Source organism: Dipteris shenzhenensis, chromosome 4 (assembly GCF_047967505.1).
Source record: "Dipteris shenzhenensis isolate YYH24624 ecotype China chromosome 4, Dip_SZ_1.0, whole genome shotgun sequence".
In the NCBI taxonomy this organism is placed as follows: Eukaryota; Viridiplantae; Streptophyta; class Polypodiopsida; order Gleicheniales; family Dipteridaceae; genus Dipteris; species Dipteris shenzhenensis.
The window spans coordinates 5,861,481-5,933,569 of NC_141599.1; the positions used below are offsets into that span (position 1 = coordinate 5,861,481).

General features: G+C 44.8%; 1 protein-coding gene across 1 annotated transcript; it reads left to right on the top strand.

The window, feature by feature from the left end:
• Positions 1 to 28,151: 28,151 nt before the first annotated feature.
• Positions 28,152 to 57,081, top strand: CCP2 (ubiquitin-fold modifier). Its single transcript, XM_087373415.1, has 5 exons — positions 28,152 to 28,300; positions 28,382 to 28,444; positions 34,808 to 34,905; positions 55,792 to 55,824; positions 56,494 to 57,081. The coding sequence occupies exons 1-5, from the start codon at positions 28,266 to 28,268 to the stop codon at positions 56,610 to 56,612; spliced, it is 348 nt and encodes a 115-aa protein (XP_087229541.1). The 5' UTR covers positions 28,152 to 28,265; the 3' UTR covers positions 56,613 to 57,081.
• Positions 57,082 to 72,089: the final 15,008 nt, after the last annotated feature.

Here is a 72,089-nt window from a genome sequence, read left to right on the forward strand (position 1 = left end):
CTACTGCTACATAATGCTTAAACTTTTCAATGCAAAAAACCAAAGATAGAGCATGCTTGTCGGCCTCAGAGTAGCGTTGCTCTGTTTCAAGCATCTTTGCCCTGAAGTGAACCGGATGGGATACAAGAACCGGCCCTCCCCTTGTTGGAGAAGAATCCCTGCCAAATTGTGCTCCCCGAAACCTTGGGTTGATATAGAAGGTCTTGGACCCCCAATCAGGATTGCGTAGGATGGGTTCAGAAGAGAGAGCACCCTCGATTTGCACAAACCCTTGATCACAATCCTCACTCCAAGAGAAATCAATACCATCTTTCAAAAGCATAGTCATGGTGGGTCTAGTCAAAGCGACATATTGATCAATAAAGCATCAAAAATATCCTACCAAATTTACAAAGGAATGCACCTGACGCTTTGTAGTTAGTTGGTGAAGAGAGCTTAAGAATTGCATCAACCTTGTCTAGATTAGGCCTAACACCATCTATTGAGACAATGTGCCCAAGCAATCTACCTTGAGTGGCTCCAATAGTGCATTTCTCTAAGCTGAGGCTACCATTTGCTTCATTAATTCTTTGGAAAGCCATGCGAACCTTCATGACATGCTCATTACGTGTGGAGAAAATGTAGAAATCATCCAAAAAAACCTCTAAGAAAATTCCCAATTAAGGGGCAAACACTATCTGCATGAATCGTTGGAATGTGGCTGGAGCATTGGTGAGATCGAACGACATCACCTTGAAAGAAAAAGTCCCCCATGGGGTGGCAAATGTGGTCTTGCACACATCTTCCTCGGCAATTGTGATCTAATTAAATCTTGAGTAGCCATCATAGAACCACTCACCTTCTATAGAGTGATGTCTTGAAAAGGCAGAGGATGATGATCTCTCTTTGTGGCCCTGTTGAGCTTCTTGTAGTCGATGCAAACCTACCACTTATTGTTCTTCTTATATGTGACAACCACTGGTGAAACCCATTCAATATTGTTAACAAAAAAAATGAACCTAGCTTCTACCAACTTCTACACCTCTGTGCATAGCACATCATTCTGAATTGGACCTAACCTCCAAAACTTCTAAGCCATAGGCCTAGCATCTGGCTTTAGCTCTATTCTATGCTCTATGACAGTCACATGGTGAAGATGATGGTAACTTGTGGCGAAGAGGTCAGGAAAATCTTTAAACATTTCTAGGAACTCATCCTTTTCAACGAGAGTAAGATCGAAAGAAAGCATATACTCAAGTTGTTGGGGAGTGGCTGTTACCTTCACTACTGGCTGTGGTGCAGGCGACACTTCCATCATATAGATTTCTTCTTCGGAGACCTCCTCCCCCCCGTCTGAGTCCCCTATTGATCTAGATACCATGGATGAGGCAGCCACTTCCTAGGTCTTCATCTTCTTCTGGTTCTGCAGTAGTTGGTTGGATGCGAATATTTTCCTTTGAAGCACCAAAAGACATATGTCCTATTTTCCAGTATAACTGAGACTGCATCACTCTTTATCAACCAAGGTCACCCCAATATGGTAGGGTAGCTTCTCCCATGTCTTCTATGTCAACCACATAGAAGTTGACTGTGGTGGTCAATCCATTGACAATGATGGGAAAATCCTTCAATAACTCCCATGGTGGCCAGTCACCTTCCATCTGCAACCTTGATTCAAGTAGAGGAACTCCTTGTACACTTCAGATCCAGCTTCTTCATGATTCGGGGCACCATGATGTTGCATGCAGCACCACCATCAACACACACACTTTTGATATTGCAATTAACAACATCTACCATGTGAGGGTGGCAATCGATGTCTTTAGATATTGATGAAATTCCTCGTACCTTTGCCTTCCTTTTGGACCTGCATGTAAAAAGCCCTTGCTATAATTCATGCCTCACTTTGGGACTCAATGCTATCAGCTGATGAAGCGTGATATTCAAGGACCAATGGGCAACATCCTAAACTACTGAATAATCTTCTTGATCGGACCCAATAGGGAAATTTGAAGGTGACCATTATCCCCATTATGGAGCTCCCTTGGAACAAGGTGTGCGGGTTATTATGTGGTTGTACCCCAAGCAGGGGCAAGTTCTTATGGTATCACGGCCTTTGATTTGATAGGGAGAAGTACATCCGGGGGACACTAGAAGTGCTACCCTAGATATAGTGACTTTTGATGGTGTTCGCATGGGCTTGGAGGAAGGTTCTTGTGTAATTACTCTGCTTTTAGGGATCAGTTCTTGTATTTCTCCCTCGATGACCTTGGCAACTTTCTCCTTGAGTTGCACTATACGTGGGATCATGATACTCCTTGGGCACTCCGAATGGTCCATCGTGTTGGGCTCGAGGGTAAGTTCTTGCTGCCTCAGAAGTTGATGCAGATTCTTGTGTTACTACCTTATGAACCCCAATGGTGTGAGTTTGTGTATTCTATGTTGTTGGAAGCTTTGAGACCCAAACATATCACTCACCTTGATAGTAGCCTTCGGCTTTTAGGAGCTTTGTTGCAACCCAATGCTGGTGAATCTTTTGCTTGTGGAGTATTGGAATTTGTCCTTGCTTGCAAGGAAATCGATGTCATCAGACCTTGTTTTTCGATGGAACCGCCCGTGTTGGCGTGGAGCGAGGAGGGGTCGGAAACTCTTCCACAACTTCCGGCATCCAAGGTTGTCCTCCTCTTTTGCAGTAGCATTGTGCATGAAGGATGGCCTTGTGCACCCATTCTTCATAGAAATTTTGGGTGTTGCTCATGGCAATATGCATGGGAAATAGAGGCGGGAGAGTAGTTTGCAGCAAAGGTTTGCCTTTATGGTGATTAGGGCTAGGACATTGAGTGGCATTGGGACCAGACTAGGGGGCACGAGAGGTCTCTTGAGCACTGTAGGGGGAGCGGAATGGTCTTTACAGAGCGGAATTACTAAAGTTTTTCCACCGTACGTGAGAGTGGTAGTTCGTAGTCGATTTGGCAATTCACGGCATAGCACCATATCCTTCCCAGGATGATTTGTTTGTCAGTCATCTCTGTGGGGAGAACATAAAAACAATTCTCTAACACCTGGCGAAAAACTATTAGTTTCAAGTCCACATACCTCAATGTACTGAAGATTAGACCGTTAAGAAGCAACGTTAAGGTTTAGGAATACCTTTAGCACTTCCCATACCTCATGGGAGATGAAGTTATGGCTTGCTCCCGGATCCATGGGCGCCTTGACACTTGTACTCGGGCCTTGCAATTGGACACTCAACCTAGCTGGATCTACCATTAGTTCATCAGTCAGGCCTAGGTGTTCTGCTATAGCCTTAAACAAAGCCATTTGTTTTCTTTGTATGATTTTGGGATTATGTATCTTGGCTTCTGCGATGGCCTGGCATTTCATCCGGACTACCTCGACCTTGAGCTCCTTTTCTCGGTGTATGGCCAAGAGGGTCTGTAAAGTGAGTTGACCATAATATCTTTTCAGTTTGCTACCATTGAGTTAGCCATCCATCTCAACTCCATATAGGGTGGCTATTCAGCATGCGCCTTGCAAAGTAATCTCCACTATGCGGTAGGGACCCATGCCCCTATATTTAAGTTTGCGCTTAGTGTTGTGGATGCTATAGAGGAGTGCTAGGTCACCCTCTTCAAGGTCCTTGTTCTTGAGGTTGCGGTCAAAAGCCTTTTTTTACGCCTTGCCTTCTCCACTCGAAGGCAATACGTTGTGCACAATCTTGTCTCATCAAGTCGTTCAAGATCTGTTAGGCGCTCGACTAAGGCATTTTCGGGGAGTCTTTCCTTAACTGTGATGCGATGGCTAGGCACTACATACTCCATCAACATAACTACCTCCACCCTGAAGGCTAAGCTAAAGGGGGTGCAGTTTGTCATCACTTTATAAGACATTCTGTAGGCCCACAGTGTTGTGATGAGCTTGTGCTCCTAGTCAATACGACTAGCTTCAACTGTACAAGTTATAATCATGTAGCACATTTGTTTGAGCTTTCAGTTAAGCCATTTCCTCTAGGATAATACGGCATAGATTTCCTATGTATGATCATGAATTCGCTAGTCAAGATCGCTATTGTTTCATTAGTCAAGATCGCTATTGTTTCATTGAGGAAATGAGTTTCCCAACCGTTGACTAGTTCTAAGGGACACCCACCGTGTGATTACTTGTTCATATAAAAACTTAGCTGTGGACTGCGCATCAGCTTTCTTTGTGGCTCGGCCCTCTACCCATTTGGTGAAATAATATGTAGCCAGGATGATGTACCTGGCCCCCGTTCCTTTAGCTATTGGGCTTATATGACCAATGAAATCTACGCCCCATTTCTCAAAAGGCTAATTGATTAATATTCCCGTTAGGGGCATCATATCCATTTTATGGGGAAATTTTACTCTTTGGGAGGGATCGCATCGTTTGACAAACTTGGCTACATCTTTGAAAAGGGCTAGCCACCAAAGGCCTAACTGTAGAGCACCCTACCTACTGTAATGTCAGCGGCAAAGTGATCGCCCACTATTCTGGAATGTGCTTCCTCGAGCACATCCACATACTCCTCTTTGCACATGCATCTACGCATAATGCCATCTTTTCGGATGCAATAGAGTTGGCCTACGATCAGTTGGTATGGCACCACATATTTAATGAGTTTGCGGGCTCTATCTTTAGGATTTTATCGATAGGGAACCTGTTTGCCAGGTAGTGGCCTATTTTAGCTGCCCATTCCAGAATTATATCAATGAGAAATAAGGGAGCACCTGGGAGGTCATCCTTGACTCCTGTTGGAGATTCTTTATTGCGAATCCTTGAGAGGTGGTCAGCTAGGACGGGGTCTTTCCTTTATGCACCGCGACTGTGAAGTCAAACTCCAAGAGGATTAACATCCACCTTGTTATGCGTCTTGTCATGCTGAACGTATTAACCAGATATGGTAGTGCCTGATGATCAACAAAAAAGACAAACTTGTTGGCTAACAAGTAATGCCTAAACTTCTTAACTGTATAAACCATGGCTAGACCTTCCCTCTTTGTTGTAGTGTAATTAACCTCAGCATTGTTTAATTGCCAGTTGGCAAAGTACACAGGGTAGTCCAAATTGTACTCCCCTAGTTGGACTAACACACATATGATGGCAAGGTTTGAGGCATCTATGTGGACGTGGAATATTAGATTCCATTTTGGGGCCTACAATACTGGTGTTGTAGCCAGAGCTAGCTTGAGGGCTTTAAAGGATCTCTGACACTCCTTGGTCCACACAAAGACTACCAACAACTTATATAATGGCGAAGCTATGTCTACGTAGAACAGGATGAATCATCGATAGTAACCCGCATGGCCTGTAAGCCTCTACACTACCTTCGCATTGGTGTGTGGGGGTAGCTCCAGAATGAGCTTGATCTTATTGTAATCCATGGAGATCCCCTTCTTGGAGAATATGTGTCCAAGTATCACTCCTGTTTGACCCAAAATTGACACTTGAAAGGATTAGGGATATCTGGTACACCCTACACCTCTCAAGGACTAGCTTCAGGTATTTCAAATGATCATCCCATTTTGAATTCATGCACAGGTCGTCCAAGAAGACTTCTACGAAGTCTCTTAGGTACTCCTTGAAGGTGGTGATCATCAACTGCCGCTAAATGTGGCGGGCGCATTGGTGAGTCCAAATATCATCACCTTGACTGCATACACACCCCATTCGATTACAAAGGCAATTTTATGTTGATCTGTCGAGGTGATGGATACCTGATTGTACCCAGAAAACTCATCTAGGAAGCTGTAAGCTTCCTTCCTTCCTTCCTGGCTACCCTTTCTAGAACATGTTCTGTGAAAGGCGATGGGTAGTGGTCGCGCCTTGTGGTAGCATTGACCTTTTTCAAGTCCACGCATACCCAAAATTTTCCATTCTTCTTTAGGACTATCATAATGGGCAACACCCAGTCTGCATGTTCTATCTCATAGATGAATCCCACATCTATGAGCTTTTGGATCTCCTCCCACAATATGAGCGCATATTTGGGATTCATAGGATAGGGATGTTGTCGCACTGGCTAGAATTCATTTGCCATGGGTATAGTGTGTAATGCATGACTTTAGTGCGGACAGGCCCTTCATGTCTGTATACTTCCAAGCCATGCAATCCTTGTACTCTCATAGGAGGGCAATTAAGTCCTACTCCTTATTAGGGGTGAGGTCATCTGCTATGTATACCGATTGCATCTCCACCCTTTCTAGTGCCAGGTTCAATTAACTTTGGCCTGCCGATCGTCGTATCCTTGGAAGCAACCTTCTTCTTGGGTTCTCTTGGCCTACTGGTATAAGACTTTGTGGTCTTATATTGTGTAGGTCTTATAATGAGAAGGAACCTGTCGCTGGTCCTCCTTTTCTTCATCCTCCTCCTCCTCCACTTTTTGGGTGGCTTTTTCCTTGACCTTGGTGGAAGCCTTCGAGCTTTTGGAACTTTGGAGCTCCGAATCTGAAGGGCGTTGCTCCAGGGCAATTATGGATCCTATTGGAGATGTAACCCTACTCAACCGAGATCCCCAATTGGAAGAAACCTCATGGTGAGCAGTAGTGGCCCCCACATATGTTAGCCAATGGAGGCCCGATCTAACTCTAACTTCCCCCTTGCTCACCTTGTGGGGTTTGAGCATGTTAAACATTTGGAGGGGCACCACCATATTCAACTCTTCACACTCGGGGATGTTATTTGGAACCATATTCACACTCGGGGGTTGTTATTTGGAACCCTATTCTTTCTAGGATGTTAATATTTGCCAGAATGTGCATCCAATTTTGAGAGAACTCTAGATCAGGGAGAGGGGCATACCAAAACTCATATGCCTCCTTCCCATCACACTCTATCTCACAAGTTTGGAATAGTTTCAGGGATGTTGTCATGTTCATTGTGTCGAATTCTATGGCAAATAGGTGTCTTAATAATGGGTGGGCCTTGTAGGTGCACAGGTCCACTCACACGATTTGCTCCTCATGGTGTAAATAGATGTCCGTGCACCAATCATGTACGAGTTCGGACATTTGCAGGAAGGGCCTACCTAGGATGACTTCATATCCAAGCTGCCGGGTGAAGTCATAACCAGTGGTATCTGACCCTTTGTTTACCTTGAGTCTATGCTCGAATTTCTCTTGACATTACCGTACCAAGTTTTGAGCATCTATTAAGCATTTTCTGTCTAAGATCGAGTCTAGATAAGCTCCCTTATGAGTAGGTGGAGATGTGAGGACTTGGGCTTGCACTAGTTTGTTTATTTCTAGATATGGGGGCAGACTAGGATCATCTAGGGAAGGGGCTCGTTTGGATGTAGAGGAGGTGGCAAGGGTGGCCATCTCCTCATCTGAACCGTCTTGGATGAGCACTTGATTTTGTTCCTTTGCCCACCCTGGTGACCTTCTTGGGCTTGGTCTGCGGGGATTGGTGTACCTCGAGAATTTGAAGCCCTGTCCTTCCTTGCTTGCTTCATCATCTCCTTGCCTAGAGCTTTTGCATGCATCCTTGTGATGACCTTCAAGGGCACCGCTACTACTTGACCTTGTTTGATGCTTAGCAAATTGATGCTAGTGGTCTTGAGCGAAGTGGTCAGAGTCACTGGCCTCCTCAGGGGACAATCTGTAAATAAATGCTCCAATCTGCATCCAACGCATAGGAATGTGGGCTCGGTTGAGGGGGTTACTACTAGGGTGATATATCCCCCCAAGGACAATCCTTTAAAAAGTGCAGCACTTGGCATTTAAAGCATGATACAGGAGGGTTTGTTGCACCCTTATATGGGCATTCGCTTGCATGTATAGCATTGGATTGGGGGCCTCCTTGGCAAGGAACTCATGTCTCTTGCCCTCGAGGCCACATGCTAATCCTCATGGTAGTGACTTATGATGCCACTTCCGTCTTCATAAGAATGATTGTCAGGATGGCCGTGATCATGCTCAGGCTCTTCCCAATCACTAGGTAATTCCTCCACCAATACTTGGTTAACTGGAGTTAGACGAGGTGGGGACAGTTGCGGACCTAATATGGGTGGCAATAATGGAGCAGGTTGTGCCCTATATTGCCCTCGATTAGCTAGAGGGGCTATTTGTGCATTCATTGGGTTGGGTGGGGACGTCAAGGCTAGTTGGGGACTTGGTTGGTAGATCGGTTGGGGAAGGACCTTTGTAAATCGGTACTGAGAGGTGGTGTGGTTCCCCCATCTATAGCAGGTGCACAATAGAGTGCTTGCCTTGTTTTGAGGCAGGGGCACTCATATGAGGGGTGATTTCCATTGCATACCCCACACCAAACATTGTCTCTTCTCGGGAATAAGTGGGGGTTACTCGGTGCTTCCTTGAAGGTTCCTACCTTCCACATTGGAGACCGGATGATAAATTTAGTTATCAGCTTAGAGATGGCTATGGGTCAACTCCTAGAGAGATTGGTGTTCCCTGCTAGAAATATGGGTACAACTAGGGATAGAGTGGCCCCCCTTCCTAGTGCATCCATTAGGATGCGCATCGCCTCATCCAATAGCACTGTTTGGGAAGCTTGAGGAGTTAGCATTGTTGTGGGTCTAATAGGACGTAGAGGTGACCTTAGGCCTTGCCCTAGTAGTGGGTTCCATTTGCTTAGCCGGTGCCATCGTTGGGGCCATGAAGCATACCCCCCAAACATTGGGGTTGTTACTACGAAAGTAAACTATCGAACTCCTTGAGGGAGCGGGTTACCAGGCATCTGCATGGATGCTCCTTGCATTGGTCTATAGGGTGGAACTTGGAAGGGCACATAGCTGATGGATTGTGGCCTAATGGTGAAAGTTGGGGGAACTTGGAGGGTCAGAGGCTCATGAGGGGTTCCCTCTTGGAAGTCCCGTGAGTTTCCAAGCTCGGGGTTCAATCTAGCAAAGCCGGTGGGATAGCTTGCCTCGAAGGGATACCAGAATGGCACCGATCGGAGGGATCATGGTGGTTATGGGGTCGAGTCAACGCCTTCCAAGCCATCGAGATAGAAACCCCTAACAAATCATAATTAAGGTGGCAAGTTAGGTGACTGACATGTGTCAGTCAGCGGGATAGAGACTAAGGCGGCGGGTCAACGGGATAGCGAGCTATGGCAATGGGTCGGTGGGATAGAAATGTCTGGGAACACGCGCTGCCACCGACTCTGTTTTGATGATTCCTAGTAGTTCTTCAAGTTTTGTTCTAGGTTTGTGTGCATAGGGGGGTTGTTAAGGATCTACACTACCTACCACAAACAAAAACATCACAAAACAATAACTTTTGGCACACAAACAAGTGATTTCTACAAGTTGGACTGTCAAGCACCCAAAACTATGAAATTCCACTCTAATCTTCATTTTTAAGCATTTTTGGTTGGATTTGACACTACAACCAGCTTAGCAATCTTTCTAGCTACCTTCTTGTAGAAACAAACATCAAGAAACAATAAAAAACAAGCTCAAATGTATGAAAATGGCTTTATGGGTAGAAAGTTGAAAAGTAAGCTTTTCTACTCTAAAATCACTCTTTCTTCCCTCTTTTCCACTTCAAATCTACTCCTAATCTGCACTAACAAAGCCTAAGGTCAAGTGCAATGGGTTGTTTATGACCGGAAGCTAAACAAATGCAAAAGCATACCTTGTATCTCCTCGGCAACGGCGCCAAAGATGTGTTGTCTAGCAGAGACACATGTGTCGTGGGGATGTTGTAAGTGTGCCTACGGAGCTCCTCACTCCCATGCTACTCCTTGGGATAGCCTTGCATAGTGAAGCCTTCACTCGTGTCACTCAAGTGCCTATCGGATTGTTGCAATGGGGTTTCCACCCAAAAGAAGGAAGTGAGAAATAGAGAGAGGAGGGGGAGGAAAGAAGGGAAGGGGATGGAGAAGGAGACGAAGGTGAACGAGAATTGAGGCAACCACCAAAGACAAACAAGGAGCGCAAGCAAACCTCATTCTCAATGCATGAGCAAGAAGAGAGCTTGCATTTCTCAAAGGTTGCATACAATAATGAAGAACAAAGTCAACTACTTGGCCTTTTATACAAGTCACCTTTTGAAAGGAGGGCCAACCCTATTCCTTGTACCACTCTCTCTCTCTCTCTCTTGTTATTACAACCACCTAGGTCCATATGGTGCCAAGCCATATGCTGATTCTTACAACCTTCCCTCTGTCTTCAAATGGCTCTTGTGTTATCCATATATGGGATCCAAATGACTCTTGTGTTATCCTTGCCAATTTGGGTGATCCCGATGACTGTCTCAATCATGAGCCATTTGTGGCTCAAAACCCATAGGGTTTGGACAGGCTAGATTCTCCTCAACATGCTCAATGGCTATTACCAAAAGTGAATACCAATTTGTCCATTCCACTTATACTCGATGTTGTAAGTGTTTTACCATGGTTTTTCGCTAGTGAGTAGAAGCAAGAAACTCACTTCATACCTCCTCAAGATATGGATCTTGCATTTGCAAAGACGAAGCCTTTTCTGAAGTAGAGAATGTTTGCATGTGCTAAAGTTGTATCTGTAGGTGTATGAGTTGTGAACTATCTTTTTTCCCCCCATTTTTAATATTGTTTGGTCTTAAGTAGTGAAGAATGCCTGGTGGAGTACTGTTTTTTGCTATGCAAGTATGTAGGTTATAGAATGATCTGTCCAATATGCATATGCAGATCCACAACTGTTATTTATGGTAAGTATGTTACTCCAAATATGATCTAGTTGTGTTTCGTATATAGTTGTGATGTGATGACATTGTAGTGTGTAGCCAGAAATGCTCATAATGTCATGGAATGTTTGTGACCTCTGTTGTTTGTTGAAGCATGTCAATGTATAAGTTTCCTATGAGAATGACATTGTCTGTGGCAGTAGTTGTCAAAATTGTTTTTTGTGTAGTAATTGAAAGAATATTTTCATATGTTTGGATGGTGGCCTGTATATGTTGAGTTCAAAAGTGTTGTGTTTTGCATTGACATGAGTCATCATTATCTCGATTCCATGTAGTGAAATTTTATCTATTTTTCAACGAGAATATTTTTTTGTATGAGGGTGCAACTGGAGCGATTGTTTATGTATTGAAAATTTGGTGTGAGATATGGTTTGCAGTCTTCGCGGTCCTGGTCTCTTGAAAACAAATAATATCGGAGCTCATCAGAGATTCTGTGGCTTGCGTCATCTTTGTATTTTTGTACTGACCTAGTGTTTAAAGATTGGATTAGTATAGTTGTGTCGATGTTTTGATGGATTTTATTATTCAAGGTTTCCCATTTTAGTTGAGTTGTTAGCTTTTCCATCTCATTTTATGAACATCTCTATCTATAAGGAAATGTTGTTCTTGAAGTGGTTGAAGCAAATAAAGGTTTTCTATGTTTTTTACAAGTGAAAGTGATGTGTATGCAAGACCGTGTGTTCGAATTCCTACTGGCGCGAGAAAGCCAATTTGTCCATTGTTAGACCTTGTGCTCTGTGGATTGTTCTAGCAACAACTACTTGAATCGAGAATTGTTGTCAAGAGAGGATATTTGCTTTAGAAGGGCCAATTTGTATTTCCCTTGTAACTAATATTCATCCATTTTTTATTGGTGGATGTTGTGTATGCATGGAAGTCATTTTGTCGGGTTTCATTCCCTATTTGTGGGTTCTGAAATTGGAGCCATACAATGTCATTATTCTAATATGTGTACATGCCCATGAAAACACCATTTGCACCGTTTACTAATCCATCTTGTTGATTAAGGTTTCCTACACATAGTTCAACTAACATTCCTTCTTTAATTTGTATTGTTGTTTGTAGTTTGTATGTTGCTTTGGGATTTTGTAGTATTTTAGAGGAAATATGACTGTTGTTTATGAACGAGTCGATTGCTTTGATATTTTATTCTTTACCTGATATTGCATGGAAAACTTTATTGTTATGTTTATTTGTTTCAAGGTTAGTAAAGATGAGGGAAATTATGGTCTTGTGGTGGGTCACAAAGGCAATGTTGGTTGATGTATTGTTATGTTTGTTTGTTTCAAGGTTAGTATAGTAAAGATGAGGGAAAGTATGGTCTTGTGGTGGGTCACAAAGGCAATGTTGGTTGATGTATTGTATTTGTTCAGTCGTATGCGTATACTTCCTAAAAGAATTTAGTGCTTCTATAAATCGGTTGTTGTTTTGTCGCATTGTTTTTTGGAGTTCATAATGGTGTGCTTTTGTGAGCCAATATGTGTTCGCAATTGTTTGTAATGAGTCTTTCTCTAGTTTGAATACCCAGCTATCTTTCACTGGTTTGGCCTGATATGAATCCCCACAATAGATGATATCGACATTTCCAAAGTATCCTATGTGATTTCTTTTGAAGTTATTCATACAGAGGTCCGCAAAATCTAAAGTTTGTCTTCCCACCAATAAGATCTCATCAAACACAATTAGTTGTAATTGTTCATAAAGATGAATGAGTGTGTCAATGTTTTCCCTAGAGAGGGATGTTAAGTTTTTTATTTGTAATGGCAAACATAATGCGGAGTGTATTGTTAGGCCTTGTAAGTAGCTTCTCCTATGTAAGCTAACATTAATACATGTAGCAGTTCATAATTTGCATGTGCAAGAGTTCGATTGTACAATCATAGTAAGCCTTGGACTATAAGTAGAAGAAGGTATGTTTTGCTTGTGCTAGCTCCACCAATGAGAAATAAGTGAATTTTCTATGTCGGGTATATCCTTTTTCATATCATGATATCATCAAATAGTTGCCTTTGTTTGATATTCAAGTTATCTCAAAGTATTTGCTGTTATGCATGAGGATTTGTTTTTTAATAGGACTAATAAATTTATCGTTGACCGTGCTTTTATTCACACTTCTTATGTTGAATGCAATGTCATATGTGGGGAAGTTATTTTCTTTGAAGTCATTGTTTTCAGTGGTGGTAGTGTGACTGTTATTTTTGCATCGGATATCGTGCTCTTGTCTTGTCTGTTTGTTATTGTCATCATGAGTGTATAAATATTTATTTCGTAGTATACTGTCGCACCCAGAATTATAGGCTTCTTGCCAAGATCTATGGATTGATAGTTCTTGATCTTTGTTATGTATGAAAGGGTAGTATACTAGTACTTGTTCACGACAGTAATTCTCTGGGTCTTTTTCCATTTTAAATTTTACAAATCTTATAATTCTTGGCCTTCGTCTCTTCTTGATGCTGCCACTATTGTAGTTATATTCTGCTGCAAATGTTGCGAGGTAGATGTTGTCCATGTGTTTTCTTCTTATGTATTTATTGATGATTTTCTCGCACGTTATGTTGGTTGAGTCACCGGGGAGGCATTGTAGTTGTTGTTTTTGCTTAAGGATGAGTGTCCTATTCTCTTGTTTGTTTGTATTTATAAAGTAGAAGTTCCTTTTTGTTCTATGTAATGGTAAAGACAAAGTAATGAAAGATGCCAATTGTGCACCCATTTTTGTTGCACATGTAAAAATGTATTTCCCATTTTACGTAGCCTATCATATGCATTGTTGTTAGCTTGTATGCAAGATTTAATTGTTGTTGGAGACTGCTTGTTATTGTGTCGTCCATTTTTGTGATGTATGAAGTACAATACATTGTAGCTGAGTATGGGTCCATAATGTACTGTATGTCCATATTTGATTGGCATAAGAAGCTCATCTTTGGACTAAAAGCATTTGTGACAATGTCCTTTGGTTCTCTTTTCAGAAATAGAATTGGTTTTTGTATTTGTGATTGTAGTGCTAGTGTGTATATTGATATGTCTATTCCAATATTATCAAACCACTCAGCAAATATCATATTCATGTCAGCTTCTATGTTTTCTACCTATGTAGCAACTGCTGTATATACTTGTTTATAAATGTGAAGATCATTGTCTTGCAAAGGTGTCAGAATCAGGGTTTGATATAGTGGAGGCTTAGGGTAGTGAAATCTGCAAATGTTGTTTTTTTTTCTTGTGGCATGTAGATGTATGTCTATGTGTTTGGATATCCTTGATTTTTGGTGCCAGCAAGTTTTTGTCACACGTTATATACTTATTAACAAAATATATGGCGTCGCTAGTCTCATGAATAGCATATGTTGGAGCATCTTCTATCCACATGATGCCATGTTCATGATGGCTATTGGGATAAGTATGGTCAAGGGCTTGCTCTATGGTGCATGTGTGCATCTAGGGGAGTCACATGTGTGTGTGTGTGTGTGTGTGTGTGTTGTAGAAGCACATCTAGTGCTATGATGTGTCTAGTGTGTGACCTAAGTGATGATGTGCTCCCACATGGGAGGTTCCTTTGATTTAGGCCAGTCCCACTAATGTAGGGGTTGATTGCCACTGATATAGGGGAGGTGCCTACAACATCCTCTCTTTCTATAAAATGGAGGACATTCCTTCATTCTAATACATTGATTTTGCCTCACTTGAGCTCTCTCTCTTTGTGCCATGATGCATCTCTTCTACCCAACACTCTTCTACACTAGCTTCCTCTCCTTCTACCCTCAGTGCAGTCAGTCAAGGGATGCCTTCCTGCACTTGCATGTAGCCTAGTTGGCGGTGTGCCAACTCTATCTGAAGTTGTCCAGCCATGAGGCCACACATGGCCCCCATCTGGTGTCCAAAGCAAGACCTACCGGATAACCGAGCTACTCAAATGCCTTCTCCTCATATGGGGGTCTTACAAGTAGAGTTAGCTGGTTCCCGCGTAGTTACATGAGAGTGGAGCATTGATATCTAACACCCCCCCTCAATCTCCACCCACAAGTGAACTTACTTTTTCGGCCCAATGCCAAGTCAATGAAGATCCCTCTCTAGCAAGTCTCTTCCAAGAGCCTTCGTGAAGATGTCCGCAGCATTCTCTGTAGTCGGACAGTACACCAAGTCGACCTCTCCATCCATGATCAGCTCGCGTACAAAGTGATATTGAATCTCAATGTGTTTTGTGCGAGCGTGGAACACTGGGTTCTTTGCAATCGCCATGCAACTCTAATTGTCACATGATAACTGCGTAGGCTTGTTCTGCACTGCACCCATGTCCCCCAAAATCCTCCTCAACCACACTGCCTCGCAAGAAGCAAAGCATGCAGATTTGTACTCGGCCTCAGTAGAAGAAAGAGCAACTATGGGTTGCTTCTTGCTGACCCATGACACAACTCCAGATCCAAGTGAGAAACAATACCCTGTCACTGATCTCTTGCTGTCCACATCTCCTGCCCAATCCGAGTCATAGAATCCAGTCAAGATGTTGCCCTTGGTATAGGTGATGCCATAATCAAGTGTGCCTTTGATGTATTTCAGCACCTGCATCCCTGCCCTCCAATGGTTCTCCCGGGGCTTATTGGAGAACCTGCTAAGTACACCAGTCGCAAAGCTGATGTCCGGTCGTGTGTTGCACAAGTAGATCAAGCTGCCCACAAGCCTTCTGTACTTCGCTTCGTCCATTAGTGGTGATGAACTCTCGTTTGAGAGCTTCGCGTCAACCTCCATAGGGGCACCAACTGTCTTGCACTCAGCTATGCCAAATGCCTTCAGTATCTCTCCAGCATACTTCAGCTGTGAAATGAAGATCTGTTTTGGCTCCTGCCAAACTTCAATCCCCAAACAAAAATGCATCAGTTTGAGGTCCGTCATTTCAAACTCTCTTCCTAGCAAATGCTTCGTCTGCGAGATCTTCTCTTCATAATTCCCTGTTATGACAAGGTCATCCACATAAAGAACCACCATCATACACCTGCCTTCTTCTCTGAAGATATACAAATTTGCATCAGATGGGCTCCTCCTGAACCTGTTTTGCAAAAAGTAGGCATCAATTCGCTGGTACCACGCCCGTGGGGCCTATTTCAGCACGTAAAGTGCCTTCTTTAGTTTGCAGACTTTACCTTCTGAACCGAGGATCTCAAAACCTGATGCTAGGAAGGAAGCATCCTCCTCCAATTGATGCGGCTGTTCTAAAAAGGCTTGCAGTGGAGTCATCCCGTTCACAGTCTTCGTGTAGCTATGATTGAGGATGTAAACTGCAGTGTTACATGCTTCAGCCCAGAAAGTCTTTGGCAAATCTTTCCCTTTCATCATACTCCGGCCCATTTCGCAGATGATGCGCATCTTGCGTTCTGCTACTCCATTTTGCTGTGATGTATGTGGCGGGGGTTTCTGCCTCTTGATTCCGTGACTTTTGCAGTAACTTTCGAATTCAGTCGATGTGAACTCTCCACCTCTGTCTGATCTCAACTTCTTCACCTTCCTCCCCGATTCTTTCTCGACCATTACATGCCATTCCTTGAACCTACTGAAAGCCTCCTCTTTCATCTTCAGGAAGTATATCCATATCCTTCTAGTATAGTCGTCGATCAGCGTCATGAAGTAGAAGGAACCACCCAAAGATTCCATCTCCATCTTTCCGCAGAGGTCCGTGTGAACGAGGTCTAGAGGAGCCTTTGCCCTACTGGCCTCTTTAGGAAAGGGCTGCCGATGCTGCTTGCCCATCATGCAAGCTTCACATACATCGGGCAGATCTGAAATTTTTGGTAGGTCTGCAATCATTCCACTTTTATGCATCTCCTTCAAAGAACTAAGGTTTAGATGACCAAACCTCTCATGCCATAGCTTAGTGTTCTTCACATCCGCTCAAGCACTGAAAGCTAAGAGTTCGTAAATGTTGCTGCGCCGTGTACCTTTACCAACGACCTTTCCTTGAAGATCCAGGATCTGTGCACCATTCTTATCGAATTGAACTTTGAGATCCCGATCCATGATCGCAAAAACGGACAAGTAGTTCCTTTTGATATCTGGCACATAAAGAACATCAAACAACTGTTTTACAACTCCATCTGACTTGAGAGCAATCGTACCTTTTCCTTTTGCTGGACATTTTGCATCATTGCCGACTGCTACCATGATGTCATTCCCTACCGGCTGTAGAGAGGTATACCAATCCTTCCGACTGGTCATGTGGCGCGATGCACCACTGTCAATGATCCAAGGTTCATCTGCAGGTACATGAACTGCCTCCGTGCAAATCTCCTCAATTGCGATGAACAGCTCTATGGGTACTGCCTGCACACTGTTGCTGGACTCTTTCTTCACTCCGTTCTTCTCATCTACAATCTTCTTGCGGCACTCATTCTGCTTGTGCCCTGCCTTGTTGCAATAGAAGCACTTGATCTTCTTCTTTCTCTTTTTATCATCAGAAGAAGATGGGTTACCAGAGTCCTTACCCTCACCTTTCTTTGATCCGGTCCAGAAAGCCGAATCTTCTCCAATCCTCGTCTTTTGACGCATCTCCTCCTCCAGAAGCATCTCGCTGAAATCCTCAAAGTTGAGGGGTGGATTTTTGTTCTGCGTATTCAGCGCCGTAACAAGACCGTCGTACTTTGGTGGGAGAATCCGTATGCACCTTCGTGCTAGATTCTCGCTAGTGATGGTGATGCCAATCACAGTCATCTGATCGCGCAGATTCTTCACACCTTGGTCATCTGCCGCTTCAGACTTAGATAACTTTTCATTTGCGAGTTGAGTCTCCAGATTCTGAATCCGCGTCTGATTCGTGGTCTCGTACTGATTTTTCAAGACCGTCCATGCCTCCTCCGCTGTGGTGACATGTTGAATTAACACCATGACGGAATCACTAACACTGCAGACAATAGAACACAGCGCATCTGCATTTCTTCTTGTCCAAGCAAGAATCTCATCCGCAGTTGGTACTATCTGTTGTCCTGCATTGGCTGGATCCGGGAACCGGCCTCACGTCCACCCCAGTAGCAGTGTCCCAAAGCTCATATGTGCTTAGGATGGTCTTCATCTTGAACTTTTAGAGAGGATAGTTAGAGCCGTCCAACTTTCCGCTTTCACCGAACGGTGGGATTCGCAGTCTTGTGGGCTGGGCCATCTCTCACAATCTGCTCACAAACAGAAACACACTACCAAATCTTCTTGCTAGAGTCCAGGCTCTGATACCATGTAAGAAAATAATACAATGTCTATGCTCAACAGATAACAGGATCTTGTACGCAAGAGAGAAAACAAGATAGTATGGAGAATCAAAATTTTGATTACTATAGAATTGATACAATAGATGGCGCTGCCTCCCAGCCATGCGCTCCTATGAAAGAAGCTTCGATGGCATGCTGGAAACAGTAGAAGATGGAGGCTGAATGCTAAGGAATCAAGGTTGCTGAAGCCAGTGATGAAATGGGCTTCACGGGCTTGCTCTTATATAGCCACCAGTCGTAGTCAGTTAGGCTCAATTGGGTGGCCGACCTAGTCCGCCCAAAACGGTTGACTGGGGGTCGGTCCTGAAATAGGCCACTGACCATACGATAGAACCAATGTGCAAAACAGAGCAACTAACCTATGGTCACCGTTCGGCCCACAGCCATCCGGGATCATCTGAGGCTCCAAACGGGCCCCGCAACCCAAGAGTGGGCTGCCCTGGGAAATGCTCCGTCTACCCTCAGTGCGGTCAGTCAAGGGATGCCTTCCCACACTTGCATGTAGCCTAGTTGGCGGTGTGCCAACTCTATCTAAAGCCGTCCAGCCATCAGGCCACACATGGCCCCCATCCGGTGTCCAAACCAGGACCTATCGGGGATAACCGAGCTACTCAAATGCCTTCTCCTCATATGGGGGGCTTACAAGTAGAGTTAGCTAGTTCCCGCATAGTTACATGAGAGTGGAGCATTGATATCTAACACGATCAATTACTCTTCCCCTGGATTCACACGATCAATAGTAATGAAATATTTCAAGCATAAGATAACCTTGGAATTAATCACCACAATCAATCAACCTTTCAGTATTGTAGCAACATGAAATCAATAAATCACATATGAATGGTGCACACATGCAACACACACCATCTCATGGTGCACCTGATGCTACACATGAATAAAATCGTACAGATGGTGCACACATGCTACACACTCATACAGCCACATCCGTATATCCAAGCATGTAGGAGCACACATGCATCACTACGGAACAACGAGCACACATGTATCAACTGCGCGACAAAATTGATGGATCTCACTAAACTAAATACTGAATTATTAAATTAATGGGATAATTCCAATTCTCGTAACATCCCTCTTGCTTGAAATCGCAATTGCCCTCAATTGCGTGACAAAAAAGTAGTCAATAAATCAAGGTACTGGCAAAAATATCGCCCGGGCATCCACTTAGCATCCTCAACGGGGTGGTTCTTAAATGTAAGAAGATAAATAGGATACAAGTTTCCACGTCTCGTTTCAGTGATTTGTTGATCAATGATCTGGTCTAGCTCTAAGAGCTGTGTCTCTCCTTGAAGCAATAGTGCATCGTTTAAACTAGGTCGAACTGGTGGGTCTCCATGGAAAGGTTTCAGGAGGTGCACATGAAAAGAATTATGAATTTTCCAATCAGGTGGTAATTCGAGCCGATAGGCATTGTCATTAATGCGCTCCAAAACTTTAAAGGGACCATAGGATTTAGGGGCAAACTTAACTACAAGATGTGTCTCAATACTCTTAAGTTTGCGCTTCTCAATACGTAACATGACTAGGTCACCTTCAGCAAATACAACTTTCTTTCTACCCTTGTTTGCACGTGCAGTATACACAGCTTGAGCATGCTCGATATTCTTTTTGACAGTAGCCAAAATGCTAGAGAAATCTTTAGTAAATCGATCAGCAGCCTCTACTTGGTGCTTAAGGCGGGTCAATGGAGTAGGAATGGTCTTTCCATAGACAATTTGGAATGGAGATTTGCCTGTAGCGGAGTGCTTAGTGTTGTTGTATGCAAATTGTAATATGTGTATAAATTTGTCCCAGTTGCTTGGCTGACCAGACATGTAAGCACGTAACATGTCACAAATAGTATTTTGTGTGACCTCGGTTTGGCCATTAGACTCAGGATGAAAAGTAGTGGAAAAATATAACTTCATACCAAGATTGTCAAAGAGTGCGGTCCAGAAGTTACTACAAAATTTACTATCCCAGTTTGACACGATTACTTTTGGAAGGCCATGGTGTATAAAGATGTGCTTGATGAACAAATGAGCAGCCTGAACTGTGGTCAAGGTCTTCTTACAAGGAATAAAGTAAGCTTGCTTGCTAAATCTATCAATGATAGTCCAAATCATATCAAAACCTGAGCTAGTTGTAGGAAATCCAGTAATAAAGTCCATAGAAATCCGCTCCCATGGGCCATCAGGAATTGGTAAAGGCATAAGTAAACCTTGATATTTGCCCTTGTAGCTCTTGACTTTTTGACAAATAAGACATTGTGCAACAAAAGTTGCAACATCAACTTTAAGCTTAGGCCAGAAAAAATCTTGAATTACAGTATGATACGTAGCAACGATGCCTCTATGTCCCATGTAGGGTGGCTGATGTACCTCTTCTAGTACTAAGCGTCGAAATGGTGCAGTGACACACAAGTGCTTTTCGTAGAATAGATAGTCATTATGAATGGAATACGAGACCATAGGGGTGCTATTAACTTGCTTAATCTTATGCCAAATTTTTGAAAAGTCTCGATCAGTAGGATAGTCCGCCTTCACAGGCTCGAAAGGGTCTCCCTCGATGACTGAGATATTATTTATGCTAGGTTGACAGCTCAGTGCATCGGCAACTACATTGTCTTTGCCTGGTTGATATTGGATCATCGGTTTAAAGTTGTCAATACAGGCAGCCCATTTAATGTGCCCATCCGAGATCACCGACTGAGTAAGGAGATGTCTAAGACTCTAGTGATCAGTCTTAATGAGTAACTCGGAACCCATAAGATAGTGTTTCCAGAGTTTAAGGGCATGCGCCACAGCAGCTAATTCTTTATCATACATGGAATAGTTTCACTCTACTGGTTTTAATTTACGTGACTCGAATGCAATTGGATGGTTATCTTGCATGAGCACAGCCCCAAAACCCTGTCCACTAGCATCAGTAACCATGACAAAGAAGGGTCTCGTAAAGTCCGGCATGGTCAAAACTAGTGTGTGCGTCATTGCACCCTTAAGTCGTTGAAAGGCTAAAGTGTGCTGCTCACCCCAAGAGAAAGCACGAGTCTTACGCAGTAGTTTGGTCAATGGATGTGCCTTGTGTGCAAAATTTCTAACAAATCTGCGATAGAAACTACACAGACCTAGAAAAGATCATAACTCATGGATATCTTTAGGCTATGGCCAGTTTACTATCACTTCTACCTTCTTGGGATCTACTCGAATGCCGTCAGCTGAAACAATGTGTCCAAGATATTCAATTTCAGGCTGGAAAAAAGAACTTTTCTCCGGATTGGCATACAGTTGGTTCTCACGTAAGAGAGAGAAAACAAGATCCAAGTGTTTCTCATGTTCCTCTCGACTCTTGCTATAAATCATGATATCATCAAAGAAAACTACCACAAAGTCTTGATAGGGTAGGAAGATACGATTCATCATCCGACTAAATGTGGCAGGTGCATTGGTCAATCCAAAAGGCATAACAAGAAATTCATAGTGACCAGTTTGGGTTCTAAAAGTAGTCTTGAAAATATCGGGCTCGATCACTCTCAATTGATGATATCCTTTGATCTTGCTAAAGATTGTGGATCCTTTCAACTTGTTGAGTAGATCATCAACTCTCAGAATGGGTAATCGATTTTTCATAGTGATTTTATTTAAGGCACGATAATCAATGCACATTCGGAAAGTTTCATTTTTCTTCTTGACAAGGAGAACGGGTACCCCAAATGGTGAGCTACTAGGTCGAATTAGGCCTCTAGCCAAAAGATCTTCTATTTGGGATTGAATCTCTTGCTGTTCAGTAGGATTGTGTCTATATGGTGATTTACACGGTGGTGCACTACCTGGAATAAGGTCAATCTTATGATCCTCAGGTTTAGATTGAGGTAGGCCAGAGGGTAAGTCTTCCATAAAGCAGTCGTCATAGGTAGCTAGAAAAGGATCCAAAGGCTCTTGCTTAGTTTTCTTAGGACTAGCCTCAATCTTATTGACCATAACCAGATATGTCTTCTCACGTTTGCGCAAAGCTCTTTTAGCTTGGGTATGTGACAATATAGGCCAAGAGGGAAGATTCTTGTCACATTCTAGAGTCATAGTCTTAGTGCCTTGAGTCACAGTAATGGTGCGTTCAAGATAATCAAGATTGGCATTATGATCAACGCGCCAAGGCATCCCTAGAATGAGATCTTGCTCATGCAAAGGAGCGACTAAGAAATCACGGCTCTCAACTAATGGCCCTAAAGTCACCTCAAGATCCTTAACCATTTACCAACAATTATAATTCGATCCTTGAAAAGCTGATTTGACTTTATATTTTGTTTTGATGGTTGCGAGCCCTAGCTTTTCAACTAAACGTTGCGAAATGAAATCATGGGTGCTTCCATCATCAAATAAGACACTATGTTCTTTTTCGTGCAATAGTGCAGTCATATGTGACAAAGAAGTACGAAAATAAGATGCACTTTTACTTGAATAACACTTACTTGAAGGGGTGTAGTCGGCATCTTCAGTGTCATTGTCCTCATCCTCGCCCTCTTGCTTGAAAGATTTATCATGGGATCCATCATCAATGTAGTTGATCCGTGCGGAGTTGTTGCGCTGACTATTACCGTTGGTACATCCATTGGTTCTCCCTCCATTGCCTCCGTTGTTGTTGGTAGCATTCTTTGCTTGGGTACCTGTCTTGTGTGTAGCAAGTGGATTCTTTGGACATTCATAAGAATAGTGTCCCTTCTCTTTGCATTCGTAACATGTGACAAGTTCTTTGGTTCTTCAATTAATACGTGACTTAGCAGGTTTCCAATTAGACTTACCATCATATCTACCAACTTTACCTCTTACACACTCCTGCTTGAAGTATGAAGTATGCTTCTTTGCTTGAGGGGTGTGAGTAGCAAAGCTTCTTCCCTGCTTTCTTTCTGACTCTAATGCCAAATCCATAGCATCAGAAGCTATAGATGGTCGAAGCATACGTACATCAACACGAATAGTAGGATGTAAACCCTCAACAAAGGTACGACATTGCTCCTTTCGGGTCACTTTCTCAATGGTTTGCAATTGAAGTAGAGAGGAAAGATATTTCTCGGTGTATGCATCCACACTCTCATTATCCAACTGCCTCAATCTTCGCCATTGCCTGCGAGTATCCTCTTCAAACTGTGTAGGTAGGAAGCGCTTCTTGATTTTATCTTTGAATGCTTCCCATGTCTTTGGAACATGAGTGCTTTTGGCAACCACACTCCACCATAATTGTGCATTGCTTTTCATGTGACTTGCATCAAGTTTTACCTTCTCGACCTCTTCGTACCATTCTCCCAAAAAGTATTGATTGAAAGAACTAATCCACGCAAGTAAAGCTTGTCCATCTCTTTTACTATCATATTTTGGAAAAGAAAAAGTTTTGCGATTAATCTTACTAGACTTCTTCTTATCACGAAGCTTGAGTGCTTTCAAGATGGCCTTTCCCATGTTGTCTTCATCGCTGGATTCATGTGAAGGAGTAGTGTCATGATGTCGTCGTAGTGAAGTCTTCACATGTCACTTCTTCTTCCTTTGATGTCTCCTCTTGCTTCTTCCACACTCACTATCACTGGTGTCTGATGATTTGCTGCTTTCACTTTTTTCATCCTCTCTGTCCTTCATACGCTTCTTTGTGACTTCAGTCATCTCTTTTAACACTCGATTTGCGCGTTCTTCGTTGGCTTTATACGTGTCGCACATGTTGCGCATGTACTCATGTTCCTGCTCAAGGTCCCATGCATGATGTTTCCATGCATCCAGGGAATCTAATGCATGCATAGGTTCCTCGTCCTCAATTGATATAGGTGGCTTCCAAGTTGTCGTCACTTGGCATAGAGCATCTTCAATTTCTTGACGTTGTTGCTTCTCATGCTGATAGAGTTCTTGCCATTCTTCCTCAGTAAGTGTCATCGGTGTTGAACTTCTTCTTGATCGATGGTGATCATTTTCCACATCCTCATCATGATGTAGATCTTCAGGATAACCTATCTTTGATGGAATACGCCTTCCAGACATAGTTAAGTATGTGCACGGTGCAAAGAAGAAATCACTATGAAAGGAAATACACACAAACACAAGACTTATCTCAATTCGGTTTCCAAGCTTTGAAAGCGGCTATTTGTCGAATAGTATCTCTGTGGGCTCTCGAACTCACACGATTCCAACAAGTGAATCCACGTTGCAAGGTACAAAGCAGAGCTCATGTCCGATAGCACTTGTAGACTGCCTCCTGCTCTTGTGAACACTTGCTTTTGAGATTCTCCTCTTCCAAAATCCGTTGGGTTGCTCCCTTGTTTGCACTTTTGCCTTGAAGGATATCTTTATGATTAGGAACTTCAAAGAATAGAGCAACAAAGTGACCTGATCTAGTGGATAGTCACCAATTGTTAAAGGGACTTGAGCTAAATACCGGGATGGGGAACCTGCCGGGACGTTTTAAGAGCAATCTCCCAAGGCTTCCTCGCGCGCAGCCAACGATGCCTTCAGTGCCAGGTATGCCAAGGACTATGCCTTGGTCGCCGCCTTGGTCGCACGCTTGGAGGAGCTAAGGCGCGGGTGTGCGTTCACAAGCTTCAACCTGTCTACATACGACCGACTTCTTTTGCTGCGATTTTTTTTTTCACTGCACATTTTCCTGCCTGCGAGCCGTTCTGCGCTCTTCACTTTCGCTGCTTCAAACTTCGTTGCACTCTTGTACGCGGTGTCCGCAATCTGATGCGTGCTGCACTTTCTTGTTCGAGGACGCGGGGTGCGTGTGCTTCCTCTGCTATGGATGACGAAACCTTGGCTCTGATACCACTGCGATGGGAAACGCTTGCGGAACCTACAAATCCTTGAAAAACATAGCAACACTCTTTGAAAATACACACAAACTCTCAAAAGTCACAAAGGAAGAGACATAACAAGCGTGCTGGGTACAATCTCCCCCCATAGGAGTGGTGCTCTCCTTCCACCTCCTATGTATTTATGTATATTTCCCAAAAAGCTTCCGAGCAAAAATCATACAAAAGCCTCTGTGCTTTCCTCCATGCACCCTTTTACAAAAAGCCCATCCACCTTCTAGAATAGCTGGCTTTTTCTAAAGATAAAGTTTTTTTTCTAACTTTAGTTTATACACTTTGCCAAGCCACTAATATTCGAAAATTCAAATATGTACATAAGCTTTTGTAATATCAAAAATTAGGCATAAGCCTTATTCATCCCCATATTACTGGAGTTGCGCCTACGTGCCCAAAATATGGCGGATCATGCTTGCCAGATGCCATCACCCGATCAATTACTCTTCCCCTGGATTCACACGATCAATAGTAATGAAATATTTCAAGCATAAGATAACCTTGGAATTAATCACCACAATCAATCAACCTTTCAGTATCATAGCAAGGCGAAATCAATAAATCACAGATGAATGGTGCACACATGCGACACATACCATCTCATGGTGCACCTGATGCTACACATGAATAAAATCGTACGGATGGTGCACACATGCTACACATACTGTCATCGCGTAAGTGGTGCACACAATGCTACACACTCATACAGCCGCAGCCGTATATCCAACCATGTAGGAGCACACATGCATCACTACGGAACATCGAACACACATGCATCAGCTGCGCGACAAAAATGCTGGATCTCACTAAACTAAATACTGAAGGATTAAATTAATGGGATAATTCCAATTCTTGTAACACTCAAACTGTCGATTTTCATTAAAATTTCAAAAAGGATTTTATAAATTATAACTTGTTTTATTTGTAATAACAATTATTTTGCACTACAGTCTTATACCTATATAACCTTTTGCAATGCAAAATGGTACTTTCAATATTATAGCATGTGATTCAAAAGGTGCCAACAGCCATCCTATAATGTCACATATTTTAGTAAACTAATCAACCTTGGCCAAGTCCGAAGCAACCCTTACTTTTGCAATCCAAGGGTCAACTCCATTTGTCACATACTTCCTATGAGAGTTACTGTGAACTCAAATTGGATCTATATGAGGTCATGATGTCCTAGAATCATGCCACGAGTAAAAAGTATTCATACTTCTAAGTATGCACAAATCATGATTATGTACTCTACAATGGTAACTATAAGCTCAAAATTGGTAACTACAACCTCATTTTGAGGAGGGCAGCCTTCCAAATGACTGTGTCTATGCTACAATAACGTTCGCAAAATCCAATGTACACATAAGATTCTATTGCTAAGTTCTCGAATATTCTCATGAAATAATTGGTAAGTGCCATTTTACCATGTAAGACAAGCACCGAGGAGCTACACGTAATCAATTCAAGCTTTCCATGAACGAAAATTGGCATGGATGTATGTGTAACATAATAATCAACCATTGACAAATCTAAAATTAAAAGCATTCGAATTACATCCTAATCATGGGAATGACCTATGAATAAAAGACTTAATAAATTAGGTTTACCATGCTGAGCAACAGTTGCGGGCAAAAAAAGAGGGTACATACATGTACACCATCGGCTACTTGCTGCCAATGCCACCGAAGAAAAAACCTAGTTTAAAGACACAAAAAAAGGACATGGAAGAATATGTATCACTACAAATGTATTGATTCATCTTTTTCTTAAAAAAATGCAAAAACTCTTAAAAAATTTATGATATTTGACGATGCTCAATATAGTGACACGAGCATGAAAGCTACTGTGAATGCATGCATTCTCTTTAATGCATTTGGACCTACCAACAATATAACGCAAGATGTTGATGAAGGGAAGAACAAGTTGTTTGAAAGGTTTCGGGTGTATGACTTGGAAACGGAATAAAAGTCCGGTATGAAGTATCAATGCGCATGCAAGAAGGGAAAAAAAAAACGCAAAAAGACATGTACTTAATCATGAGTCAAAGAGAAGAAACATGACGATGGCAAATCTGTTGGCTCGAGAGACATAAACAACAATAGAAGAATGGTCGTCTAATATATAAAATAAAAATTGTGCCAAAATAAGTTCCTGTGATCTCAGTAAATTAACAAAAGCCTACAAATAACATCTCAAGCAGATTATAAATGCTCGCAACTAACAAAGTCATACAAGTTTGAATGGTTGCTTCGATACTTAATTCATTGCTCGACAATTGTTAATGAACTATACAACAACGAATTTTCATTTTGTAGTTGCTCAAAATGACCTCAAATTCAAGTCAATAATTCAAATACGATTGCCAAAACAATGTGGTGAAATCACCTAGCCTTATCAATGGAATTAACATCTCATCAAACTAGTGAAACTAAGAAATTTTGACGGTAAGCTACATTGCAATTAAGTATTTGAAAATTACAGTACATGTCAATGCGATTGATGATGTAACTATTAGATGCTTCATTATCCACATATATATGTAATAATGCAAGTGCAATATTTCAACACTACACAATCTCAACTTCAAAAGAATATTATCAATTTCATATTGATTCATTTTAATTACAATTTGTACAATGTATTTATTGACTAAAAATTTGCCACATTGTAAATCCACTTTTACATGTAACGTATTTTTTTAAGTGCTACATTCTGCATAGGAACCCACTAATACATTAAGACTGCTCCAACTGCTTTCCCCAACGTAATTGTAGGTCTCTTGGATCAATTTTTTTAAAAATAATAAAGGATGTAGGGTCTTCCAAAGACTTATCTCCCAATCATGTTTGAAGATATCGGCGTAACAATAAAAACGACCATACAAGATTCAACTAAAATATGCACACAAACGAACCCCAATGCTCACTACTAATCACGGAATACACACAACAAGGATCCACAAACACAAAATTGTTCGTGTGCAATTAAAAACCAACCATATATTTTGAACGTGAAGGAAGAGGCACACATGTCGAAGGTGTTAAAGAAAAACAGAACCTGGCGAGAAAAGAAGAGCTATTTAGTTAACTGTTGATGATGATTCTGCAGATATGTCCATAGGAATGAAAGGCCTTTAGCATGGAAGGGAATCACTACTTGCAGGATGTATATATATACATTGAAAACAAGTTGAATGACTTTTGTCATTCAAATGGCCTGCCCTATGGGTGAAATAGTAAGTTAAGAGTCCACCAATAGTTGAGAGAGGAAAAGTAGGGAGTGAAATAGTTGTAGAGGAAAAGAGCGAGAAAAAGGTCGAGATCACGTGGGAAATTGGGGAAATTAGCGGCCATCAATTAGGCTTCCTGGTGACATGTGGCAGGCCAAAAACATAGGGAGGTACAAGTCAACTACAAATGTTGACTGAGATAACTAGTATTTATACATGTTCCTTAATCTTTCTTTGCTCATCACTGATTGATTGTGGAAGACATTATGGCAGACGCCAAGCCCTCTCAGCCTTCCAAGGCGTAAGCTTCTGCTTCTCCTCAAACGGAACTCTGGGTCTCTTCTTAAATCTTTACTCACTTTTCCCCTCGTTTTTCACGCAGGTCGGGCGGTAAGGTGTCTTTTAAGGTTACTTTGACTTCAGATCCAAAGCTTCCTTTTAAAGTGTAAGTTTTCTGTCCTCGGGACTGAACGCTCAAACGCATATCTTTCGGGGAGAGCGTGCATCAAATTTGCTATATCGCCGTCGTCCGATTGCGCGTGAATTACAGCTGTCCTTGTTCCCTCTTTACGAATAGAAATGCCATAGCATGTAGTCCACACGATGTCTATGTGGATTCAAACTGCATGCTTTTTGCTAGTCTTGGTGAGAATTTAGCCCTGAGATATAGAATGTTAAGATAGGTGTCGTAGTGGGAGTATCTTTCTTTATGTGATAATATGCTTAAGGCTATGTACATAGATTGGATTATACATTGAAGACCGTTTAAAGGACCTATTCTCACAAACAAGTGGATGTCGAATGTGGCTATTCTCTTCCATTGGCAATTTACTTCTTTCTCGTCTTATCGTGGTTAAGAAGCATGCTCACAGGATTGTACTCGTGCAAGGATTTCTTATAGTATATGTGAGAAGCACTTCGATACAGTTTTTCCTAGCGCTTGGGTGCCATGTGGACAAATCATGAGGAAGGGTTAGCCAAAGAAGAAGAGCAATTCTTCAGATGAGGTAGGGACACTCAGACAGTGAAACGAAGGGAAAAAAGAAAAGTGCTCGTATTGTGATCAATCAGGAAATCTTGTGAGAAACTGCAAGAAGAAACAGGCGGATTAGAAGGAAAAGGAGATCGAACATCACAAGTAAGAGTCAAAACTGGAGAGGGCAAACGTGGTATTATAAGAGTTGTTCTTAGTGGTTGCCTCTAGCTGAGTTTCGACACGCTAACAGTGGCGTGACAATGCCCATGTCCAATATTGAGGAGCAGTCTACTATTCCAGTTCGCTTTGTTGGAATGAAGGATAGCAAGGGTTGCTCAGATAGTGAGGCCGCTCAGATAGTGAGGCTGAGGACGATGCCATTAACACGGAGGAGGTTGGTCACTTGGGATGGGAGTGTGAGAAGGTTTGCAACACAGAGCGGAGCATCAATTTAGAGTTACACATGGATGTTGGGGGGCACTTTTAGGGAGGTGCCTGGCTGGCTATAGTGACAAGCTACAAGAAGTATGATGTATGGTAACATTGGGATGCAGCCAGGGATGCAGATTGCTATGCCGAAAACTTTACTGGTATGCTTGGAATAAATGCAATGGGACCAAGAATGGTCAATCGTGCTATGAGCAATGGAAAGTGTGCACCTAATGTTGGCAATGTTATGGAGCCTCCGTATTTACAACCACGTGTCTCTGATAATCTCACACCTAGGGGAAAGCAGAAGGATTATAAAGAGGGCGGTGCAGCTGTGAAATCCGACACCTTTAATGGAAATTAAGATAGGCTGAAAGCTCTCACGTTTATACAGCAATTTGATGCACAGCCTACTTGGGTGGGAATTTCACTGAGACATCGAAAGTTAGAAAAGCGGGTACTTTAAAGAGTGTGTCAGATGTGATGTGTTGTACTAGGAGATCTAGTACTAGTTCATGTGTGAGTGCCACGTGTCACCATGGGACTTATCCCATATGCACTTGGTGCTAGTGTGTGAGTGTGTAGCCTATAAAGGCTTGTACTTCACTTGTCATTTGATACTTGATATGAGCCTTTCCATTATGTCTCCATTTGAGTATCATTTCCTTCCTCCCTAGCCTTTCTCTCTCTCTCTCTCTCTCTCTCTCTCTCTCTCTTCTCACACACCATGTTTCTAACATGGTATTAGGGCAGGTCAGCCCTGCCCTAATCAGCCCTGCCAGGTCATCATCATCTCCAATCCTAACCCTAATCTGGCTATGCAGTCTCCTCTCAGCCGCTTTTGCATACGAGGAGTTTGTTGTTGTGTTTTGAAGCCTGAGACCAGCCCATTCCTTTGCTGGTTCTTCATCTCAGCTTGCTGCCCGCCTTCACCAAGACCTTTGCCATCATGACTTCGTTGTCTTCTAGTTCTTTGCTCATGGAGAAGTTCAAGGGGGAAGGTTTTCCCTCATGGCAAACCAAGATGCAACTGCTCCTTATGCGTGAAGGAGTTTGGGATCTTGAGGACAACAAAGTTGATACACTCGATCAGCAACAACACAAGCTTTGGAAGCAACAGAATGTTGCCGTCATTGGTCTTTGCTTGGCCGACTCTCTCATCCATCATTTGGACTTCAAGTCGACAGCTAAGGAGATTTGGGATTGCCTTGAGACATTGTTTGGTAATAAAGTCACCAACTCCAAAGTCTTTTCGAAGCTCAAGCTCTATGATTTGAAAATGGAAGAGAGTGATGAGTTCAGTGATTATCTAGCAAGGTTTCAATCTCTTGTTCAACAACTCACAAGTTTGAAAAGCGTGCCTAATGATGAAGATAAGAAAGCTGTCCTTATGAAAAGCGTGCCTGGTCATGAAGATAAGAAGGCTGTCCTTATGAAGAGTATGCATGGGATATCATGCTTTGAGCAAACTCTTGAAGTTCTACGCCTTGCCACTGCCACGTTTGATGATATGGTGGCACTACTTATTGAGAAGGACTATTGTAATAAGGGAGCCGCTCTTGCCTCTCTCATTGCTTCAAGAAGAAGGAAGAGGAACAAGAGAAGCACCATGCCAATCTCCTTGCTGAAGAACATGCCGAACTTGAAGAGCCCCTTGAGGAGATACATGTAGCCACAGCTGAGGTTCACGGCCTCTCTCTTGAGGAGCCATGTGACTCGGATTGGGCTTTCTAGGCCCTATATGCCATGTGTTTTTGTGTTGAGTCAATAAAGGTTCTCTGCCTTGAATGTATTTGGAGTCAATAATAGGTACTCTACCTGGGTTGTCCCCCAAAAAGGAGTGTATTGTCTTTTACTTTGGTATGATGGTATTGACTACCCAGTTCAGCGTAAGGGGGGGTGATGAGTGATGGCTTGCCCTTGCCGGTTGCAAGCTGACTGAGAAGTCACTATCACACGGGAGGTGTTGGAGAGTTGGACTTGCTCTTTGTAGTATTATGGTGGAGGGGGGATTGGTCTACTCCTTGCATGTTGGGTCTCATACTCTTTGGTTTGAAGGGGGATAGCCAAAGAGTGTGTATGTGTGGTGTGATGTGTTGTACTAGGAGATCTAGTACTAGTTCATGTGTGAGTGCCACGTGTCACCGACTTATCCCATATGCACTTGGTGCTAGTGTGTGAGTGTGTAGCCTATATAAAGGCTTGTACTTCACTTGCCATTTGATACTTAATGAATGAATATGAGCCTTTCCATTGTGTCTCCATTTGAGTATCATTTCCTTCTTCTCTAGCCTCTCTCTCTCTCTCTCTCTCTCTCTCTCTCTCTCTCTCTCACACACACGCACACACACACACACACACACACACACACCATGTTTCTAACATTTTCTAAAGAGTAATGCTTTAGAATGGTGGACGAATCTGCCTTTGCAAGGCAAAGCACCTGCCACTTTGGTGCAATTCAAGCAAGTCTTTTTGAGTGCGTGGCTGACTATTACGTTTGAAGTTAACATTATGACTGTGTGGCATAAATTGGACGTAGATAGTTGTCGTAACCCAGAAGAATTAAATAAGAAAATTTGAGAAGCATTGTTGCCAGTCAATTCCTATCAGCATGTACCATTATTAGAGTAGATAGAGAAATATTGTTGTGGATTGGCGAAGGAAATTTGGGACTTTTGTACGAAAACAAAGGTATCAAACATGTACTAGGTGATTGAAAATGCCAACACGGCTTATGCATTGCTACAGGGTAGGCAAAGAGTGTGTGGGTGATGTGTTGTACTAGGAGATCTAGTACTAGTTCATGTGTGAGTGCCACGTGTCACCATGGGACTTATCCCATATGCACTTGGTGCTAGTGTGTGAGTGTGTAGCCTATAAAGGCTTGTACTTGTCATATTTGATATTTGATGAATGAATATGAGCCTTTTCATTATGTCTCCATTTGAGTATTGTTTCCTTTCTCTCTAGCCTATCTCTCTCTCTCTCTCTCTCTCTCTCTCTCTCACACACACACACACACACACACACACACACACACACACCATGTTTCTAACATTTTCTAAAGGGTAATGCTTTAGAATGGTGGACAAAACTTCTTTTGCAAGGAAAAACACCTGCTACTTTGGTGGAATTCAAGTAAGTCTTTTTGGCTGCGTGGTTGACTACTACGTTTGAAGTTTACATTATGACTGCGTGGCAAATAGTTGTCGTAACTTGGAAGAATAAAATAAGAAATTTTGAGAAGCACTGTTGCCAGTCAATTTCTATTGGCATGTACCATTATCATAGTAGATAGAGAAATATTGCTGTGCATTGGCGAAGGGTAGTCGCATATGAGAGTAGGGTGTTGCAGCCAGCTGAAATGAATTTGCAGATTTATGAAAAAGAGATGCTCGTTGTAATTCATGCTTATCAGAGTCGAAGCACTACTCATTGGGTGCTGATTTCTATGTTCAGACAGATCATTCATGGCTGCGGTATTTTCTCACACAGAGAAAACTATCTGAGAAGCACATGCGCTGGGCCAAATTTCTGTCTATGTTTCACTTTCAAATTGTGCATGCCTAGCAATAAGAAGGTAGTTGCTGATGCAATAAGAATGTAGTTGCTTATACCGAAGGCCGTATAAAAGAAACCATAGGTTTCAGCAGTCGCTATTGCCTATCAAGATGAATTGGATGCTATGAAAGGGCAATATGCAACGGATGATGACTTTGCAAGGATATATGATCAGTTGTCTGAGAGGCAAACGCATGATCATTATACTCTCTGAGATGGTTTTCTGTTGATGCGTGGCTGTTTATGTGTCACAAAGCAGTTGAGGGCCAAGGTTATGGCTGAAAGTCGTGTTCCACCTTATGCAGGGCACAAAGGAATAGATGCAATTGTGAAAGCCGTTGAGCAGTTCTTTAACTTGCCAGCTTTGCGACGTGATGTTGAAGCGTATGTCTGGACATGCATCATCTGTCGAAAAGTCAAGTATGAAAGGCAGAAGACGTTGCCTATTCCAAATAGGCCGTGGCAAAGCATTGCCATGGACTTTGTTTTTTATCTTCCTCGTACACCGAGAGGTCATGATGGCATATGGACCGTGATTTGCAGGTTTAGCAAACATGCCATTTTATTCCCGTGAGCAAGAAAATCAGATGGCAAAGCTATTCATGTCCCATGTTTTTAAATATCACGGGATGCCACAGCCTATTGTCAGTGACATAGATCCACGGATGACAAGTCTATTCTGGAGGGGAGTGTTTGAGAATATGGGGACACCACGCTAAAGTTCTCATCTTTGTCTCATCCACAGAGTGTCGGACAGTCAGAAGAGGCAAATTCCACTGTACTAGATCTTTTGAAATGCTATGTCTCAGAACACAAGGCAAAATTGGAGCAGTATTTGCCACTGGTTGAGTTTGCCTACAATCTACAGGAAAAGCTTCGTTTGAAATCGTGGAAGGAAATGGAGCTTGTTTGTCTGGTGGAGAATCTTTGCGCTTCCTGCCCTCTCATTGAAATAAACCTGTAGCTGTTTTCCCTTTTTAGAGATACAACTAATATCATTTGCAACCTATTCAACTTGTGTTATCTCCTTCTTGCAGCCAAGGCAATCTTCTGATAACCCCCTAATGCGTAGGATTTTCTTATTATACACTCTGGCTTCCTGCTCTTTAACTTCTACATAGAGATCTTTTTTATCGATTTGTTGTTGACTACAGTGGCCATCTCTTGTTTGGCTTAACTTACTTCAGTGGCAATCATCTCTTTGACCGTGGAGACAAGTGTTGGTGCTGGTGGAGATGTACCACACTTTTATATGACTTCTGCAGTGATTTCTTGCTTACTATTTCTTGCCATCTCCTTCAATTTCCTGTCAAGAGCTGCAACCATAAGTCTGAGCTCTCTTACTTCTTGTTGTAGAAAGTATATTTGCTCCTGCGGATCAGATCCAATCCTTCGCTTGTAATGCAATGCATAGGGGCTGAGTATCGATGCCGAGGCTGCAACATCTGAATAAGAGGGCTTCTAGTCTGTGTAGTGGCAAAAGTCTTCATCTTTGGGAATTCTATGGTGGCCTTTGCAGATTTTGATAAGTCCTTTTGCTGAAGCTAACCCCCCAAGCTGAGCCAAGGGCTCAGCTCAGCCTTGGGTGACCTCGAACTTTGTGCTTTGCTGCGTTGTACGGATGAATCAGGTAAGGACTGCTTTGTTGTACAGAGATACGGAGGACGGATGAAGGACGAAGGTAAGACCTGTATGGACAGGCAACGACTGTACAGGCGATAAACGAGAGAGAGAGAGAGAGAGAGAGAGAGAGAGAGAGAGAGAGAGAGAGAGAGAGGTTAAGGTGAATGTGAAGGTATAGCTGTTGTTTGACCTCATTCCCTTCCTGGGTTTATTCAGTTTCAGTGTACCTGAGGAGGCTCCATTTACAGCAGTGTTGAAGTTTGCTGCTGAAGAGTTTAAAGTTCCACCACAGACAAGTGCCATCATTACTAATGGTAGGTCTTATGGAAGTTTGGATGCTGGAAAGGAATATCTTCAGTTTTATTTGATATAGGGGCTAGTGGAATTTTAGGCTGCTTGCAGCTGCTTCTTACAGTAATTGTTTTTTTAGTCAGCAGTGTCATGCATAAGTGCTTACCACGGGGCACCAAATGGATGTTTGTAAACTGTGCCATAGCCACTGCCTGCCAGTTTCATCTGATTGGAGAATTTGAGAGTAGCCTTTTTGAGTTCGCTGAAGAAATGCTGGAAAACAAACCTACTTGTCTATAGCATAGCACAGCTAAGGCAACATACAAACCAATGCCCTTGCAATCACCAACTGAGAACATAAGACGTCTAGTGTCGAAGATATGCCAAGGTTTTTTATCTCACTTGAACATATGTGCACGAGTCCACATTGATCCAGATTCTAGTCGTACTCTGTTCATCCATCTATCATCTGATGGCCAAATGCCTTGATGTTTAACATCTGATTATTGACACCTGTGGGCTTGGTCGATGCAGTGTACTCCTGCCCAAATAAGTTAAAGTGCTTGTTTTGTGTTTCCTATATGTTGCCTATGTCTATGTATAACTGGTGTTTGCTTTGACAAATGTGCATGCACCTTGAAGATGCCTACTGGAAATGAATACGATCTGCCTAGGAAAGGTCTCTAATACCACTTTAAGGAAGAAGGGAACTAGAATGGGGAAAGGAGAGTGAGAGAGTAGTGGAAGACAAGGCTGACACGTTCCCAGCACTCCTGAAACCTCTGCTCTGCAAGCAAACACAAGAACACACCAAACGTGAGGAATCTGAGCAGGCTTCTCACCACCCAACCATGACATCTACGGGATGCGATCTTGAATCAGGAGATGTCCCCTCCGAGCCACGAGCTGAGCTATTGGCACGAACTCCCAACCAGATCCTAACCAGCCTGGTATCCCATACCACCAACCTCCTCTGATCTTCTGTTGGACCTTGGGCTATGCTAAGTATAAAGAAAATACTTGGAGACAAATAAAACAATACTGAAGACAATCAATGGCTGAAGAAGATATATATATCACAAACGGAACTTAGTACAAGTAAAGAGAAGCTCTGAAACAAACTTCAGTCCTGACAACTATAGTGGACTTCTGCACTAGCTCCACAAGTTGGAACTGAACCAAATCTGAGACAGCAAACTGATGAAGGGGTTGCTGCAGATTTGGAATAGAAAGAACGGAATCTGGAGCGGAAGTTGGAGGTAGATCTGGAGCAGAAGTTGAGGGCAGATCTTGGAGCAGAAGTTGGAGCTGATCTGATGCAGAAAGAAGAGCAGAACTGAAGCAGAAAGGAAGGCTGTTCTGGAGCAGAAAAGAGGGCAGATCTGGAGCTGAAAAAGGGGACAGATCTGGAGCAGAAAGGAGGACAGATCTGAGCAGAAAGGAGGGGCAGATCTGGGGCAGAAAAGAGGGCAGATCTGGAGCTGTAAAAGGGGACAGATCTGGAGCAGAAAGGAGGACAGATCTGAGCAGAAAGAAGGGGCAGAAAAGAGGGCAGATCTGGAGCTGTAAAAGGGGACAGATCTGGAGCAGAAAGGAGGACAGATCTGAGCAGAAAGGAGGACAGATCTGAGCAGAAAGGTCGGTCAACCAGCAGGTTGACCGACCTGGTCAGATTTGACCGACCAGGTCAATCTGGTCGGCCAGATCTGGTCAGACCAGAAAAAAAAAAACATTTTTTAAATAATTTTTTATTTTGTTTCTCCTCTGCACCGGGGCTTTTGACATTTCTTTGGTTGTGGTTTTTGCCTCCGATTCGAGGTTTCTTTGACAGGATTTGGAGAGGCACCAGTGGTGTTTGTACCTGTTTATCTGGTCCTGGATAATTGGAGATTGCCTGGCTTAACACCCCCTCTCAATGTCCAATGCAGACAGGAGAAGCAAAGAGGTGTTCCATGAGTGATCTATCATCTTCATCAGCCCTTTTTTTTTTTTTTTTTTGGGTTTTCATTTAGATGGAGATGCCTACAGAGTAGGTTTTCATCTTCACTAAATGCCCAGATGATGGTACAAAAAAGAAAGACTTGAAGGAGTGCCCTCGCAGGGGATTTGTTCACTTCCTTAAGTACACAAAGAGAAAAAAAATTGTTAAAGAGGAGGAGGTAAACCAATCCCCAACCGTGGGCAGAGATGCTCAAGAGTAGGGCGATTAACCGGCTTGGTAAGAATATCAGCATGATTATCGGCAGCTGGAACATAGATCAACCGAATAGTACCTAATTCCACTTGCTCGCGAGTAAAATGAAAGTGAACACCGACATGTTTGGTGCGGTTGGAAAAAATGGGATTGCCTGCGAGAGCAATGGCACTTTTATTGTCGACGTAGAGGATCGTGGGTTCAGTACAAGGAAAGTGCAATTCTGCCAAAAACTGTCGGAGATATATGGCCTCTGTGGTACAATCATACAAGGCCCGGTATTCAGCCTCAGTAGAAGAACCAGCAACAGTCTCTTGTTTACGGCTAGACCAAGAAACAGGTACCGAGCCAAACGAGAAAATATAGCCGCCATAAGAACGACGATTGTCCGGGTCACCAGCCCAGTCGGAATCAGTGTATCCCTGTAGGGTTAGTCCTGGTCTGAAATGTAAACCATAAGAGTAAGTACCACGAATGAACCGCAAGATACGAATACATGCATGCCAATGAGTGAGCTTGGGTTCATTAAAATACTGACTGAAAATAGAGACGGAGTAAGCAAGATCAGGACGAGTGTGAAGGAGCCAGAGAAGTTTGCCAACAACCTGGCGATAGAGATGTTCATCAAAGGGAGGAGACTCCAAGTCTTTTGAGAGCTTTACGGTGGGATCTAAGGGAGTGGCAGCCAGCTTAGGCTCATGAGGAATGATTTGATCAAGGAGTTGAAGAGCATATTTCTGTTGAGAAACAAAAGTACCACCAGAATGTTGTACAACTTCCATGCCTAAAAAATAGGAGAGCCGACCAAGATCAGTCATTTCAAAAGTGATGCTGAGTTGAGTTTTAATGTACTGAAGTGTAGTGGGAGTGGAGCCTAAAAGCAAAAGATCATCGACATAGAGTAAAATAAAGCAGACCCCCTCTGACGAATGATGGATATATAAATTTGGATCAAAGGGAGTAGAATGAAAACCATTAGTTTTGAGGAAGGTGTCTATCTGGTGGAACCATGATCGAGGTGCTTGTTTGAGACCATAAAGAGCTTTGCGGAGACGGAAAACCTTATTTTCATGGCCAGGAGGAGAAAAACCTGGTGGGGGAGTCACATAGACTTCTTCATCAAGGTAGCCATTGAGAAAGGCACTCTTGACATCCATTTGATAGATAGTCCAGTGGTGATGAGCAGCTAAGGCAAGAAGAAGACGAAAGGAAGTTAATCGAGCAGTAGGGGCAAAGGTTTCCTCATAATCGATACCATGTTTTTTGGCGGAATCCTTGCACTACTAAGCGGGCTTTGTATTTGTCCAGGGTGCCATCGGCTTTGAGTTTTGTTCGGAAGATCCACTTGGTTCTGATGACCTTTTTGTGAGTGGGTCGATTGACCAAGATCCAGGTCTGATTGCGATCAATACTTTCAAGCTGCTGTTCCATAGCACGATGCCACGCAGGATTTTTAACTGCTTCCTGCCAAGTGGCAGGTTCAGAATGTATGATATAGGCCGTGGTAAAAAAGGAGGTAGTGGCAGTAGAAGAAGTTATTTGAGTAGAGCGGCGAGGACCAGAAGGAGGAAGTTCGACAAGAATAATCCCGGAATCCTTCAGAGTTTGACGATACCAGCGTGGCAGTGGGTCGTGAGGAGAAGCAATGGGTGGGGGGAGAGATGTTTCGGGAGGAGAGGAAGGTATTTCGGGTGGAGAATTGTCGGAGGGAACTGGAGTGGAGACGTCATCAGTAGAGAGAATAGAGGAATTTTTAAGCACTGCTCTTTCATCGAAGACCACATCTCGGCGAACCAAAACTTTGTTTGTACGAGGATCAAATAATCGATAAGCTTTGGCTTCTGCCGAGTAGCCAACTAGAAGAAAAAGTTCAGCACGAGGTTCGAGTTTACCGCGAGTATCATTGGGAGTATGAGTGTACGCGCGGCAACCAAAGATTCGAAGATGAGAAATAGAAGGACGATAGCCATAAAAAGCCTCAAAAGGCGTCATGTTCAGGATGGGTTGAGTAGGACAGCGATTAAGGATATAGACAGAAGTATTGACGGCTTCGGGCCAGAGACGTTCAGGCAACTCGGCTGCAAAAAGCATGGAACGGGCCATGTTCATGACAGTACGTTGTCGCCGTTCGACACGAGCATTTTGGGAAGGCGAATTTGGAGATGTAAGATGGCGTTGGATACCATGCTCTTGAAGGAATTGAGTGAATTCACCACCATTATCACTACGAGCAATCCCAATAGACTTGCCTGTTTGGTTCATAACCAAGCGAGCCCAAGTAGCAAAGAAAGAAAAAGTGTCGGATTTCTCTTTCATGAAAAACACCCATTGATAGCGAGAGTAATCATCCACAATTAAGAAGAAATAATGTGAACCATTGAGGGAAGGAACAGGAGATTTGCCACTAATATCGAGATGAATTAGACGCAAAATCTCACTGGCTCGAGAAGTGGAATGAGAAGGAAAAGGAGTGCGGCTTTGTTTACCTAATTGACAGGGATGACAAATATCTTTAGCGCGCGATAATTTAGGTAGGCCATCAACTAGATGATCCCGAGACATTTCATATAAAGAGTCATAGGACAAATGTCCCAGACGATAATGCCATAATCGTTCTGTGTCAGTGGGATCTTTTAGGGTAGCATTACCGTAAAGCCGATGAAACTCAGAACCGCAAGGGGAGGGAGTCGCAAGAAATTGATTTATAAAGTACAGACCATTAGGTTGAGCATCACCTCGAGCTAGAAGGAGTCCCGAGGACTCATCTATGATGTCAACATGCATCTTTGTAAATAGCACTGTGCGACCAAGGAGACAAAGTTGATGAACAGAAAGAAGATTGACCCCTAATTGGGGCACATAAAACACTTGATCCAATTGAGCAAGTTTGGGACCTTTGTCAGTATCAAAAGTTATTGAACCAACACCATGAATAGTAGCAACAGAGTTATTGCCACAACGAACTCCCCCTGTTGCTGGTTGGCGAGAAATGAAGAGATCAGGATGAGGGGTCATATGATGAGTGGCTCCACTATCCACAATCCAAGAAGATTTAGAGTCACATGAAAGAGTATGAAAGATGAGGAAGAGGAGGAGTCAAGCTCGGTGATATGGATCAAGGCTTGAGAAGTGAAGTCTAGAGAATCTCCGGTGGACCAGTCAGACAGACCTTCAGGAGTTATAAAGGGAGGAGAAGGAGTGAAGTGATTAGTGACATGGCCCTGGGGTCTCCAGAGACTAGTGTTCGAAGGAGGAGGAGGAGGACCACCCCTAGGACGCCAACGAGGTGGCTGAGGAGTCGTGGTAGGGGGCTGTGGAGTCCAACGGGGTGGTTGAGGAGTCGTGGTAGGGAGCTGAGGAGTCCAACGGGGTGGTTGAGGAGTCATGGTGGGAGGCTGAGGAAGAAGGCCTTTGGCTTTGGAGCGACATTCATCGTCAATATGCCCAACTCTCTGGCAATGCTGACAAAACCTATTCTTTTTGGGAAGGGAGTGCCAGGCGGGTTTACTACTGGAGGGGTTAGGAGTAGGAGAGGGCTTTCCGGAGCTAGGTTGATCTTTTGGAATCCCGGAGAGAAGAGCCCCCTCTGAATGCTATGTTTTTGGTGGACCTGAGAGTAAAGACGAGCATAACGCAAAAGTTGACATTCAAACTCATAAAAAGTAGGAAGAGAAGGTTGAGAAATGATTTGTTGCATAAAACTGAAATACTTGGGCGGAAGTTTATTTAAAAAGAAAGTAACTTGGTCATCCTCGGATTTGGGAGGACCAGTTGTGGCAAATTCAGCAACTAACCGCCGGTAATCGGCTAGTTTAACCTTGAGATCATCGTCAGCAAGAATCTGGAATTGTTGGAGATCATGGTCAAGATTGATACGACGAGTACGATCTCGAGCTGCATAGCGGTCAGTGAGATGTGCCCATCGCTCAGAGGCAAGATCAAAATGCTGTAATTGATCAAAAAGGTCCTGAGGGGGAGGGATGAATATGAGAGGCGGGATAAGACATGAGAGGTGAAAAAGAGGCAGCGGGAGAGATAGAGGGAAATAAACTATAGGAATCCAGTGGCATGGGAGAAGGAGGAGGATGAGAAACCACTGGAGGAAAGATGGCAGCGGAAGAGATGAGAGGGAAGGGAGGGAGGGAGGGATGTGAACCGAAAGCAAACTCATTGTAAGACGCATTTCTCCCTTCTCGTCTGCGAGTGTTCACATGCATGTATGGATCTGTGTCCTCGTGATTACTTGTTCCTATGCCTTGCATAACAGAAGGAGTTGCACTAAGGGAATAGGGCATCATACCTTGCACTGATTCTTGTGGAATAGGCACTGTCGAATAATCCAATGTTCTCATGCCGGCCTGTCCTCTTTCGTCAGGGGATACTTGTTCTTCGTTGGCACCGAACTTGAGATGTTGCTCAGCTTCTTCTGAGTTGAATAGAGGTCCTTGTTGACGTATTGGAGAGAACCGTGGAGAGGTAGAGGCACGAGGTGTGCGGGTACCTGCTTCAAGTTCCTTCCATTTCTGGAATTCAGCAAATTCTTTAAAGAGTTTGGAGAGGTATTCATCACCTTCAATCCTAGCAGACTCTCTCTCGACATATGTCGAAGGTGATGGTTGAATAGAGGTTGATTCAGGCTGAGATCGCTTCGGAGAAGAGGGAGAAGACATCTTCAGGTGATGATTTATCTTCCAAGCTTTCCAGATCAAGGCTCAGGTGTCGATTGGCACACCTGGCTCTGATACCATATAAAGAAAATACTTGGAGACAAATAAAACAATACTGAAGACAATCAATGGCTGAAGAAGATATATATATCACAAACGGAACTTAGTACAAGTGAAGAGAAGCTCTGAAACAAACTTCAGTCCTGACAACTGTAGTGGACTTCTGCACTAGCTCCACAAGTTGGAACTGAACCAAATCTGAGACAGCAAACTGATGAAGGGGTTGCTGCAGATTTGGAATAGAAAGAACGGAATCTGGAGCGGAAGTTGGAGGTAGATCTGGAGCAGAAGTTGAGGGCAGATCTTGGAGCAGAAGTTGGAGCTGATCTGATGCAGAAAGAAGAGCAGAACTGAAGCAGAAAGGAAGGCTGTTCTGGAGCAGAAAAGAGGGCAGATCTGGAGCTGAAAAAGGGGACAGATCTGGAGCAGAAAGGAGGACAGATCTGAGCAGAAAGGAGGGGCAGATCTGGGGCAGAAAAGAGGGCAGATCTGGAGCTGTAAAAGGGGACAGATCTGGAGCAGAAAGGAGGACAGATCTGAGCAGAAAGAAGGGGCAGATCTGGGGCAGAAAAGAGGGCAGATCTGGAGCTGTAAAAGGGGACAGATCTGGAGCAGAAAGGAGGACAGATCTGAGCAGAAAGAAGGGGCAGAAAGGTCGGTCAACCAGCAGGTTGACCGACCTGGTCAACCAGGTTGACCGACCTGGTCAGATTTGACCGACCAGGTCAATCTGGTCGGCCAGATCTGGTCAGACCAGAAAAAAAAAACATTTTTTAAATAATTTTTTATTTTGTTTCTCCTCTGCACCGGGGCTTTTGACATTTCTTTGGTTGTGGTTTTTGCCTCCGATTCGAGGTTTCTTTGACAGGATTTGGAGAGGCACCAGTGGTGTTTGTACCTGTTTATCTGGTCTTGGATAATTGGAGATTGCCTGGCTTAACACTAAGATGCAGGCGCATGTCCGCGACTCAATCCAGGATCAGACCTAGCACCTGGGAACGAGACTTTCTCCCATCGGCTCTCTAAGAACTGAACCTCTGGGCCTCGAGTTCTTCTTGGAGACGTTGTCTATAGACTTCGACTCCCCGGTACCAGTTGTAGATTGGAAGAACTTCCTCTTGTCCTTCCCACTTGTGTCGGCAATGGATGTTCCCTTTGTGCTGGCCATGGTATCATCATAGATGCATGCATGGTTCATGGCCTCTTGCAAAGTGGTACACTTGTTATTCTTGATCTGTAGCTTGTATGAGTCAGGCAAACCATCCACAAAGAAACCTAACAAGGTAACTGGATCCATCTTTGTAGCTCTAGTCAGCAAATCATGAAACCTCACCTCAAAAGTCAAATTCAGCTTGGACATATCGAGGTCCTTGAGCTTGCCTATGATATGATAATCTTCCTCCCTCTTCAGAAACTCTTTCCTGAAGACCTCTTCAAAATTCAAATTCGATCCATGTTGCAGGCTTTGGTCAAAGTTCCTTCCACCACAATAAAGCCTTCCCTAACATATATCTTGCTGCAAGCTGTCATTTCTTTTCATTTGGGTAAGGGTGAAACTGGAAGTGTACTTGCCACTTGTGCAACCAAGTGTCAACCACCTCCACCACCTCCTTGGTACGGGATTTATGATCACCTAGATAATGATTTGGAGTGATATTCGGACCTAACACTGAAGCCTAAGCATCCACCTGCGTGAGCGCTTGAACAGTGCTAGTCAAAAGTGAGAGTGAAGTCTGAATCCCTTTGAGTTGTTGTGTCAACCCTGTTTGATTCGCATTAACTCACTCAAACTTCTCATTGAGAGTAGTGGTTAATTCACTGAAGGCAGTCTTTGTAATCAGATCATCGTAGAGGCTCTAGTCATCATCTGCCTGATAATTCATATCTTGGTCTCCCATTGCAAGCCCGGGGTCTACGGAATCAGCCATGACTGAAATATGATCTGATGAAGAAGGGAGACTAGAGAAGAGAAGCAATCAAGTGGGCTCGGAGCTAGGAGGTAGAAATGAAGTGAAAGCTAACCAGATAGAAGATGACAAAAGAAGGGAAAGGTTGGCCGACGAAGAAGGTAGGCTGGTACGAGTTGACGATCAGCTCAGATCTCGACCCGGAACTCTTGCCCTTGGCTGTGCCGTACGGGTGTCTGCAGACTGCAACAGGCCGTACAACGTGTCTGGCTCCCAAACTTGATGATGTAGAGTAGCTTGGAGCATACACAGTCCACAGGCTGGAGTAGGAGACAAAGTGGCCGAGTTTATAGGCAGGTAAGCAGGCTTTTAGGAAAGCCCTTATTTTCAAAAGCCCACCCTCCAAACTTGGAGGAAATGGTGCTTTTTTAAGCCTCCAGGCTCCCCCAAAAAGCACCCGGCCTAGATCGCGATCTGGCCCCAACCTGCTGCGCACCTTCTTGCGCTCCTCTTCTACCTGCCAACACGTTCCCTGAGCAGCCAGCCGTACACAGGATCCCCTTGGTTCGCCTCAGCTCTACGCTCGCATCATGACTCCCTTCGCACTTCTCTACCCGGACCTCACTACCTCCTCCTAACTACACCTCTCTCTCTCTCTCTCTCAACCCTTCACAACTTGCAATGAATTCACCCTTCTTACTCTCTCTCCTTCCTTCTTTCCCAATCCAGAACTACTACCCTTAACGATGAACCAACAAGCACTTGTAGGGCATGAACATGAATTTTGAAATTGAGGCATACCTGGAGAAAATCACGTCCAAAATTTCTCGTAACAGGAGATTCCTACCTCAGGAGCTGGCTGTGATACCAACTGACACATCCCCAGCACTCCTGAAACCTCTGATCTGCAAGCAAACACAAGAACACACCAAACGTGAGGAATTTGAGCAGGCTGCTCACCACCCAACCATGACATCTACGGGATGCGATCCTGAATCAGGAGATGTCCCCTTCGAGCCACGAGCTGAGCTACTGGCACGAACTCCCAACCAGATCCTAACCAGCCTGGTGTCCCATACCACTAGGTGGCGCCTAGAGGCTTGGGATCTGATGCTGGGCCTTGGGCTACGCTAAGATGCAAGCGCGTGTCCGCGACTCAATCCAGGTCAGACCTAACACTTGGGAACGAGACTTGCTCCCATCGGCTCTCTGAGAACTGAACCTCTGGGCCCCTTATATAGACTCGGGCCCCATGCGCCAAAAATAGCGAAGACCTCTAACTGGTTCGTACCCTTGCCACTCAACCCGAGAATCAAGCTTGCCTAGCCCTAAGCCTCCCTAGGCTACCTGAGCTAGTCTTGTGTACTCCAATACACGTTAGATATCAATCCGTGCACATGACAAAGGCAGAGGAATAGGAAGAGAGAGAGAGAGAGAGATGGACACTCAGGTCAATGCATGAGTGCAAATGAGTGCAGGTGGGACTTTGTAGTCCTTTCCCCAAATCCTTCTAGCTAGCCCTCTAGCTAATTGCCCCCTAGTGGTAAGTTGTAACCCCACTAATGTAGCAAGAGAAGGTAGAGGAATCAAGAGACGAGAGAGAGAGAGAGAGAGAGAGAGAGAGAGAGAGAGAGAGTCACGTAATGCATGAGTGCAAATGAGTGCAGGTGGGACTGTGTAGTCCTTTCCCCAAATCCTTCTAGCTAGCCCTCTAGCTAATTGCCCCCTAGTGGTAACCCCACTAATTTAGCATAATTTGGCTTTTCATCACAGCATTGGCGACGAGGAGCAGAGGGAGCAGGGAGAGGATTGTGAAGTGTGGAGACAGCTTTCGTTTGTAGTCTATTGGTGGTGGAGTACCTTATCTGATTGCATGGCATACGCAACACAAATATGCTTTGCACCCTACGCGCCTTGTACAGGAGTACCCTTACCTTCTTCCAGGATGACACTGTGAATTCCACCTCTGATCTTGCAAGGGTTTGTTAGGCAGCTCAGTTAAGCTGCAATTTACAAAGTTGTAACACAGCAGCTGAGCGAGCTCCTGCGAGCCCCCCTCCCTCCCTCCCGTAGCCTCTACCTCCCTACCCTCCTCCGCCTTTCCCCTCGCCCTCGCCCCCCCCTCACCCTCGCCGTACCCCCCTCGCCCTCGCCGCTCACCCCCACCCCTCGCCTCATCCCGCCTCCTCGTCCTCACCCCTCGCCCCTCCGCCCCGTCGCCCCTCGCCTCACCTCCCGCCTCGCCCCTTGCCCCTCGCCCTCACCACTCCGCCCCTCACCTCGCCCCTCCGCCCACCCTCGCCTCACCCCTCCGCCCGTCCCTCGCCTCACCCCTCGCCCCGCCCTCTCCGCCCCGCCCTCGCCCCTCCGCCCCTTCCCCCCCCGCCCTTCCGCCTCGCCTCTCGCCCCTCACCCCCCCGCCCTCCGCTCTCGCTCTTCCCTCCCTTCCGCCCCTCCGCCCTCGCTCCTCGCCCTCGCCCCTTCCTCCTCCGCCCTCGCCTCCGCCGCTGTCCCTCCCTTGCCTTCGACCTCCGCCCTCGCCTCCGACATCCGCCTTCCGCCCCCTTTTGCCTCCGCCCTCGCCTTCGCCTTCGCCTCCGCTTCCCCTGCCGCCTCGATTCGTCTCGCCTCGTCCTCTTCCGTCACACCCAGGCTCCATCCTTCGTCTATCTCCTCCTTTTTGGTGGCAGCCTCTTCTTCATCGGAGGTCTCGCAGTTTGTCTTGATGGTATGGCGGCTCCCTGCCCGGAACCGGAGGTCCAGTCGGACCCTCCCTCTCCAGATGCCTACCGTGTGATCTTGACAGAGCAACAGTCGTCTCGGGTTCAACAGGTTGCCAATGACTCTGCCCTTACTTCCGTCTATGGCAGAGTCATTGGACACTCTCCCTCCAGATCAGCCATCAGGGACTGGCTCCAGTCCACTCTCATGTTAGAGGACAGCCACATCGAGGAGGTGGCCCTTATGGGAAGGGGCATCTTCTGGCTTAAACTCTCCACTGCGAAAGCTGCGAGTAACCTGATAGCTGGTTCTCACATCTGTGGACGGAAAGATCATCATGATAGTCCCTTGGTACCGTGGATTCAGCGCAGCGGACTTTGATGCTCGTTTCCGCATACCTCACCACCCAGTGATGCTAGTTTTCCCAGGCCTTGCTACTGAGCTGCGGCCGATAGTCAGGGACCTGGGTTCCCACTTTGGCTGGGTGATGCATGACACTTTCGTCGACGTGGTTACTGCGGCAGGAGCTCCCCGAGTTCGTGTGGCTGTGGCAGACCCTGCGACTCTTCCTGCAGTGATTGAGATCGTGACAGATGCTGGCAGCATTACTCAGAGCATGGTAGTCATAGGACAGCCAGGCCAGTGCCTGAGGTGTCATGGCTTTGGGCACCTGGCTGCTGCTTGTCCACGATTCTCCAGCTCCTCTCGGCCCCCCCCACCCCCCCCCCCCTCCGGGCAGCCACGTCAAGAGGAGCAGAGCCAGCCGGAGTCCGGTCCTGAGGTGGCTGGCGGCTGGACCGAGGTTAGAAGGAAAAGAGGAAAGAATAAGAAGATTTCTGACAAAGGCAAGGAGGCAGAGGTTACCCAACCTGCAGCAGAGCCTCAGACACTTGACAGGCAGCCGCCCCAGGGTCCTGGGAGAGCTTCTTCTTCGACTGTAGCCCGCCCTTCGCAGCCTCAGGTCCCCCTCTCTTCCGCTCCCCAGCCCCCTCCCTCTCAGCCCCAGCCCCCTCCCCAGCCGTAGCCCCCTCCGACCCGCAGCATCAGCCCCCGCCTCTTCCTCTTCATCTCCCTCCTCTTCCTACTCAGCCCCATTCCCAGTTTCAGCCCCAGCCCCCCTCCCCAGCCCCTCTCAGCTCTCCTGCAGTGTCAGCTGCACCGGTGGCTCCTCAGCCGCGGGCAGCCCCCTCTCCCCCTCCTCCGCCCCCACCGCTAGTCGCCTCCGTGGAGTCTGAGTTGCCGACTCCTCAGCCTCCTTCCCCTTCCCCACCCCAGGCAGGGCACCCCGAGTCTACACCCCCCCTGGAGCAGTCTTCCCTATCCACTAGCCCAACCCCCTCAGTTGCAGACTCTGGCGGGCCTGAGCTTCAGGAGAGAGAGATCTGGTCCCTGGGATTACTTGGATGTGGTCGACCTCGGGACCTTCCCTGCTTGCCTCGACATCAGTATCTTCCTGCTCTGTAAAGGGGCGGATGGGAAGATCGCAGCCTTGGCCCCGAGGGATGGCCCTAGCTTTGCTTTCACCTTTCTCAGCGACGGCACCGAGACTTGGACAGACGACTCGGTCTGGGAGGCTCTCAGAGAGCAGACGTACACTCAGATTTGCTCCTGGATAGGCCCGTCAGGTGGACAGCTTCTCGAGACTCAGTGGTCCGAGGGTGACGTGCGCCTGCGGTGGCGTAGCGCCGCCAAGCGCTTCAGATTGATTGTGATCCTCAGGCCCTCTCTATCGTGGCCCCTTCCCTAGGATGTCAGAGCCTGGACTCCTCAGAAACTCCGAGCCTTGTACGGGATGACTACCTCAGAGATCTCGAGTTGGCTCGAGAAAGCGTTTGTCCATGGCACTAAAGGCCTCACGCCTTTGCTAAAAGTTTTGAAGAACGGGCAGGACGACCCCGCCTCCCCCTCCAAACCCTCTCAAAAGCATCAGCGCCTTCATTATGAAATGCCAGCTTCTTCATCGACATCAGCCGCGAGCAGACAGTTGTTCGCAGCCTACCAGTCCTCACCATGAGCTTACACCTTGTCTCCTGGAACGTGAACGGGTTTCATTCTTCTGGCACCCGTGGTCCTAGGAAGCTCATCTTGGGACAGGAACTTCAGCGAGCAGTGATTGGTCGCTTGGATTTACTCTTGCTCCAGGAGCATAAGCTTTCAGTGGCCCATTCCTGTAGCTACGGGAAGATCCTCCCTGGGCGCTCACACTTATTGGGAGCCCTCGATCAGTGCACAGGGGAGAAGTGGCGGTGTCTGTACTTCCGTTTGCGAGTCGATTGCCCAGGGAGTTTTTGGTCATGGTACGTTGATCCCAGGCCGTGCACTTTGGGTTGGCCTAGAGTTGGAGGGCTCCAAAATAGGAATCCTCAACATCTATGCATCCACAGACCTCCGATGCAGAGCCACTTTCTGGAGGACACTCACAGAGATTCTCCCAGACATGGATTCATGGATTGTTGGAGGTGACTTCAACAATCTGGAGACTTTGGAGGACCAGTAGGGCAGAGGACCAGAGTTTACAGGTATAGCTCAGGCAGAGCAGTCCGCTTGGGACTCCTTTATCTTCGCGACAGGAGGTAGGGACAGCTGGAGAGACCCGTCCTTTCGCCGATGGCACGGGAGCTTGGACTTCTCGTGGGGCTTCCGCAGGGAAGGAGGCAGACTCCTGGAGAGACTAGACAGATTTTATGTCAGTGATTGGGCCATCAGCAGAGGTGGTCAGGTGGGTATAGTGCCAGGGACGATACTCTCCGACTACGCGCTTGTGCTCTTATCACTAGACTCGGCAGCTCAGTCCGTTCCTCCCCGTTCGTGCAGGATTCCTGATTCCATTTTCTCTAGGGAGGAGGTGCGCAGTAGTATTGATAGCCTTTGGGACAGAGATTGGGGCGCGTGCGTGGATCTGGTAGAGTCAGTGGCTCAGGCTTTGCAGGAGTCCAGCAAAATTTGCCAGCTCGCAGTCCTTCAGGTTCGCCAGGAGTGGTGGGGTAGAGAGAGAGCTCTTCGTAGGGACCTCGCCTCCATTCTGCGACTCCAGCAGGCAGCTCCAGGTTCAGAGGAGCTTCGGATCCAGGCCCTTCATGCCAGAGCCCTTCTTGAGGAGACCTTCCACCGCCGCTCAGAGTTTTCTTATCACGCCTCCCTCTCCTACTGGGTCGGAAGGGTGACCAGATGAGCAGAGAGTTCTTCAGGACGCATGGCCAGAGGGCAGCAGAGGTGATCAGCTCCGGAGTCTTAGGACAACGGAGGGGCACATCGTTACTGATCCGAAAGAGGTCTTGGGGTTGGCTACCGATTTCTACAGGACTCTTTTTCAGCAGGAGCAGCTTGCCCCTCGCACTAGACGTTCGCGCGAGGAGGTGTGGAGGCATATTCCCCCCCTTGTTCAGCCCAGCATGCAGGCGACGTTGATGACACCGTTCACTACTGTTGAGATGCAGGAGGCCTTGATGGCCATCGATGGGCAGAAATGCCCTGGCGAGGATGGGCTCTCTCGCGCTTTCTTCACCTCTTTCTGGGATCAGATCCATCAGCCCCTCCTAGCAGCCCTACAAAGGATTTTCAGCAGCGGACATATGCCAGAGAGCCTCTCTTCGGGATTGATTTGCCTCATCCCGAAGGGAGGAGACCGACAGGAGATCCGTCAGTGGCGCTCGATCACTCTCCTCACCACTGCCTACAAAATCCTTGCCAAGATGATCAGCGCCAGAGTTCAGCCTCTACTTCCTGACCTCATTCATGACACTCAGACAGGCTTTGTCCAGGATCGCAGTATCCTGGATAATGTCTTCACCTTCTCAGAGGCGGCGGAGTGGGCTCAGCACAATGGGTCGCACTTAGCCATCCTACTTCTCGACTTTGAGAAGGCCTACGATCGAGTGGACTGGTCATTCTTAGAAGGTACTTTGGAGAGACTAGGATTCCCAGTAGGATGGATTCATGGTATCTCAGCGCTATACAGGACAGCTTCCAGCAGAGTCATGATCGGCGGCAGGATGGGAGAGCGATTTCGTTTGGAGAGATCAGTGCGTCAGGGTTGCCCTCTCGCTCCTTACCTGTTTCTCTTCTTCGTCGAGGCGATGACATACTACCTTCGGGCGAGGTCGATCGGGATCCGGGGTGTTCGCCTTCCCGTCAGGGAGGATACAGAGCTCCTGGACTCGGAGTATGCAGATGACACAGCACTGTATGTTCAGGATGATGAGATGATGCTGGAGGGTGAGACTGGCCTTAGAGGTCTTCTACTCGACAGCCGGTGCGAAAATCAACTGGAACAAATCAGTTGGTTTTCTCACAAACCCTGGGGTATGCCCACAGTGGGGGAGATTTTTGGGTTTCAGATGGATCCCGCGGGGACAGACAGCCAGATATCTCGGCTTTCAGGTCGGCTTGGACATCACGCCAGCTCAGCAGTTTCTCCCGGTGCTAGATTCCATTCGACGGAAGCTGGCTTTCTAGAGCACTGCTAAGCTCTCTCTTGCAGGACGTGCTCTTGTAGTCAACCAGGTTCTCCTGGCCACGGCCTGGTATGTGGCCTCCTGTTGGTGCTTCTCGAGATCCAATGTGGCTCAGCTCAGGAGGTTGGTTCGGAATTTCTTGTGGTCTGGGGGGGATGGCCTCAGAGATACCAGAGCCAGGGTAGCCTGGCAGACAGTCATTCTTCCACAGGCTGAGGGTGGCTTGGGGGTCATTGATCCTGAGCTTCAGAGTCAGGCCCTGCTGGGCAAGTTAGTTATCCGCGGTTTGACCCCGGGGGAGCAGACGTGGAAGATGTTACTTCAGCAGGGGATCGGTTCTTGCGTCCCGCGCCGAGGTGGTGAGTGGCTACCGTCCCTTCGGTGGATCTTCACCTTTGCACCGCTCACTCACCCCCGCTCCCCGCTCATTCGTAGCCTGCTCTTGGTTTGGAGGCGACTCCGTCTCAGTCTCGTCCAGTCCCCTCCTAGCTGTCAGGAGGAGGTCGACCGCCAGCTGCTCATCTGGAACGATCAGGTCAGAGATGTCATGGGCCTTCAGTTGGGGGAGAGGTCACATATCATGTGGGACAGTTAGATGCGGGGGCCAGCCCGGTCCCTTCGAGTTTGGAGGGACACTTACAGACACTTGGAGACCGCTGCTCTAGCGGCCGCAGTTGGAGGTGTCCGTGGAGCTCAGGCGAGACGCACAGAGATAGACGGAGCGATTCCTGCTGGTTGGTTGGCTCCACCTGAGATTTAGATCCTCATGCCTGGTGATGACCGTTGGCTTGGACAGTTCACCCCCCGTGGCATCCCACTGGTGGTTGCAGGCCGGTTGGACGACACTTCTGTTTTCTTCTTTGCGGTTTCGGGGGACGGCCGACGCAGGAGAGAGGGAGACCGACAGGAGATCCGTCAGTGGCGCCCGATCACTCTCCTCACCACTGCCTACAAAATCCTTGCCAAGATGATCAGCGCCAGAGTTCGGCCTCTACTTCCTGATCTCATTCATGACTCAGACAGGCTTTGTCCAGAATCGCAGTATCCTGGATAATGTCTTCACCTTCTTAGAGGCGGCGGAGTGGGCTCAGCACAGTGGGTCGCACTTAGCTATCCTACTTCTCGACTTTGAGAAGGCCTACGATCGAGTGGACTGGTCATTCTTAGAAGGTACTTTGGAGAGACTAGGATTCTCAGTAGGATGGATTCAGGGTATCTCAGCGCTATACAGGACAGCTTCCAGCAGGGTCATGATCGGCGGCAGGATGGGAGAGCGATTTTGTTTGGAGAGATCAGTGCGTCAGGGTTGCCCTCTCGCTCCTTACTTGTTTCTCTTCTTCGCCGAGGCGATGACATACTACCTTCGGGTGAGGTCGATCGGGATCCGGGGTGTTCGCCTTCTCGTCAGGGAGGATACGGAGCTCCTGGACTCGGAGTATGCAGATGACACAGCACTGTATGTTCAGGATGATGAGATGATGCTGGAGAGGGTGAGACTGGCCTTAGAGGTCTTCTGCTCGGCAGCCGGTGCGAAAATCAACTGGAACAAATCAGTTGGTTTTCTCACAAACCCTGGGGTATGCCCACATAGGGGGAGATTTTTGGGTTTCAGATGGATCCCGCGGGGACAGACAGCCAGATATCTCGGCTTTCAGGTCGGCCTAGACATCACGCCAGCTCAGCAGTTTCTCCCGGTGCTAGATTCCATTCGACGGAAGCTGGCTTTCTGGAGCACTGCTAAGCTCTCTCTTGCAGGACGTGCTCTTGTAGTCAACCAGGTTCTCCTGGCCACGGCCTGGTATGTGGCCTCCTGTTGGTGCTTCTCGAGATCCAGTGTGGAGCTCAGCTCAGGAGGTTGGTTCGGAATTTCCTATGGTCTGGGGGGGATGGCCTTAGAGATACCAGAGCCAGGGTAGCCTGGCAGACAGTCATTCTTCCGCAGGCTGAGGGTGGCTTGGGGGTCATTGATCCTGAGCTTCAGAGTCAGGTCCTGCTGGGCAAGTTAGTTATCCGCGGTTTGACCCCAGGGGAGCAGACGTGGAAGATGTTACTTCAGCAGGGGATCGGTTCTTGCGTCCCGCGTCGAGGTGGTGAGTGGCTACCGTCCCTTCGGTGGATCTTCACCTCTGCCCCGCTCACTCACCCCCGCTCCCCGCTCATTCGTAGCCTGCGCTTGGTTTGGAGGCGACTCCGTCTCAGTCTCATCCAGTCCCCTCCTAGCTGTCAGGAGGAGATCGATTGCCAGCCGCTCATCTGAAACGATCAGGTCAGAGATGTCATGGGCCTTCAGTTGGGGGAGAGGTCACATATCATGTGGGACAATTGGATGCGGGGGCCAGCCCGGTCCCTTCGAGTTTGGAGGGACACTTACAGACACTTGGAGACCGCTGCTCTAGCGGCCGCAGTTGGAGGTGTCCGTGGAGCTCAGGCGAGACGCACAGAGATAGACGGAGCGATTCCTGCTGGTTGGTTGGCTTCACCTGAGATTCAGATCCTCATGCCTGGTGATGACCGTTGGCTTGGACAGTTCACCCCCCGTGGCATCCCACTGGTGGTTGCAGGCCGGTTGGACGACACTTCTGTTTTCTTCTTCGCGGTTTCGGGGGACGGCCGACTCAGGAGAGAGGGTGTGCTCATCGACCCCCTTCTCCCGTGGCAGAGGGTTCGGGTTGTAGGCCTCGAGGGGAAGGTTCGGCGGACAGATCCTAGTATAGAGCAGGATCAGCTGCAGTTATGGCGACTCTGGCTTTGGGAGGGGCGGGCCTTGTCAGAGCTTGATTGGGACCCAGGTGAGTGGAAATGGCCAGAGGTTGCGGCAGGCCAGGGGCCGACCCCTTTCTTCGCTTACAGCACGACATTGGGCAGGAGAGTTCTTGGGAGGATGCAGAGCCGCCCGCCCACCCAGCGGCCCAGTTGGTATGCTCAGGGTATCTCCAGGCTATTTTTGCAGGCCTTCTGGAAGGCCTTGTGGGAGAGCTGGTGGCCGCGGAAGATTTCCTACTTCCTTTGGCTACTCGCCCACAAGGGTCTTCCAGTGGGGAGCTGGTTGCGGCAGGTTGGTCAGGATGGACTTTGTCAGATCTGTCATGAGGACGAGGAGTCACCAAAACACTGCCTATGGAGCTGCACTCGCGCCCAGGAAGTGTGGAGGTGGACCTTCGGGATCCTTACTCGCGCAGCACCAGAGCTAGGTTTGATCACTTGGGGCGCGTTCTGCTGGAGCAGCACCACCTGGCTTTCATCAGTTGTTCGAGGCAGGCCCGCAGGACCCCATGTCCCTTATCACACAGGGGACTTGGGGGCCGCTAGAGGGCATTCCGCCGCACCTGGCAGAGGCTGACACAGGATCTCAGGAGAGGCAGCCAGTCTGGGAGATTATTAGCAGCATCGCTGGATGGCACATTTGGACTGCGCGCAGATACTCGGTGGCACCTCTCTTTCGACTGCCCACGTCATGACCGACATCTGGAGTGAGATTATACACACACTCAAAGGCCAGTGGGACCAGATACAGAGAGATTCCCGGGCTGGCCAGGAGAAGCGGAGACGATTCCTCCGTGATTGGGATACGCAGGGCCTCTTCTTCGCGCATACTTCTCAAGGCCTTCAGTGGCGCTATTCACCACCTCTCTGGCTATTCATTCACACTCGCCTGATCCCTCCGTGAGAGAGAGCTTTCTGTTTCCTTTTTGGGCTGCGTCCGATTTGTGAACGCAGCCCCATCAGTTGCAAAACTGACCTCTTGTATCTTGTTTTCGAAGTAATATAATCAGCACTGTTTTTTCGGAAAAAAAAAAGGGTTTGTTAGGCAGACAACTTCACAGAGCAAATCTTAAGGGACAACTTTCTGTTTGTCGTGGATGGTGTGTAACATGGTTTCTAATTTAGCATAAATACTGATTGTGGGGGTAAGCTGCTTCATGGAAGGGTTGTACCTCATATAGTGGGTAGCAAATACAGCTTGACTTTCTCGGTTACTGATTGATCCTGTTCTTTGTAAGCCTCTTCCAGCTGAGCCCCTAAGTTGAAGAACTTTGGGATACCTTTTAATTTTTCAACATAACCAGTAGTTCTTGTTCCAATCCCAAGGGAATACCTCTTTATCATACCCTTGAGATAAATTTATGCATGCTCTGATTGTGGGAAAAGGGGTTTGCGGAGCAGATTGAAACAGGTTAGCTTGCATGAGGAAAGGGGAGTACAATAAGTTAACTCGGAGAAGATATGAGGGGGGATTGGGGTCAGAGAGAAGAGGACAAGGGCCAGCAAGAGCAGAACTGGGGCAATGTAGGTGGCCTTGGGAGGATTGATGGAGTGGAGAGAAACTCATCATTTTAAGGGGAGGGGATCCTTCCCAAGGGGGAGGGATGAGATAGTAAAGAGAAGAGAAGGGAAGCTAAGGGAGAAGAGGGCTGCAAGCAGCAGCAGTGTGTGCCTCTGTGGTCCTTTAGATTCAACAGCAAATAGAGCCTTTTGAATAATTGGAGCTTAAACTGAAAAACACTCTAGTATCTGCTCACCTTCTCTACTTGCACTAGTTGAAACAGCAAGAGGGGTGAGCTGGGGTACTTCAATATAGCAGTTATACGCCTGCATTTGGCAACAAGCACAATGTGGGAAATATGCTAATAATGGTGGTAAAAGATATGACTCTCTAAAATATTGTTATCTGATACATCCAGGTAAACTAAGGTGAGTTCTTATGCAGAACACACGGCTTTTCCTTTTCTTATGGTTATTTGCAAGAATCAGTGATTTAGCTATTGATGGTGCTTTGCAAATTATCTGGTTGCCTGATAGAAGGAATGAACGGTTGTTTTCCCTTCTTTTTTCCTTTGATTGTAGTTAATTTTTAGCTGAATATTTGTTGGAGGTTTGGCTAAGATACTACAATTTTTATTTCCAGATGGAGTTGGCATAAATCCTCAACAGAGTGCAGGTACAAACGATCTACTTGTCCATGAATAATCCTCCATTTTAGTCTTTGTTTATTGAAAGGGCTGTGTCTAGAATTATTGCAAACATAGCTTCAGCCTCCTTATCCTATTGCCCATGAGGCCTAATTTTTGATTAAGGCCTGCAATTTATTGTCTATTGAACTGCATAGTGCTGCACTTTTTTTTCTAATTTAATACTCTTTCTTTCATGTGTCGTTTTATCTTAACTTTTAAATGTCTTTTTTTGGCAAAGTTGTCACACTTTTACGGCCTTGCAAATAATTGTGATTTGACCCCCAGCACGCACTACCAGCTAGCTATCTCCTGCTTCTACTTTAAAGTGGTTTTGAGGGAGCCTGGAGGCTCTGTTTGATTCTCTTGCAATGGAATGTTTCTTTCCTTTTTCTCACTCCATGCTTTGTGCATCTTTTTGCTCATCATCTGAGCCGTGCTTTTCTCACTTCCATAGAATTATGATATTTTCAGTCAAGATATTTGCGTAAGTCCCACTCAAGCCTCACAGAAGGGCTAACCTGTGGAAATTTCTTTAAGGCACGCACATTTATCATAGGGAACATTTAAGAAGCACACGAGTCTGTTACCTGCCCTAGTATGTAATGATTGCTTTACAGTCAATTCCATGAGCTCATAAGATGGGTTGATTTCTTCAGGAAATGTTTTCTTGAAACATGGTTCAGATTTGCGGCTTATCCCTCGGGACAGGGTAGGAGGCTCCATTTGTGTCGATTTAAATTGTGATGGCAGGGGAGGATCTGCACTTCAGCTCTGAGATCTTGTCAGGAGTTGAAGGAATAAACATATTTTACCAAAGAAAAGTATCAGTGTTGACGGTGTCATCCTATGGTGTCACGCAGCAAAAGCTATTAAAGCATGGTCCTAGTCAGTAAAACTTGGATGTTGTTCTCTAAACAACAGATTACCTTTTTGTTGTCCCTTTGTTCAAGATTATTGCTAGAGGAATCTTAGAGCGTAGATGTTTGTAAGACATTTGTAAGAGAGGGCGCAACTGGTAGAAAAATATTATTAGAAAGAGTCTGGAATTTGGCAGTACCCAATATTGTCAATGATATCAAAAATGTTTTTAAAGCTGAAATTTCATGTTTCAAACTGCAAAAATGAATGCCGTCCACACTGCAATGCCGTCCATACTAATATTAACTCAGAAGACCTACATAACAAAGCTTGTAGGTGCACGGCACTTTTGTAAAGTCCTGAAAATTTGCGGTTTCTTGTAAAGTGAGAAATTAAGATTCAAGCAAATAGGCTATGAAATTGTATTCTTGGTTCGCTTTATTTCTGGATATCAGTACAGAGGTTTTTTCTTCATACAAAAGGTCTAGTGTCCTAAGGAGTGCAAATTGTGCACACTTTTGGCAAAAACCTTCCTCTCATTCTTTAAAATGTATTAATGCAGCATCATATTAGTCTTCGAACTGTTTTGCGATTCAAGCAAATAGGGTGTATGAAATTGTACCTTGGTTCGCTTTATTTCTGGATCTTCTCCTTTACAGAGAATTTTGCTTCGTAAAAAGGGTGTTATTGTAAGAAGTGCAAATTGTGCATGCATTTGGCAAAATAATCGCTCTTATACTTTGAAAGGTATTGATACAGCATCATTTTAATCTTCCAATGGCCTCTTACAAATTCTAGTGTTAAATGACCATAAAAAGAGTGACAAAATTTGTAATTTAACACAAAGTTCCAGTTTATATACAAATTTCTCTCATGTTTCTTACAGAAGGGGCCAAATCTTAGCACTGGGCAGGCTTTTGGCAAAATCCTTACTCTCATACTTTGAAATGTATTGATACAGTGTCCTATTAACCTTCCAACTGCCTCTTATGGATTGTAGCTTTTAAATGACCATGAAAAGAGTGACAAAATTTGTAATTTAATAGAAGTTCCAGTGTTATTGGTGTGAGCCAAACCATAGCACTAGGGGTGTTAACAATCGAGGAAACAGACTGTAGAGCTTTTGAGTTTGCTTCCTTTTATTGCATGTCAAGTTTTTCGTCTTCTTGATTGAAACCACAGTGGTCTGTCAAAGGGGGTCTACCAAAGGGGGGTCCAAACAGTCAGAAAAAGGTATTGTGCTATCTGTTAGCCCCCATACAAGGAGGAAGAACAGGGAAATACATTATGATACGAGGGAAAGGGGGCTGTGGGTCCAGTCTGCTTGGAATGAACCCATCTTGGGCTGCTTTGACATGCCCATGGAGTGCTGGTATGGGCTACGCTAGGCAACGGCCCAATGTGGGCCAACTTGGGCTCAGTATCTTTAAAAAAAGTACGAGGAAACAGACTGCATAGCTTTTGAGTTTGCTTCCTTTTATTGCATGTTAAGTTTTTCGTCTTCTTGATTGAAACCAAAGTGGTCTGTCTTAGGGGGTCTACCAAGGGGGGTTGAAACAGTCAGAAAAAGGTATTGTGCTATCTGTGAGCCCCCATACAAGGAGGAGAACAAGGAAATACATTATGATACGAGGGAAGGGGGGCTGTGGGTCCAGTCTGCTTGGACTGAGTTTTAGGCCCATGTTGGGCTGTTTTAGTGCTGGTATGGGCTGCGCTAGGTAACGGCCCAATGTGGGCCAACTTGGGCTCAGATCTTTACAAAAAGTACGGCCTATCTTTATGCATCAAGTTCGGAACTAATAGCATAACGAATGGGTGAACCGAACCATAACTGTATTCTCATGACTGATGTTTACTAAAATGGCATGTACCTCTTGCAAACCATATATCTTACCAAGAGATACTACGTAATAGGAGGCATCTTTTTGCAAGTTGCCTTTAACATCCTTAACTCAAGGTTCATACTGGAAGGGAAATGCTTGCTAAAAGACAAGTAGAACACGGAACTTTCATTTCAGAACGAATTCAAATGTTCCAATCTTAGAAAACGTTGTTTACTTCCATGGTCAATCTTATTTGCAATTAGAATTGAAATTGTAACTGGTTCAATTTACGCGACAAAGCTGCTGGTCAAATGATCTGAATAATTTTTATATTTTTGCTTAAAGCAATTCATTTCTAAGACTTTAACTGATTTCTAGAAAGAGAGACTACAAAATATGAAAAGTTATTATTATCTTTGCTTAAAGCAATTCATTCCTAAGACTACCTTTGCTTTTCTTGTTGTCTAGGAAACGTTTCAAACTATGATTTTCCTCCAATGAAAGGTTAATCACTATGTACCAAATCCTTTGGTGTATAGCCCATTGGTCCATAATTTAATTGTACTATTTAGGAATTTTGATGCATCCATGGATAATATTATGATCGACGTTACAAAAAACTCTATGAGATGGTTCTTCCAACCATCTCTTGTGGGAGTGTTTCATCCATTGATAGAGTTTATGAAGGATACTCTTTATGTGACTTAAATTGCACAATCTTGGGTCTTGAAACAATCTTGCATGACAAGATCCTTCTTATCCTAAATAGCATCTTAAATTCTTTCCCATCAGTTTGTCTATGAGGGTAAATTGTCGTTCAATTCATTTGGCTTCCCTCTTTATCACTTTACCATTCAGAGGTGAAATGTTCTCATATTCCAATTTGATAAAAAATTTATCCCACTAGGTGTGCAATTACTTCTAATAGATTCCATGGATTTGTGAGAGAACGACCAAGGCACAAAAATAAAATAAAATAAAGTCAATTGTAATTTTGAAGTCAACTCCCTAGCTAAATAGAATAAGACTAGCTAAATGAATTCGACGATATATGTTGTTGGGATGCCTTAGGCTAGCTTATGATTTGCAAATTAATCTATAAAGTTTTTTTTTAATATCCTTATGGCATCATTACCAATGGATATCACAAGATATATCTTATTAGACCCGAAAGCGTATATGAAACTCAAAGGCTACACAAGCTAAAGGATAATGACCAACATCATATGCATCATGTGAAGAATCGTGGCTAGCATGATACATTGTTTCCATATGCTTTTTGGACACCTACTAGGCTTGCACATGATAAGAGGACATGCAATCATGGGGTTACATGTAGATCGTGGTTTAAGTTGCCTTAAGGTAAGAATAACTCGAATCCAAAAATGGTGCCCATTAGAATAGCTAATCTAGGTTTATGTATCTTAACCATGGGACAATTAGGGCATGAGTTAGCCTTGGTATGATTGTTGACAGTTTGGTTCCCTCACCCGTGGATAACTTAGAGAAGGTGTGCCGTCTTAACCCAACCTGGTGTTGTGCTTGATGAAGATGCCTACTCTTGCAGTCCTAAGTATGGCATGCTCGGAAGACGACAACATTCACACTCTCGGGGTTAGTTGCTTGTATTGAATCAATCTGTATTCTATCTACAACCAAGCTGCCTTAGCTTGCAATGAACACTCTGTCGCTCTCAATTCTTGCAGACTTAGGTCAAAGGAAGAGAACTCGGCACACTGATCTCTTGTTCTCTTCTTTGCCTATTACAATCACATCATCTACCTAATAAAACCGCCTTCTAAGTGTAGACGTGCGGTGTCATGCCGCTTTTGCTAATAGGTGGAAGTACCACAATCTACTGCACCCCTGCTGCAAAACGGCCATCGATCAAGGCTCCATTGCTTCCGAGGTCGGCACTTGGTGACCGCACTTAAACCTGTGGATTCATATTAGCTTAACCCAAGGGCTAACATTTTACCTTGACTACCCTTAGCCGTATCCTCACGGATTGGCTAGGACTAGCCACCGCTACTCGAATGTGGACACTCCGGGATTGAAGCCACGTGATCATCGATGATGGTGCCTTCGGCATAGTGGGGAACTTGGACGAACTATTGGACGCGAGGGGCTAGCTCCATCTGTTGTAGAGGCCTGAGGAGGAGAACTGGGGTGATCGACTTTAGAATTCGCTTGCCCTTTGGGTGGCCACAGATATAGTGAGCTAATGTGAGCTAATGTCAACAGGGAGGCCGATCGGGGTTGGTAAGCCACTCCATGGCCCATGCCTTGGCCACTGGTGGGTCTTCATGAGGCTCGATGATGTCTAGTGGTGTTGGGTCAACCGCTCCATTGTAGGCTTAGGAAATTGATAAATCCAAGCAACGATCAAGTGGCGCTCCATGTTAAAAATGTTGTGTTGGCATTGAACGCGCTCCTAGACAAAATGGTTGAAAGCCTTAATTTCTCAGTTGTATATCGATATCAGGGGATGTACTGGCTCGAGGACACCTTGATGCATAGAAGAGTGGTGAACTCCATTTCTTCCATCTGCGAATAGACTAGATATTGTATAATTGCAAAACTTCCAAATCTGGGATGGCTACAGGGAGATCCTGTGGTGGCAAACTCACATCACTTGTGTCTCCAAAATTTTGGCATGTACTGCGGCGTCCTCAAAAGTTGCAGCATCCCCAAAATCACAATACGTTTGTGTAGCTATCTCCTTGCTGGATTGAGCATTAAGAGCGCTTGGGCCATGATTCCTTCCACTGCCTTCGTCTGTGAGCCACCTCCACCTTCGGTTGATTTCTTCTCCGAGGTGTACCTCGCTGCAACAGTTTGCACACACCAGCCTGACCATCCGATCTGTCATGGTATGGTGGCTATCTGTGAGGCGCCTAGAGGAGACGGACTATTTGTTAGGAGCCTAGAGGAGACGGACTATTTTTCGGATTTGGGCATATTGCTCTAGCTTAGCTTGTAGGCGTGCATTCTCATCCTTGAGTTCTTCATTCTCAGCAGCAATCTGTCGTAGCCAGGCATTCTCTTCTTCAAGAACCTCTATCTGGGTCCGAGCTGCCTGGTGCTGTTTGGGGTCGATTTGGTTTGTCTGCTTCGCACTGAAGGTTGCCTAAGTCCGTTTTGAGCTTAGCATGGGCTTGCTTGCTGCTTTGGACCACCTACCTCATCGAAGAATTTGCTTTTATTGTCCAATTGCTCTTGGAGAGACTTGTACTCTGCAGTCAAGTCAGTCTCGTCCCGTTCGCTGTCTACTCCTCGAAGAACCTTGTCATCTCCTCCCGGTAGTGCGTCTGAAGGAAAAGGTTATGCTCGAGTACCTACCTGAGAAGGGAGCCAGTGGTTGGCCAAAAACTCCAAGGCCTGGCCCGCGTGCTCCATATTCTCCCGTAGAACTTGCCACTGGCTGTCCATGGGGCAGCCTGATTTTGATGATCGTCTTGAGTTAGCATTGGATCCAAGAGGAATGGCTCGACATGGAGGCTTTGTAGAGGCAAAGGAGGTAAGGGCAATGTGATAGTGGTGGTCTGAGTGGTACCTCCCCTCTGCTGCTCAATTTGACGTTCGATGGGATTCTGTGAGGGCTCGGCATTGCCCTTGTCTGCTTCATCCTCCCTTTGTTCCTTGGGTGCGGCCTCTTTTTCCCGCCGCTGCTCGGGTGTTCCACTGCCTTCTACCCCCTTGGCAGACTCTTGTTCCGAATTCTCGGAGGTGTCCTTCCCGCTATTCCCCACCGGATTTCCTTTCTTTGGCTCCTTGGAAGGTTCCATCGTCGTTTCCCTCCAGGATTCGTTCTTTCTGTTGCTTGGAGGTGCCTTCATTGGTGTTCCCCTCCGGCGTCTTGTCTTGTGCCTCTCTAGCACCCTTATCGTGATGCTTCTGCTCCTGTGCCTGCTACTCGACACCTTCGTCTTGTTCTTATGCCTTTTCCTCGGTATTTTTGTCAGCCTGCTACTCCTGGTCTTCTTTGTTGCTTGGCTCTTGTTGGCCGTTGCCCTCCTGTCCCTGTTCCTGTCCTTCCATGTCCCCTTCTGAGTGTTCATCATTTTTGGCCCCTGATGAACCTACTCCACCTGGTCATACAGCCCTGTGCTGGGATTCGAACGCCTTATCAAAGATGGTGAACCAATCCACAGGTAAGCTATCCTCCACCACTATAAGGATCCGCGCCACATACTACCGTGGGACATAGCCCACGCTCTTCTTCATCCCAATGAACTCGGACAAGAACTTGCACGTTGTCCTTAGGCCCTCGTCGACTTCCTTGTGGATGAGGTAGCCTTGTATAACTTTCATCCTTGAAATGCACATCTCACCGTTTGGCCTCATCAAGCTTCCTAGGATTGGAGCATGACTTAAGCTTGAAAGCCTTCTTCAACACTTGTGAACTCAGACATACATGAGTGTCGTTGATAATGACACTGTGGTCCTCTTCATCGTAGGAATCCGGGTTCTTCAAGCCAATGCTTTATCCCATACCAACTTGCAAACTTCCTGAGTTGATTGGCTTGCAAGATTCCGACGAGGACGTTGTTGTCGTAGTTCTCAATAGGGTGTGGAGGTGACACATGAGACGAAGTTCTCCTCTTACACGTTCTCTCCTCTCCTCCATGGTCACAAATACTACGTAGGAATTGAGTGAAGATGAGGATGACAAAAGGGAAGGCTAGGTAGCACAAAAAACAGTAGAAAACTAAGAATTCAAAATGAAGACAATAACTCGAGCCCCTAACCCAATGTGGCCAAATAGAATCTACAATTGGACGTCCAATCATATCAATGGTGGGTGCATGAGTATCCCTATCTTTAGTATGATGATTTTGCATTAATGTATCCACAATATTAAGATCGCCACGTGTCAGTACACTATGCATCTCTTCTACGGTCACTAAACAGCTAATTGGCACTCTGGTTTCTATGAAATTCACCAAGGCATTGTTGATTGAGAGATTTGCATTCGAGTCGTGTTTGTTTGAGGAACTCACTGCTCGGTATGGCTTCACTTTGCTTCCATTGTACAACTTAGAGAATACATTCCCTTGCAAGTCTTCAAGTTAAACTATCCCATTGGGAAAGGCTTCAGCCAATCGGTAGGGATCATTCCATCCCAACTTAAAATTTGTTTTGAGAGGTCCCAGCTTAGCATTGTAGAGTAACGTGAGCATACCCTTCTTTAAATGCTTAAGCACAATGTGCCTACCATGCCATGGATTTCTCCTATGCTGTATCACCTGCTATGACTAGGCTGCTCGGAGGCGTAACTCATTTATGTGGCTTAGCTGATGAAATCACCCCTTGATTGCTTCTGGCTCATCCAAGTGATGCTCAGTAGTAGCAATCCGAAGAATTAGAACAATAAATTCTAAGGAGACAATTGCTTCCAAATCGAAGGATGTGCAAAAAGTTTTAAGATTTGTAATGACCTTGTAAGCAATCTGATATGCCCACAGAGTAGGATGGAGTGTAGTACCCCAATCACCCTTAACCGATTAGACTGTCTTAGTGAGGATAAGCTTAAGTGTTTTGTTTATTAACTCAGCTTCACCATTACCATGAGGATAGTAAGTAGTGGAAACTATATGCATGATTTTGAATTCCTTCTTAAGGGACTGTAACACATCATTAAGGAAATGTGTACCTTGATCACTAACAAGATGCAAAGGCCATCAATATATGTAGATGATATTTTCAAAAATAAACTTAGCAGTGCTCCGAGCCAAGTTATCTTGGAGTGCATTAGTTAGTAGCATAGTCGATAGCAACAACAATGTTTTTTTTGTTGTGTAAACCTGACTGGTTTTAAAGGACCAACAAAGTCCAAACCCCATCTTTGAAAGGCTTGCCATGGATGAGTAGGTTGTAAGGGCATAAACTGATTAGCTAGTAACTATCCAGTGTGTTGACAGATGTCACAATGCGTACACTTAGTTTGAGCATCTTTGAACAAGGTCTCCCACCAGAAGCGTGCGTACAAGCCTTGCAAATGTCCTCCTAATGGACCCGAGTGATCTTCTTGCAACACAACTACTCGCTCGTGTGGCATAACCCATTTGTGAAGAACTCCATCTACACATTGACGATACAGGTGTCCATCGATCAAGGTGTATTTCCAAGCCTTCAAGGCCAGTTGTCTGTGCTTATCTTGAGAAAATGTCCCCTTAGACAAATAATCTATCAATTCGACATATTCATGCTCACAAGAATCCACTGCAAAGAGTTTAGCATCTGGAAGTTCAATAGTTACCCCTTGTGTATCCTCGAGTGCAGGTAACCTGGATAAACAGTCAGCTCCTACATGGCTTTTCCTAGGTTTATGAATGATTTTAAAGTTGGAATCTTGAAAAACGTCCTTGAATAATAATCGTGTTGATAAGGTAAAGCAATGCTTGATGGTCCACATAGAATATAAAAGGATTACCGAGTAGATAATGCCTTAGTTTTTGCACACTAAATATAATTCCAAAAGCTTCTCGCTTGGTGGTACTATAGTTGGACTCGGTAGGTGTCAACAATCGACTAGGATAATCTAGTAGACCGTCCGGCTAAGCCAAAATAATGCTTGAGGCATACCTAGAAGCATCTACATGCACATGGAAAATAACATCCCACCTTGGTTGCCTTAGAATATGAGTAGCCACTGCTCGGCTCTTCAATTCATGGAAAACCACAATCAACTCGGCATTCCACTCAAACTTAGCATCTTTCTTTGTCAACTCAGACAAAGGAGATGCAATATCTTTGATAAACCTTCGATAGACGCTGATAAACCCCACAAAAAATGCATTTGAGTTAGATTTGAGGCTCGGGCATTTGCTGCATAGCTTGGATCTTACTTGGCTCAGTTTGTATACCATCTTGAGAAATGACGTGCCACATTTCCTCCCAAGCCAAACAACCTTAAAAAACCCAGTGCATTATAGAGCTCAACACAAGCTCTCCTACGGTGACTGAGATCAAGCTCAGAAAATACAGCCATTCTGTGATAAAGGCAGTCTTAGACTGATCTTCTAGAGCCACAATCATTTGATTATAGCCAAATCTTGTGTCCTGCAACTTGATAGAAGATTCCATCAGTGAAGGGTATTGGAAAGGGATCGAGAACTGTTTAGGCAAGAGTTTGCCATTTTTCTTAGGCAAAACCATAATAGGAAATAGCCAGACATTGCGATCAAGTGCATAAATAAACCTAGCACGCAAGAGTTGATCTAAGTCAGGTTTTACTTGCTTGGAATAGTTAGGACCCATTCTGTACCTCTACTACTATACTGAATTGGCTTTGCATCTGGCACCAAAGGTATCTTGTGTTGACACAGTTTAGGAGGGACTCCTCGTAGGCCTCTGTAACTCTAGGCAAACACAGCCTTATGTCTGATAAATAAATCTCTTGTAACCCCTAGTTGCTTGGAAGAAGAATTGGCTCTTGTGTTGGCTCTGGTACTAACTGTTCAGTACCAAGTCTGGTGATAGTCATAGTATCTCATCTATTTCTTGTTCCCCTTCAACATCTTCAATGAAGTTACTCGAGAAGAGATCTTTTTTCTTAGCAATCTTCTCGACTTTCAAATTTTGTTTGATATCTGCAGAAGCCACTTAGAAGATATCAATCTCACCCACCACAGGTAGGATTTGTAACTCCATCAGTCATGACTCAACATCCTGAGGAAATGGATCTATGACCTCCAAATTCTTCGGTTCACAGCAACTACTCGAAACCTTTCGAGGATGGAGTACTTTTGCACTCTACAGCCAAGCTCATCCCAATAATATTGGATAGTCATGCTGCTCCATGGGAAGCATAATGAAGTTAGTTGTATAATCAATTCCATCTATAAAAATGACATCCTATAACATATTTTGGAACCACCGTCCACTATTACTCTCTGTATAGTTTGTTTCTTAGCCTTGATGGTGGTGATTATTGGCACTTCCTCATCAACTATTGGATTAATCATAGGTATAGTGGCCAAGGACCGTACCCCTTTTGGTTGCTCGGATGATTCCTTGATCTGCTGAGCAAAGAAATCCTGATAGTATAGAGCTATTCGCATTAACCCAATGAATATAAGACTAAATTGCATGTTCTTGAGTATTTCCCATGCTCGGGCTAGCTCTGCGCTAGGTTCTTATGAAGCACTCAGTTTTGTTACATTTGCCTTAGATTTGGAAGATTCCCCTCTCTTGGTAATAGATTGCTAAATCTACTTGGGCATCTCCACTGTTGGAGCTTTCCCTTTTAACTCCCTTGCAATTTTGACTACCAACTCCTTTTGAGCCTTCCAATTGTGTCTTTACTTGAAGTATATGAGTCTTCCATAGTTGCTACTGATCCCTTTGACCGAGTAACTACTTGAGCATCAACTGCATTTGGCAGCTTGGCTACAACTGCTCAACATTTTGGGTCCACTTCTTTCCTTTCCATGTTAATCTTGAGGAACTTTTTAACTCGCAACCTAAGCATATTAAAAAGAACAATGGAAAAGAAATTATTTCTTGCTTTTATTCGCTTCGACGGTTGGTGTAGTCTAGATTAGCATAGACGCTCATCCATGGATTTCTATGACTTAGGAGTCAGCACTAGTGCCCACGTGATTCTCTTGGACTCTAAGGACTTGCCCCATTGAAGCAACCCCATCACATAGAGGCCGACTTTATTACTCTGGAGCCCCACTGAAGTAGCCCCATCACATAGAGGCCGGCTTTATTACTCTGCAACCATCGATTCTCGTGTGCGGATTATCGTAGCCTGCCATCATACTCCATGCTCTCTGCCTTGGGTGCCAAAATATTAAAAGTCGTTTGCCTCTGAGTACCGATCCATGTCCCTGCACAGAGCCAATAGTCTTCAGTACCTACAATCTTCAATTAGGGGAGATCATGAAGCAGTTCATCCGCCTTGCTACCAAGTCAAAGACTCCTTTGACTATATAGAAGGCTAAAGGAAAGACTCAAAGGTCTATATTTAAGGAGAGAGCCCCAAGGTTCAAAAAAGGCCCTTTAAAGGAAAAATTTTCTCCAAGGAAATTCAACAAGCTACGACGCCACCGCAAAGACAATTTTTCCCAATAAGGCAAAGATCACAATTAAATCTGAATGCTCGAATCAAGGAGGGGATTTGAAAGGACAAAGACACCGAACAATTAATTAGAGAGAATTTGAGCACAAAGACAACTTCAAGCGACATCATCGGTCACATATCTCCCACTTTAGTCCTTTCTATGTCTTATCAAAGAGCGAGGTATCATCCGCCATCCGTTTCTTATCATACACTCAAATTACACTTTTCGTCCATTTAAATTTTGATACACTTATTATTCTTATTTCCTTCCACCCTGCTTCATTTGTATTTATTGCATTATCATGGGGGATTAGCCACAACCACCCATGCTCCAAGAGTAATTAGATGCACTTCAGGCACTATTGGTAGATGAGCATGAGCATAGGGAGAGATTGGAAAAGAAAGTCAATGGTAGGAAAAGGAAGAGGCATTCATCTCTGACGATGAGTCATCCGATGATGATTTCGAAGATTATCCTATTATTAGGATAGTCAAAGCTACACTGAGAACATAAAATTCAAAAAAAGGAAGTAAGATAAGTACAAAAGATTTCTCATTTTAAAACTTTGATGGAAAGAAAGATGCACACACTATCTTTTCTTGGATCAGTCAGTTAGATGATTATTTTCAGGGGAGAAATTCTCCGAAAAAGATAAAAGTAAATGTGCTGCAAATCATTTAGTTGAGAGTGCTGCACTTTGGTGGAACATCACTAATCACGTGACCAAAATCTTGGAAGTCTTTTCAAAATCTCATCAAGAGAGATTTCTCCTTCTCTCACACTTCAAAGCAAAAGCCAGACAATGGTGGGATACTTTCAAGCAATTCGATAAAGAAACGATCTCCACATACACTAATAGGTTTTGGAAAATGTTGATCCAATGACAATCCTTAGAGAAAGTGAGTGAGCGAGATCAATGAAGAAAGTATGTGGTAGGTCTTAAATCTAAATTGAGAGCCGAGATTAATATGTTCCATCCTCGTTCACTGAACTCTACGATTTCTCTTGCAACAATGAATTGTGAGAGGAAGAATGAATCCCAAAAGAAGGGAAGAGCTTGGAACAACCTGTACGAAGAGGAGGTTTGATAAAAATCCTTTCTTCAAATCTAAATCTGGTTTTGTTCCATAGAATATATATTCTTATTCGAAGCCGAACGGTGGAAATTTTCAGAAGAAAGAAATAAGGTGTTTTAGGTGCAACAAGGTGCAACATATAGCAACTGAATGTCCTGAAAGAAAGAAGACTCCAATGGCAAAAGTGCATATGATTGAGAACAATGTGGCCAAGCAAGAGGGAGACACGATGCCAAGCCAGGTGGAGGTAAGTATAATTGTCATGCTCTTCTAAATATGAAAGGTTTCATTAATGGTAAAGAGGTTGTTATTCTACATGATGATGGTAGTACACATGACTTCATTTTGGAAAGAGCTTTAGCAAAGCTAAACCTAGAGTCATTCCCATCTCACTACTATAAAGTTAAAGCTACTTTAACCAAGACGAACTATAATTGCACTAGAGAGGTCAAGGATCTTGAAATTTCAATTAAACCTTACAAGGATAGACGAGACTTTCTAGTGGCACCCCTACAAGGAGTTGACATCATCTTAGGAATGCCATGGAGACATCAGTATAACCCTAAGAGAGATTATGACTCACATCAGATGTGGATTGATAAGGACAAATAAGAAATATGTTTGAAGAGTTCTATCAAAATGGAAATCAGTCCTTTACTCAACCATACCCAAGCCAAGAGAGCAGTTAGGAAACTTGAGAAAACAAATTTTATTTTGGTGAATATGGTAACGGTGGCTACTCAGCCAAACACTAAGCCTACACACCAAAAGTTTATTTCTCAAAATTTTGAGTGCTTCTTAGAGGATTTACCACCCAGATTACCATGTTCTCAACCTGAAGATCATAGGATAGAAATCCTACCGGGCAATACTCCACGTTGCAAAGCTCCTTATAGAGTCACCCAGCTAAAACAAAAGGAAATTCAAAAGCAAGTGGAGGAACTAATACAGAGAGGATTAATAAGACCAGTAGTTCTCCTTATGGGGCACCTGTCTTGTTTCTCAAAAAGGAAAATGGAACCTGTCGACGAATGTGCATAGACTATCGTGCACAAAACAAAATCACAGTGAAGAACGAGTGAAGAACAAATACCCAATTCCTAAGATTGATGATATTTTGGATAAATTGAAAGGGGCCAAGGTCTTTAGTAAGATTGATCTTAAATCCAGCTATCATCAAGTCTGTATGGTAGAAGAGGATATATACAAGACTGTGTTTAGAACTCAAACGGGATATTATAAATTCCTAGTTATGCCTTTCGAGCTAACTAATGCTCCAGCTACTTTCAGTAGAATGATGAATTAAATCTTTCTTAAACACCAAGATTGTTTTATAGTATTATTTGATGGTATTTTAGTGTTTTAGCAGAGACATTAAGGAGCATAAGGAACATCTAAAGTTAGTATGTTCACTTTTGAAAGAAAATCAATTGAACATAAATCCTGAAAATAGTAGTTTCTTCCAATATCAAATAGAGTACTTGGGTTATATAGTATTTGCCGATGGGATTTGAGTAGATCCAAAGAAGATTGAATGTATAGTCACATGGTTTGCAATTATTCCCATTGATTGTTCTCACTACCTATGTATTCATTCAAACATGCCACAATAGTCACTGTTAGAGATTTGTCATCTTATCATTACATTTTTATTTTGAGTATCTTGTTGCAACTTCCGAACCAGCTCAACCTCCAACCCTTGCACACAGTGAAACAATGTGGCACTGAGGCTTGCTATGTTAGCGCTTGCTTCAACCTCCCAATTTGTTGCTTTCCTTTTGCAACCTTGTTCTCCTCTAGGTCCTCAAGATCCTTGTATTCAAAAGATTACCAAAGGCATACTTTTGCATTATGTCAACCCATGTGTCAAAAATGGCATCTTGACATGTGACCATGTGAATCTCATGCTTCTGGAATCCCCTTTGCATAGTGCATTTTGCAGTATCCACAAAGTTGTCCAAGCCGTGGTAGTTTGATTAATTCTCTTCACACCCGCCTTTGGCTTCTCTGGTCTATTGAATGCCACCCTTGCGCTTTGTCGTACCTGCTCTATGAAGGGCTATTTCTGCATCACCTTCACTACCATCATATTAGCATCCTTTGATATCAGTGTGCTATCTTTGCTAGGACAATTCATTAGAATCCTTGCTTTTTGGGTGTTGTAAAGTTGTGCTATGGCTTTTGATTTCTCTTTTGGAAGACTCTACAACAACTTTGCTGCTTGTATGGAGTGTGATCCAAAAATGACCCAGTAGCTTGCCTTATAAATCTGAGAGTAGCTCAAGGCCTGCAAAGGTTGGGTTGAAAGGCATAACATCTGCCATTACCAAATTCATGTGTGGGTGCTTGAGGTAGTCCTTTAGGAGATCTAAGACATGAGATTTTGTCACTCCTTGGCACACCCTATGTTGTGGTGCTTGAAAGCACCTTGTGACATCAATGTCAAAAGTGATGTGCATGCTGGGTAGTAAGGCCTCCACTTTTCAGCTCTAGTAGGATCCCTTCATCTGATCCAACATGCTTTCTACCCTCCAAGGTTGCATCTGCCTACTTTTCTCTACTTAACCTCATTTTTCCTAAATTTTTGCAATTCCCAAAATTTATTTCCCTTATATCCCTCCCAGTTCCCTTATTTTCTCCCTCCTTTTTTTCCCTACGTTTTCCTAATTTCCCCCAATTTTTTTCTGCCCGTTTTTTAAATTTCGCTAATTATTTGCTAATTCTCCTTATTATTTCCATTTTAAAAATTTTTCTTTACTTTATTTTTAAAATTTTCTTAATTTTTACCTATTTTTTCTCTACTCTCACTCTCTAGTCTCCCTCTCCCTCCCTCCCTCCCTCCCTCCCTCTCTCTCTCTCTCTCTCTCTCTCTCTCTCTCTCTCTCTCTCTCTCTCTCTCTCTCTCTCTCTCTCTCTCTATCCCCTCCCTTCCTCACTTTCAAGCCTCCTCGCTCTCTATTCTTCCCCGTCTCTCTTCTAATTTTCTTATTCCCCCCCCACAAAAAAAGAAAACCCGCTGCCACATATCTCACCGGCCCGCCTTTCAACTACCCCATGTTTCCACCTCTTCTACTTTCGCACTACATGACCTTTTGGTTCCATCGCATGACCTCTCGACGGCTCAATTGCTACCTTGTATTCCTGCTATTTATACGCCCGCCTCTTCCTTGTACTATCCTACTTGCCTCTTTAGCCCTCTACTCCCATACGTCCACCCGCCGTACTGGCTACCCACATCTCCTCCTCCATCACGCTCTGCGATCTCAGCATTCACTATAGTGCTGATCTCTTAAACCGTGCCCGCTACCACATCCTCTTCATCACTGGCCTCTGCTCTCTGTGATGACTATCCCATTCTGGCTTCCCAATTTTGTGCCTCGACCCCCGTGCGCCACCTCACAGTCAGTGACTATCTTCATTG

Coding starts and splice junctions, on each gene's coding strand:
- CCP2 (XM_087373415.1), top strand. CDS start 28,266: ATGGCAGACGCCAAGCCCTCTCAGCCTTCCAAGGC. Junction 28,301..28,381: donor CCCTCTCAGCCTTCCAAGGC/GTAAGCTTCTGC, acceptor TTTTTCACGCAG/GTCGGGCGGTAAGGTGTCTT. Junction 34,906..55,791: donor AAGTGCCATCATTACTAATG/GTAGGTCTTATG, acceptor TTTTATTTCCAG/ATGGAGTTGGCATAAATCCT.